The sequence below is a fragment of the Aulonocara stuartgranti genome (genome assembly GCF_965226115.1).
Source record: "Aulonocara stuartgranti genome assembly, chromosome: 2".
Lineage (NCBI taxonomy): Eukaryota > Metazoa > Chordata > Actinopteri > Cichliformes > Cichlidae > Aulonocara > Aulonocara stuartgranti.
The window spans coordinates 8,649,785-8,710,732 of record NC_138940.1 but is presented as its reverse complement, the minus strand read 5'-3'; the positions used below and the strand labels follow the sequence as shown (position 1 = coordinate 8,710,732).

General features: G+C 39.7%; 6 protein-coding genes across 13 annotated transcripts; 2 read left to right on the top strand and 4 right to left on the bottom strand.

Annotated features, from left to right (window-relative positions):
- Positions 1 to 1,743: 1,743 nt before the first annotated feature.
- On the bottom strand, positions 1,744 to 11,458 carry spmap2l (sperm microtubule associated protein 2 like). 6 transcript variants are annotated; one of them, XM_082548552.1, is made up of 8 exons: positions 11,371 to 11,458; positions 11,249 to 11,279; positions 9,667 to 9,723; positions 9,088 to 9,252; positions 7,062 to 7,190; positions 3,790 to 3,931; positions 3,161 to 3,295; positions 1,744 to 2,468 (listed from the first exon to the last, which is right to left on the bottom strand). In XM_082548552.1, exons 1-8 carry the CDS (start codon positions 11,387 to 11,389, stop codon positions 2,337 to 2,339), a joined length of 810 nt encoding a protein of 269 aa, XP_082404678.1. In that variant the 5' UTR covers positions 11,390 to 11,458; the 3' UTR covers positions 1,744 to 2,336. The 6 variants fall into 6 exon arrangements, with proteins under 6 accessions (XP_082404678.1, XP_082404681.1, XP_082404682.1 ...); XM_082548555.1 differs by having other exon boundaries at positions 9,088 to 9,222; XM_082548556.1 differs by lacking the exon at positions 9,667 to 9,723 and having other exon boundaries at positions 9,088 to 9,222.
- A 344-nt stretch (positions 11,459 to 11,802) lies between these two features.
- arl9 (ADP-ribosylation factor-like 9) lies at positions 11,803 to 20,161 on the bottom strand. Its single transcript, XM_082548538.1, has 4 exons — positions 19,692 to 20,161; positions 18,002 to 18,179; positions 14,834 to 15,009; positions 11,803 to 13,756 (listed from the first exon to the last, which is right to left on the bottom strand). Exons 1-4 carry the CDS (start codon positions 19,977 to 19,979, stop codon positions 13,580 to 13,582), a joined length of 819 nt encoding a protein of 272 aa, XP_082404664.1. The 5' UTR covers positions 19,980 to 20,161; the 3' UTR covers positions 11,803 to 13,579.
- A 730-nt stretch (positions 20,162 to 20,891) lies between these two features.
- LOC309690888 (snRNA-activating protein complex subunit 1-like) lies at positions 20,892 to 23,962 on the bottom strand. 2 transcript variants are annotated; one of them, XM_082508325.1, is made up of 2 exons: positions 22,601 to 23,962; positions 20,892 to 22,462 (listed from the first exon to the last, which is right to left on the bottom strand). In XM_082508325.1, the coding sequence occupies exons 1-2, from the start codon at positions 22,699 to 22,701 to the stop codon at positions 21,598 to 21,600; spliced, it is 966 nt and encodes a 321-aa protein (XP_082364451.1). In that variant the 5' UTR covers positions 22,702 to 23,962; the 3' UTR covers positions 20,892 to 21,597. The 2 variants fall into 2 exon arrangements, with proteins under 2 accessions (XP_082364451.1, XP_082364450.1); XM_082508324.1 differs by having other exon boundaries at positions 20,944 to 23,962.
- A 102-nt stretch (positions 23,963 to 24,064) lies between these two features.
- Positions 24,065 to 33,065, bottom strand: srp72 (signal recognition particle 72). The gene is made up of 19 exons (XM_082508307.1): positions 32,921 to 33,065; positions 32,346 to 32,466; positions 32,012 to 32,132; positions 30,290 to 30,433; positions 30,020 to 30,131; positions 29,890 to 29,921; positions 29,462 to 29,586; positions 29,262 to 29,319; positions 29,025 to 29,156; positions 28,811 to 28,939; positions 28,234 to 28,306; positions 27,904 to 27,968; positions 27,660 to 27,755; positions 27,386 to 27,489; positions 27,163 to 27,240; positions 26,637 to 26,774; positions 26,421 to 26,458; positions 25,950 to 26,109; positions 24,065 to 25,096 (listed from the first exon to the last, which is right to left on the bottom strand). Exons 1-19 carry the CDS (start codon positions 33,018 to 33,020, stop codon positions 24,916 to 24,918), a joined length of 2,007 nt encoding a protein of 668 aa, XP_082364433.1. The 5' UTR covers positions 33,021 to 33,065; the 3' UTR covers positions 24,065 to 24,915.
- Positions 33,066 to 33,476: 411 nt separating this feature from the next.
- LOC309690897 (leptin receptor overlapping transcript-like 1) lies at positions 33,477 to 40,915 on the top strand. The gene is made up of 4 exons (XM_082508339.1): positions 33,477 to 33,602; positions 34,242 to 34,317; positions 36,261 to 36,447; positions 38,041 to 40,915. Exons 1-4 carry the CDS (start codon positions 33,587 to 33,589, stop codon positions 38,155 to 38,157), a joined length of 396 nt encoding a protein of 131 aa, XP_082364465.1. The 5' UTR covers positions 33,477 to 33,586; the 3' UTR covers positions 38,158 to 40,915.
- Positions 40,916 to 42,224: 1,309 nt separating this feature from the next.
- On the top strand, positions 42,225 to 59,617 carry LOC309716634 (uncharacterized protein). 2 transcript variants are annotated; one of them, XM_082550558.1, is made up of 8 exons: positions 42,225 to 42,893; positions 45,206 to 45,363; positions 46,547 to 46,803; positions 48,331 to 48,418; positions 50,744 to 50,856; positions 53,427 to 53,576; positions 53,688 to 53,775; positions 59,363 to 59,617. In XM_082550558.1, exons 1-8 carry the CDS (start codon positions 42,797 to 42,799, stop codon positions 59,399 to 59,401), a joined length of 990 nt encoding a protein of 329 aa, XP_082406684.1. In that variant the 5' UTR covers positions 42,225 to 42,796; the 3' UTR covers positions 59,402 to 59,617. The 2 variants fall into 2 exon arrangements, with proteins under 2 accessions (XP_082406684.1, XP_082406683.1); XM_082550557.1 differs by having other exon boundaries at positions 42,228 to 42,893; positions 53,685 to 53,775.
- Positions 59,618 to 60,948: the final 1,331 nt, after the last annotated feature.

Genomic DNA, 60,948 nt, shown 5'->3' with positions numbered 1-60,948 from the left:
AGCAATGCCATGCAAACAGGAATGAAAGAGATAAATGAATTCTTAAATACTACGATTTATCTGTGGTAATTCTGAAGGATCTTCATAACCGGACTGGTAAATATTAGTTTTAAACTCGGGTCTAAAACAGGACGGTTTTATAACATGAACATTGTGCCATGAGTGACTGCATCATCACCCTAAGAACATCTCACTTTAACTGCTTCCTGTATTTAGCAGAAGGTGTGGACTAACCATACAGCAGCAAAACATCCTGTGTCAGGCTGCTGGCAAAACACACATGTGAGAGATAAAAGTGAAGTGAAACGCAAAGACAGCAAAGACACAGAAACAAAGTCCCGGCGGCAAAACAAACGTGGGCGTGGACATAAAATAAATGGACTCATCATTTTATTTAAAACGGCTCCGTTTATAAGCTGTAAAAAAAGAGGAGTAAAGAAATGCTCACACCCTTCAGGACCTGACGTGCTATCAATATTTCTTGTTTAGTCTCAAAGATTTGCATATTTACACTTGCTACTTTGAGCACACTATTGTTAACCTGGAATCACGGTACAACTCGCATGATAGTTCAACTCAGGAGAGCAAAATGTACCCGCCTCAGCCAGTTGCTGTCTTTTTACTGAAGCTTTTGCTGCTACTTTTTCAGAAAGTGTTTTTCTCTGGCTTTTGCTGTTTTATCCCACCCATTTTCAGGTCAGTCCTGGGATCCTTCAGTTGATTCATCTACTGTTCACTGAAGCCTCAGCAGAAATAGTTTCAGGGTGAGGGTTAAAGCCTGAAAGAAGACATCCTTATGGGAGGGAAACAGGGAGAAAAGGTTTTTGCCAAATTACACAAGAGCTGGAATGAAATCAGGACTCATGGAGTCCAGATTAAAAGTTTTTGATTTAAATCATCAGCAGTATTTCCTTGCACGGAGGCGGTCAGGAGGAGAGGTACAACAGTGAGTCTCTACAGCCATCTGTAAAACATGGTGGTGGCTCTATTGTGGTTTGGGCTGCATTTCAGCCAGTGGTGTTGGGATTCATGTCAAAAGCGATTGAATTGTAAATGCGGAAAATTATCACCGTGCAATATCGTCTGGAAAGCATCCGATTGACTACAGCTTCATTTTTCAGCACGATCCCAAAGACTGTCTTTGGGTGTCTAATATGACAAAATGATAAAGCAAGTCCTTTTTGTATCTGAAATGTCAAAGGTCATATCAGGACAGATGTGGATCTAAACAACAATGTAAACAGTTGCAGAGGTGGAAATTCTTATTTTTTGCTTTACTCTCATGAATAAATGTTTAAGGTAAATTAAGGGGGAACTGTTTAAAATCATGTTAAATGCAAAGCATAAATGGAGAAACTAAACGATTTTTTGACTCCTCTTGCATCTCAGTCAAATTCCCACCTCTGAGAACGTTTTCTCAGCTAACAGGATTTCTACTTTTTATTATTTGCTTTGCCTCCATCCTCGCCACCTCCTCTGCCTTCTTTACACCTCACGGTTGGATGTCGTGATTGCAGCCGGCTAATCCCTGATTAGCCTCACAGTGGGTTGTAGGTTCACTCTAGAATAATGGATGAGCAATTTTTTACAAAGCGCTTAGTTACAGCAGCCAGTGTTGTAAATAAGATAACAGCAGGATTTTCACGATGATGTCCCGGCACCCTATGTCAAAGTCATGACCTTTGACATAGGAGCAGCTTCTGAATAGCTTCTACTTTACCCTGAAAAAAAAAAATCCAGAGATTTGTGACATGACTCTGAGAGTGATTATAGATTCATACACACATGGTTGTAATAAAATGCAGAATCCTGCTCGGCTGCAAAGGCAAAAACCACGTGGATCGCAGTATCGTGCCAAGGCTCAGACAAAAGCTGCAGACTGTAGACAGAGAGAGCCACAGACATGTTTTTATTCTTAACATTACTCCCTCAATCTGCCAAGGCATCAGAGATTTAAACCAGCAATATATCAGGTCAGCCATATCCAGTCCAACGCTAACTCATTTAAGATTTCATAGACATGCTGATGATGATGACGACAGAGCTACACAGAGACAGACACTCCAGTGTTTCCCTGTTGGATCTCTCTGGCTCGTCATTAATTTCACAGTAAGTCGGGGGTTCATTCTTGGTACTACTTTTTCTGTTCACAAGCTGTGATAACTCGCTCGAAATAACTGTCATAATTACCATTAAAGAGGCTGTGAATGTAAATAAAGCACAGAAACACGAATACAGGATCTGAATTTCGACCTTTAAATGTTTCTGCTTTAGTCTGGGGTGGAAAACACAAAGAGTTCAGTCTGGTGAAACACCGACTCGATGGCGACGCGCACTCAGATGGACTGGACGTTTTTCCGGCTCCACTCTGGGTCTCGTGGTGGGATGTAGTCCTTGGAAAGCTGCTTTGGTTCTGCCAGCATCTCAATGCGAGCGCTCGCTGTGGCTCTCCTCGCTGCTCTTGAAACCTTATTATTGAGATTCAAACATTAAATTCCATTAATCACAGCCACTTGGAAAAAAAGAATAAGTGAGCAATAAAAATTTAAACTCTAGTGGTAAAAGCTGGTAATTATGCTGCATTTTTATGACCTTCATCAAAACATAAAAGGCATCCTGCAAAACAACAAGTCCCAGAATTTCTCCATCGGCAGAACGACATTAAGTATTCATTTGCCTGATTATAATTATTGGAAAGTGTCACAGTTCATTAAAACAAGGTTTTTATGATGTAAAACAACTGGTTCACACAGCTGGAAAATATTTGAATTGACAGTGTGATGTTGAATACACAACCCTAACAAACAGTTTTAATTTATGCTTTGCTGAAAGACTTTTCTAGTGTTCCTTAAAAGCCGCACATTACTGGTCTTTGAGCCTCCTGATGGTATTTATTTGGCATCATAAACTTGGGGTTAGACTAATGTTGGTGTTATACTATCTGTAACAGAGTATGTGAGGGTTTGCTGGGGAAATTTCAGAGGTTGCAAAGGTGTAAAATAAGGCCACCAGCAACACCGGCTCTTTTAAGTGGCCTCCAAGAGGATGAAGAAATGATAAAATAAGAACACACTTCTTGTTCTTGGAGTCTGCATGCTAGACTAAAAGTAGTACAGTATTTAGTGACATGGGGTGATGCTGTGTTAGTGAGAGCACTTACAGTCCAGATGGATTCCTCTGGACGTCCAAGTGTGCAGCAGATGTTGCTCTCCTTCAGTCTGGGCAGCGACAGCTGGACGAGTCTCTGCGAGATGCGAGCTTTTCTGGATGAGAGAGAGACGATGGAAGCAACGCTCTGCAGACGAACAGAAGGTATTAGTTTCTACTTTCACAACACATCCCTGCAGAGACAGAGGAAGGCTGATTTGTTTATAAATCTGCTCGACCACTTCACATTTAGGTGCAAAAAATTTAAGAGCCCGAGGTTTAAAACATTTAGTTTAGATCAAAGTGGCTGCTAACGATTACGTGGAAGAAAAGTTCCTAATTACCCGAACCTAAAAAGATTTTATCTTTTAAGCTACAAATATGTGGCTTTTATTTCTTTTTTTCCTATTACAGCTAATTCAATGCAGTGTAAACCCCATTAAACAAATTCTTTCACCACCAAAAAAACAACAATTTTCAAGCTGAATCTATGCCAATAAAATATTGAAAGCATATTTCACAAAAGCGTGTGTGATTAAGCCTCCCTGTGATTACACAAGAAGCCATGAGGCACCAAACTGAAAAAGAGCATGGATGTTTGCACGGATTTGTTTCTGAAATGATCTGCTCTGCTCCTCTTACCTCCCTGCTCCTCTGGAAGTCCGGATGTGCGAGTTTGGGTTTGGAAAGCTGCAGCAGTCGAGGTGTGATCACGGCACTTTTCACCCTGGGATCGGTGTGCCACACAGGACAGTTTTTTTCACACTGAGGCGTGTGAGGAGGCCTGTGGAACAAGCAGACGGCATCTTATACCGTGAGAAATAAACCCCTGATAATGCAGGGCTTCGTAATTCTCACATTCTTCTTACATTAGGCCTCGCACAATCGTGTTCCTCAAATAATCCTCAAAATCTTTATCATTCTTGTCAGTACCAGCAGCTCTCTGCCACGCAGCTTCAAAAAATATGCAAATACATGTTAAAGATAAGCTGATAAGTATTCTAAACACTATGGTATGGTGAAACTTTCATTCCCATTGAAGGCACGGATAAGGCCAAAAGCTAGAAAACAAACAGACAAAGCTAAATGAGTAAACCTTACTGGGAAAGTGACTAAGATGTGCGTCATGTAAGTACAACAAAACTCTGTCACAGCCTAATAAAGGAAAAATGTCAAAAAAAAAGAGAATATTTACAACATTTAAGCTTTTTTGGGTAGTTTATTGCCTGATCGTGTGTCCAGTTTGCTTGTTATTATTCAGTCTTCGTGTGCTTCCATTTATGTATAATTATTGCCTCAGTAGTTCAGCTTATCTTCACTACAGGATCAGATACAGAAATGCTCCCAAATCATTTTGGCTTACTCTGCGCTTTTTTTCTTCACAATCTCCTTTTTGGGTTTGATTTTATCTGCTTTGTTTTGTCTCACTCATTTATCCGTCTGTATCTCTTAGAGCAACAAGATGAGAGTCTGGCAATTGTTACTTCTTATACAGGACATTAAAACAGCAATCACTGTGATATTTGTAGCCTAAAAAATGCAGACATCAACTTGTACTGATTTGAAACAAACAAACAAACAAACAAACAAAACAAACAAAACCTGGGATGCATCTCACTCCATCCAACTACATGTTCAGCTGCTGCCGCTGGGCTCGGGATTTATAAAAAGACTTCCGCGGCAGTCTACGAGGGTCCCAGAGGTGCTGAGCCTTGGACAATAAGCTCTATTGTCTCGTCTCCTCGCTCTTCCACAGTCTGTCACTGAAATAACAGATGTACGAACGCTGGCTTCCTCACACTGCACAGTGTTGGGCCTGATCCTCTGCTCGGCCTTCTCAGATTTAACTTTATGATTTGTTACATTCTGCTGGAATTAAACTTGAGACTTTGGTTTGCATGTGAGCTCCTGCAGGGAGAATAAAGGCTTTGGAGTTTGACATGTGATGGGGGGCCGTGGAAATATCGTTTAAAACAGACAGCTCAAAGAGTTTGTCTGGCTGCTGCTTATATGCTTCTCAACGCCGAAGCAGTAACGAGCAGTTTGACATAATGGCAAATGGGGGAAATATATAAATATACCATGTAAAATTTCAAATCCACCAAACCAAACTGAGTCACATAAGCTTTTACTTAATGAAAATGCATTTATTTATAAACTTCTTACTACACAATTGATTTAGTGTTTAGTCTTAAAAAGCTCAGAGTTGCCAAAGTATTGCAACAAAATAAAAGACTCGTGATTTTATTTGCATCAATGCAGGACTAATCTACGGTAAGTAAGCTCCATGTTAAGACACCTCACATCTGGAAAACTGGTAGACGGTAGGTCCTTAATTGTGTGATATATGATAAATTGTATTACTGATCATGTTAATCTCTAAAACAGCAGCATGGCTCATATAACAGGCAAAGAAAGATTCCCTCCGCAAAAAGAAAATCTTTCAGCTTGTCTGCTGCCCCTTTGAGGCCCTCTCCTTGAGCACCTCTGGACAGCTTCCAGTGGTGACCAAGGAAAGATATTTTAACAGTGCTGTGCACAGTTACGGCCATTTTTTGTTGAATGTCTTCTCTCAGACTCGTCAGGATGTTATAGCCCAAACGATTTGGGGAGAAAAGGTTTTTTAAAATGTTTCATTTGGATGAGTCTTGGTATTTAACCTGTGGTGGGGTTATTACCTTCGAGGTGGTCCTGAGGGTCGTCATGTGCAAAGATGTCTACCTCACTAGAGGTTAAATACCTGGGAGTTGCAATCGGACATCTAGCTCTCTGTTAATCTCTGAAAAGAAAAATTATGGTGTTTGTTTCCCAGACTAGGATTAAGCCTAGTCCTAGACTAAAAAGATTATCAGTGGTGATCTTTGTGGCATTTTTCCTTATAGTCTGGGACTTAAACCATGACTGGGAAAGTTGATCATGGTCGCTCATTGTGTTTGATACAGTGGTTGATGTTTGCCCTCTGTGCTAATTTGATGTTGCAGATGACGCAAAAACACCAGGGACCTTCAAACACCTTCAAACCGTTTGAAGCACTTGAGGGGAGATCAAGAATAGAATAGCCCTTTATTGCCATTCTACGTGTAAAAGGAAATTATGGGTGCTCCACGCCAACTGTGCAGGAGTAAAAAAAATTTTATGAATAGTAAAAACATCAGGAAAAAAATAGCAAACAGAAGAGATATTATATACAGTCTAGAGGAATACATATAAACTGGAGGAATATATACAAAACAATGGAAAGGCACACATTGGAGAGCAAAGTGCTTGGAGGTAGTGCAAAGAAAAGACTTGGTCTGAATGGAGTCTGTATGTGAGTGACATGAGTGATGAGAGTTACTCAGACCGTGGCTCAGATTGGTGAGGTGGGTGGGCAGTGGTGGTTTGTGAGGAGATAGTGTTTGTTAACAGTCTAAATGGCTCAGGGGAAGAAGGTGCTGTGAGTCTGGAGGTGTGGGACCTGACTGCCCTGAGGCACTGACCAGGGTCAGTGGTGGGTGGGGTGCGAGGCGTCACCTGTGATGGACCTGGTATTCCTGAAACAGGACGATCTGGCGATAGCCTCCAAGGAGACAACCGTGAAGGAGAAGGTTTTGTGTTTTCATTTTTTATGACCAGAAACAAAAAACGTTTCCATCCCATCTTGTGTTGCATAAAAACATTTAAACCAAGCACGGGTTTGATGCTTCTTATGCCTAGACGTCAGAGGAAATAGTATCCCTTGAGTGTCACTGATTGACCTGTAGGTTACATGTAACAGCTGTTTCAGACAGATCATTTGGAAATGGTTCACATTGAAATAGAGAAGTAGAAGTAGAAGATGCTTATTGTGCAGGGCTCTCCAGCTGCAAAGATAATATGTTTGCATGTAACATGAACACACATGGATTAAGTTTAGCATGCACTGAGGCTTTTACCCTGCATCCTGGGAGCTTCGAGTCCTGGTTCTGGGTGTCGACAAACGCAGGGTGTTTTCGTACTGGGACGTCTTGGAGGAAGGTCGCTGGGTCTTCCTGAAGAGGCTCGCCGTCGCCGCCTCCTCCTTCCTGCAGGAAAATGGAAGCCATTAGCGTGCCCATTATGTGCTGTGTTGTGTGTCTGGAACAAAACATTGTCTTGAGCCAGAAAGAAGAAAGTAGGAGGAGGGGATGATGATGAAGGGGCAATTCAGAACAATGGTTAAGTGTCAGTGTTCAGCTGATGACGGGGGAATGAGTGGAAAATGCAGCCGGAAAAACATTTAAATTTCATTATGCAGCCGAGACTGCGGAGTGACACTCGAGGTTAAATGCTCGCTTCGCATTGTTTTGCTCCTCGACGGTGTGTCACCGATGCAGAATCCTTCCTGATTCAAATAACGAGGAAAAAATCGGATCAAACTTTTTATATCAATAAAAAAGACGAATGGCACATAGAAAGATTAACAAATTGGTTTTGGACTTTTCATGGCATTTGTTGACACTAGCAATAAAAAATACAAAATCTTACTCTTTTGTTGTTAATGCCGTTATCTTGAACTAACGATCCACTCCTCTAATCTAAAAAAGCTGAGTAAAAAGTACAAAATTGCCACCACAAACAATTTATCCACACAACAGTTCAAATTTGAGCAATTTTCTCTTAAAAAGCAGAAATCAGAAAATATTTAATTGTTAAAGGTAACTATTGTAAATTCCTGAGCTTAAAATAGTTATAGTTGTCACTATAATGTGAAGAACCAACTGCTATGACTTCATGTCCATAGTGTCTATGTATTATGTATTATGCTGGAGAGACGTTTGCTGAAGTTGAAATGGGGCTGGACTGTATTTTTGTGCAATACCAATTTATACCACAAGATGGTGTATTTAAGTAATGTAGTCTTTTTTCAGAAAGGTATCTTAACTTAAATGGTGACCCGGAAAAGGCAAAAAACTGAGGGCGAGCAAAAAGAAGCTGCACATTTCAACACTGCCCCTTGTGGTGAAACCTTTAATTAAAGGGTAATTAAAGAACGTACCTTTGATTAATGATTTTACATGTTAACATATTAATTTTCTAATACATCTGAAAAGATTTTCAGTGATTACCTATCATCTTTTTAGGCTGTTTTTCTTTACAGATGCCAAAAAAGCTTCTCAAATATATGGATTTGTTGATTTTCTTTGTTTTATATTAACACTGACATCATCTGTCTGGATTTAGGGATCATCAAGTCAAATAGTGATTATAATAATAATAAATAATAATAATTAGCTGCACACCTAATTGGCCTGAAAAATTCAAAAGTTCCAGCTGCCAAGTAAAATAATTAACGTGACACTATTGATAAAGAAACCTTGACCACAGAGCCAAATAATCAGATTAGAAATGAACAAAGCGGACTAGACATCTTGCCTGCACTCTCATTAAATTAGGCATTGAGGCTAATTATCAGATACAATAGCCCTGTAAATACATTTAACTGATGTAGCTTACAGCAAATCAGAGGCAGGGAAAAAAGGATCAGTATGTATGCAGTGAGCATCGGGAATCAAGCTCCTCTATAGCTGATGGTCTGCACCAAACCAGCAGGTGATCAGTGTCATCTTCCGTTACAGTGAATTATTACTGCAGTTCAGTGAGCTGCACTTCCTGCGCGTGGGTTTCTGATTGAGTTACACTGAACATCGTTGCTCCTCTCATCCGACAGCTGATGCAGGAGAAACAACAAACAGAAGAGCTGTGGACCTGTAGCTAGCACTAATCGAGCCTGACAGCTCTCGAGGGTGATCACCTGGCATCAGTCCCGAACATCACTTTACTCTGTGCTAAAGAGCTCTGCGAAGATTTCCACACAAATATGTTGATGCATCACAACATAAAAAGCTTGTGTACACTGCTCTGATCACAAACAGCCCTCCCTCTCATGTCTTTTTGATAGAGTCATCAATAATGTTGGAGGAACAGCCGGGCTACAGTTACCTCCGGTGGTCCTCCCTTGCTGAGAAATCTCTTTTGTGCCTGGATAGGTATTGGATTCTTGCACTTGGAGCGGCTCCGAGCGCTGAAGCGGAGATGGGCCATACAGGCCCCTGGTTGCCCCAGCTCAGCTTCTCACTGATCAATGGAAAGGTTTCCAAAAAGGAGCTGTGATGATAAGCATCTTTGTGCAGAGACAGAATAAATATTTTCCCAAAGAAAAAAAAAAAGATCCATTCAATCAACAAACCATAAATTCTTCTCATTTCTCTATTGTTTTTCTCTTTTAAACACACATTCGGTGGGTGCCAGACATCTGTCTTTAATTATGCACTTTGGAGAAATTGCACTCAAAAGAAGGAAACACTGACCACATAGGCTCCTGAATTCTTGGGAGTCAGTTTTAAGTCAATTTTCAAATGATGTAACAGCTGGAAGAGAACTAAGTATGCTCAAAATGTTTAGGGCTTTAAAAACAGACGTGTGATGAATAGTGGCCATTGTGGCGTTACAAAAAGTCTGTGTGCAGAAAGAATTCGGTTTTAATCAAGGGGAAGATGCTCGTGTGAGTCAGCTACTCACCAAGGAGTCGTGGCCCAGACTGTTTTTGAGGTTTTGTGTTGAGCCAACTCCAAGATTCTGTCAAACGACACAGCATTCACAAAACAGCAAAAACTAACAATAAATACGAGTGTATTTCAGGGACTGTGGGCCCAAAGCGGGGCTGTGCAATCGCTCAGCGAGTTTCCCTTCTCTGTTTAGGGTTTTCCATATTTTGGCTCCCAAACAGTCTCGCTCATTTTTTTAAAATCTCTGTTTCAACTTTAAATCTTTACCACCAATCAAAAAGCAAAGACGCGAATGCCAGAGTTTGACTGTGAGTCATTCATTTTCATGACAGTGGTTTCCTATTTTGCACCACCACCTCCATTTAACCCCTTTAATATCTGCAATGTTCCAAAAATACTCCCTACTAGAGGTTACTGATTATATAAAACATGGATTTTTACAACATAGCTTTGAATTTTCAGGTGTTGGTTTTAAGCTTGCATCAGTATTAGCATCAAAAGCTTAATCTAAAACTGTAGGCAAACTATTTCCCCCATTTATTCATTATGTTGGTTTCAGCTGGTTACACTTTTAGCTCCTTTAAATGGTTTAATCCTGACTTTTAGCTTAATGTTTCTATTCTTTCTTAATGACTTTATGTTAATTAGATGGTTTTATCATGATTTTACCTAACCTGTTAAGAGTTTTGGTGTTTTAACTGTTTATTGCTGACATTTAAGTTTCAAATTTCTTTGCCAGACTTGAAGCTAAATTTTTCTTCCAGACTTTTTATTACTTTTAACTTCATTCCTGCCTTAAGCCTTTTTATTCTCAACACTGAGTTTTTTTAAAACTGTTAGCTACTATTGAGGTTTTGTACTCACATGAGCACTCGCCATGTTTAGAATAAGGCCCCAACTACACAGGCCTTGACTGGTCCACGAGTAACATTTTAGCAGTCGCCCACAGTTTGTATGGAACACACCAACTTTACCTGCAACTACTCTCAGAGTGTTAGTGATACACCCCAGAAACTGGAAACAGAGACCTTTCTACTTCATAAAAAACTTTAACTTTTATTTTGCAGTAAAGTTGCGCCACTGCTCAGTTTGCAGACAAGTTTGTATCTTCTATGAAAATTATAGGCAACTGCAGCAATCTGCAAGCAACCAATGCAATTACAAAGAGATTTTTTTTTTTGGAAAAGTATCGTCTCTGCAACCGATTTCCCTTCGCCAACCTATCGGGGGATATTGTTTCCCCCTCACAACCTACATTTTGTTACACCCGATATGGTGGAAAACTCTTGAGCAAGAAAATGCTGTTTCAGCTGTTTATTCCTGAGTTTATAGTTAAATGGCCTGTATTTGTATAGCGCTTTTACTAGTCCCCCCTAGGGACCCCAAAGCGCTTTACACACCCAGTCATCCACCCATTCACACACTGGTGGAGGCAAGCTACAGTTGTAGCCACAGCTGCCCTGGGGCAGACTGTTGGTAGGAATGTTGCAACGCACAATATCTCCTTATAGTGGTCAATATTTTACACAAACACACCAAATCTATTGAGAATGATTAACTTTCTGAGAAAGGCATAAAGATCAAAACCATTTCACCTCTGTGATGGACCAAATGTGGACTGAACAGCTGCAAGAATAAAAAACAAAAGCAAAAAATGAGTTAAGGCTACCCCCCAATATTTGATGACTATTTTGCATGTATAAAGTGATAAATTTACCTTGTTTTCCAGACACCATCTCCCCTTGCGGCTGCTGTGAGCTGGATGCGTCAGCTTGATGTCACATTACTCTCTCCATAGCCACAGCAGGAGTCCTTAGCAACCAGCTCCACACCTGAGGACGCCCTGAAACTGGAGTCTGTGTGGTTAACTCAACCATCCGGCCCACTCAAGACTTCAGAAGCTGAACGTTATAAGGAAAGTGGACACTTCTAGGTCAGTTGGGAGGCCTACTGTTGCTGTGGCATTCTGGAGAGCTCGATTCAAAATATAAATGTGCTCCAATGGTGTGAAGTGACTAAATGTCAAGCGCTATGTTTGTGATGAGGCTTTGTGCTCACATGAGCAACGACACAGAGCTGTGCTGTTGTAAACAAAACTATGTGAAAGGTCAGTGGTTCAAAACACTAAAGATTTAATGCAAAAGAATAATTCAGTGGAAACTGTTTATTTAAATGTGAAATAATGGCCAATAAGACATCATCAAACTGTTTACACATTACTGTAAAATGCATGTTTTGGTTTTGGAAAAATAGGAGTCACAAAAAACAAAAAGTAATGCGCCCTTTTAAATCACCAAAGTGTTACATATGAAGGTGTTTCGTTTTATTCAGTTCTTAAGATAAAAAACCAAACTCCTTTTTAAAGCATTAAGACGACACACAATGAATAAGATAACAATGAACGCGTTACATACGTGTGTTTTTAAAGCTGTAACACTCCTGAGCGATAATAAACTCAAAATAAAGCAGCAGTATTGCAGCAAAGAGCCATGTCTTTTAGTTTTTTTCCGTTATGCTTAAATGTTTCAAGATTTTGATATTAACGGCAGAACAGAGTCAAAGTTTGCACTTTAGCGGCCCCACATGGCAAAATGGTGTCACTTTCAGACATTTTAACAGTTGAACCTTTCATGAATTTTTTGTTGTTGTAATTTTGCCTTTTCCCATACACCACCACAGAGGATTTTAAATCAAACAGTCCAGATGTGTTTGAAGAACAGACTTTTATCTTAAATTTAAGGGCTTCAACAAAAAATGTCAACTGTTTAGGAATTACAGCCTTTTAATACACAGTCCAGTCTCAAAAGTAATTGGACAGTTGATGAACAATTCCCTGCTCGTTTTTCAATAGAAAGCAGATAAATGATTTGAAGTTGCTTCCAAGTGTTAAACTTGCATCTGATAGCCGTTCACTGGATTTCTCAATATGAGGTCCAAAGAAGTGTCGATTAAAGCGGAGAAGGTCTTCATTGATCTGAAAACCAAACTACACCTATCAGAGAGACAGCAAACACTTGAGGAGAGGCCAAATCAATAATGCGGTATCGGCCAGCTCAGCAAAACCTAAAGGCCTGGAAGACCGGGGAGGAAAAATCAGTGAGAATGATCCCAGAGTTCTTTCCATGGTTACGAAACAGCATTACTATCTAACCAGTCAAGACTGCTCTCAGGGAGGTGGGCAAATCACTGTTAGTGTACAATCCAGGAAAGCCCGATCATACTTTGTCAAAAATCATATAAATATATATACGTTTGAACAGATTAAACCAAGACTAACTAACAGAATAATGGGTAGAGAAATGTATGGAGAAGGAGGGGTGTGTATAAAAATGGCTGTAATTCCTCAACAGTTTATGCAGCACTTCTATTAAAACCCACGAATTAATACTGAAAGTCTGGACTTGATGTTCACTGTGGTGGTGTACAGTCCAAAAGCACAAAATTGTATGTTTTAATTTGAGATCTCAGTCAGTAAAAGTTAGTTTGGGCCACTTGTCTCAGCTGATATGACGAATTTAAGCAGCTTGAGATTTGTATGCAAGTATGAAATACGCTGACACATTTAAATCATTAAGATCGATTTGAAAACTACTGCAACTGCAGCTCCAAACAACATTAGAAGGAATTAAAAATTTAAAACACAGTAACAGTCTTGTAAATGTTAACATTTGTGGCTCCACACATCACCTGCTGGGACAAAAATAGAGATAATGGTTTTGTGTTCTCCCAGTTTGACACAAATCAATAAAAAAAATTTAACAGGCCAACAAACAGTGAGGGTTTTTTTTCCTCCTCACAAACGTGAAATACCAACAGAAATAAATACCAGAGGTTTAGCCTACAAACGTAGTGAAAACAGTAAAGTTAAAAAAAAAGTGCAAAGAGCTCACTGAATGTGATTAAGTGACAGGAGTTAACAGTGCGTTTCATAAACTGTCACAAACCAACTGGGAGATCAGGGCCTGAGCGTCCTGCACGCCAGAGCTCAGCTCCGTCTCGCCCTCCTTCACGTGGGTAGCGATGAGGAACAAGCGCCGGTCGCCGAGCTCGGACAGAGACAGAGCGTCGTGGAGGTCAGTGATGCCGCAGGAACCTGGAAGGTCCTGGAGAAAGAAAAAAACATTGAGCATTAAGTAAGATAAGGATGATATACTCCTATATTATATAAAAAAATATAAAGATGAACTTATTTGAAGGGCGTAATGTCTGAGAAATCTTTGCTGACATTTTATCCACCACCAAATTACTGCAGAATAAAATTTGCAGGGTTTGCTGCTTCAGTGATTTTAACCCAAAATATGAAAATGAGAAAAGGATGGAAGCCATCTTTCAGATTTTATTTTGTGACATCTAAATCGACATACGTGCTTTTCAGATGGACAGAAAATGCAAACAGATACAAATCAAAAGGAAATGCAAGTGATAGACTGACACATCATTCAGTTTTAAAACACCTGTCTGTGAAGGTTCTCAGTCATCCAGGTCATCGTAGTGAAAGGAGCTTGCAAAGAAAAGCATCTGGACTTCTTTAAGTTGCTTGAAGACGTTTCACCTCTCATCCGAGAAGCTTCTTCAGAGAAGGATCAAAGAAGAAGCTTCTCGGATGAGAGGTGAAATGTCTTCAAGCAACTTAAAGAAGCCCAGACGCTTTTCTTTGCAAGCGTCTGGGCAAGTTGCTCTCATGGCTAATCGGTGCATGGAGTCTGTTGACATCACATTTTCAGATCAACTTAGCTCGCTTTGAACCCTGGCCAAGGTGTTCTATCCTTTAGATCGCTATCCACAGCTCGTGCAGAGGGAAGGAGCACACATCTACCAGTAACATCACTGGTGCATGTTAAAATGTTTATGTGGCACAGACATGCCTTTTATTAAAAAGCTGAACATGTCGTACAGAGGAGCTTAGTGAGAGTGATCACAAGACTGTGATGAGGTGTGTTCATCGAAGCCTAATGCAGCCTTCTCCAAACTTCAGGCAGCTGCAGCTTAGCTTGATATCTGAAAATCTCTATTTTGTTGTTTCCTGCTGTTGACATGTTACAAGATAGGAGTTCAGGATAGAAAATAAATAAATAAATGCAATTCTTCACATTAAAAGCCAGTTCTATTTTGTGTTTACTTTAGTTGCATCAGTTGCAAGTCTGAAACAAATCAATTGAACTTGTTTCTTTCACGCCCACCTGTTTGTTGGCCAGCACCATTAAAGGCAGGCTTGGACGAGAGGCCAGCAGCTCGTGTAGGTGTTTCTTTGCCACTGGAAAGAGCTGCGGGTTGGACGAGTCGACTACAAATACCAGCAGCAGTGCTTTAGGGATATATTTCTGCCAATATGGCCGCAGATCCTCTTTACCTCCAACTGTCAAAAGAGAGAGACAACACACACTGTTCAAATACAACTCCCGTGTTTATTTCTGTTACATTTTATGCATTATCAAGTCAAAGTCAAAAGTCAAAGTCAACTTTATTTGTCGATTCTGCCACATGTACAGGACATACAGAGAATAGAAATTGCGTTACTCTCAATCCCTAGATAAATAGCAAATGAACATTTAAATATATTTAAATATAAAAGTGATTAAAAATGCAAGTAAAATAATTAAAAAGTAAAAATTTAAATAAATACAATTTTACATATAACAAGAAAGCTATACAATATACACTATAATGGGTAAGTGACATTGAGTGTAAACCAGGCAGAGTAGTGCAAATAGGCAAATAGTGCAAATGGAGATTTAGTAGTGTACGGTAAGAGAAAGTGTAACAACAAAGTCTTATGAGGTAATGGCAGTCCAATGCTCCACAAAGTGACTGGTAACTGGTGCAGGCCAGTGAGTGAGTCAGAGAGTGTGTGTGTTTGTGTGTGTGTGACAGAGTTCAGTGAGACCGTGGAGGAGAGAGGGGAGAGGGGGCAGAATCGGGAGGGAGTTAAGCTTCCTGACAGCCTGATGGATGAAGCTGTCCTTCAGCCTGCTGGTCCTGGCCTGGAGACTCCGCAGTCTCCTCCCCGACGGCAGCAGCTTGAAGAAGCTTTGCATTGGGTGCGTGGGATCAGCCGCTATGCAAAGGGCTTTTTTAGTGAGACGGGTGCTGTAAATGTCCTGGAGGGAGGGGAGAGAGACACCAATGATCCTCTCTGCAGCTCTCACTATGCGTTGGAGGGTTCTATGACAGGACGCATTGCAGGCTCCAAACCACACAGTGATGCAGCTCGACAGGATGCTCTCGATGGTGCCTCTGTAGAAAGTGTACATGATGGGGGCTGGTGCTCCTGCTCTTCTTAGTTTGCGGAGAAAGAAGAGACGCTGCTGTGATTTCTTGGCCAGTGCTGTGGTGTTGTACGTCCAGGAGAGATCCTCTGTGATGTGCACACCCAAGAACTTGGTGCTGCTCACTCTCTCCACAGACGCTCCGTCAATGGTCAGAGGAGCATGTTGGGTGTGCATTCTCCTGAAGTCCACAACAATCTCCTTCGTCTTCTCCACATTCAGAGAGAGATTGTTGTCAGCACACCACGTGGCCAGGCGTCTCACCTCACTTCTGTAGTCGGTCTCATCCCTGTTGCTAATGAGACCCACCACCGTTGTGTCGTCCGCAAACTTGATGAAGAGGTTGGAGCTGTATGATGGAGTGCAGTCATGGGTCAGCAGAGTGAAGAGGAGGGGGCTCAGCACACATCCCTGCGGGGCCCCCGTGTTTAAAATGATGGTGCTGGATGTATTACTGCCAACCCGTACTGCTTGAGGTCTTCCGGTGAGGAAATCCAACAGCCAGTTGCACAGTGAGGTGTTGAGCCCCAGCTGGACCAGTTTTTGAGTGAGCTGTTGGGGGATTATAGTGTTGAATGCTGAACTGAAGTCTATGAACAGCATTCGAACATATGAGTCATTTTTGTCCAGGTGTGTGAGTGCCGAGTGGAGTGCAGTGGAGATGGCATCATCGGTTGAGCGGTTGGGCCGATACGCAAACTGGAAGGGATCCAAGGAGGGGGGCAGGACAGTCTTGATGTGCTGCATGACTAGTCGTTCGAAGCACTTCATCAGGATGGGAGTAAGTGCAACAGGACGGTAGTCATTAAAGCAGGAGGGAGATGACTTTTTTGGAACCGGAATGATTGTGGTGGCTTTAAAACATGTGGGGACGACAGCCTGGATGAGTGATATGTTGAAGATGTCTGTGAAGACATCAGTGAGTTCCACTGCACAGTCTCTCAGTACACGACCAGGAATGTTGTCAGGACCCGGAGCTTTACGTGCATTGATCCTGCTGAGGGATCTCCTCACGCTGTCCGGTGACAGAGTCATCACCTGGTCACCAGGAGGGGGTGGGGTCTTCTGTGCAGTGGTGCTGTTTTGGACTTCAAAGCGAGCAAAGAAAGTGTTCAGCTCGTTCAGCAGGGGGATAGTGCTATCACAGGTCTGTGGTGGGGGCTTGTAATCTGTGATGGTCTGAATGCCCCGCCACAGGCTCCGTGAGTCTCTGCTGTCTTTGAAGTGATGAGATATTTTCCTGGAGTACTGTCTCTTAGCCTCTCTGATGCCACGGGAAAGGTTGGCCCTAGCTGTCCTCAGGCTTGCCTCGTCTCCAACTCTGAAGGCAACATTCCGAGCTTTCAGCAGCCTGTAGACCTCTCCTGTCATCCATGGTTTTTGATTGGCCCGGACAGTTATGGTTTTCGTGACTGTTACATCCTCAATACACTTGTTGATGTAGGCAGTAACAGTCTCTGCGTACTCCTGGAGGTCAGTGGTGTTGTTATAGGTGGCAGCCTGCTTAAACATGTTCCAGTCTGTAGTATTAAAGCAGTCCTGTAGAGCCTCTGAAGACCCCTCTGGCCACACTTGTATCCGCTTACGAACCGGTTTGGTCACTTTAACGAGCGGTCTGTAAGCAGGCATTAGCATGACAGTGATATGGTCTGAGGCGCCGAGGTGGGGGAGGGGAAAAGCTTTGTAAGCTCCTCTCTGGGTGGTGTAAACAAAGTCCAGTGTGTTATTTCCCCTTGTTGGAAAGTCTATGTGTTGTTGTATTTTTGGAAACACGCACTTTAAGTCTGCATGATTGAAATCCCCAGCCAGGATGAGAAAAGCATCAGGATGGGCTGTCTGCTGCTCACTGATGTGCTGGTACAGTTCATTCAGTGCCTCATTCCTGTTGTTGACATTGGAGGAGGGAGGGATGTACACAGCGCACAGGAGTATGGCTGTATATTCCCTCGGTAGATAGAATGGCCGGCACTTAATAACCATTAACTCCAGCACTGGTGAGCAGTACAGCAATACAGCAACACATATGTGATTTTCAACTGGATCATATGAGACAGAGCATACTAAAGATGGGCTCAGGCTTACTTTCCAGAAACTCGATATAGCAGTCATCTTTGTTGATGGAGACGGCGTTGAAGCCCTGTGTCGGCTGTATGTCCTGCTCCAGGCGGCCGGTGGACAAAGACTGCAGCAGGCTGGTCTTTCCGGATCCATCGAGACCCAGAACCAGAACCTGTGTTCCCTTTGACTCCACAGGCTGGGACTGGAACACAGACCACACTGGATCAGAGCCTGATATTCACACCAATATTAAAAAGGATTATTTCCTCTATGATGTCATTGGTTCAGGAAATGTAAATGTAAAAATTGAGTTTTATTTAAAAAAATTATTTAAGTCAAAAAAAGATGTTTAATTATTATCTTAAGAAGAAAATCAGATGTTAGCTGACAGAACTGATATTGCAGGTTAGTAATTAAAAATAAATCTCAGGCTAGAAGTACTGTAGACAGTTTCTCAATCTCAAAGAAACGCCAAAATGTATATAATTCTTTAGAAAAATATTATTTAGGAACAGCTAATATTGATAATATATACCAAACAACTGTCTTAATGTTTCAGATTTTGTTTAGTATTTAAAAATACTGTGAATAGGTCTAATATACGACATAGTGTAGAACTGTGCAGAAATAAGCAGTTTTTCCTGTTTCTCATGTTAAATCTTGGAAGGAAGGTCCTTTTTACTCTTTATTCATAATCATGCCAAATAGTGTCTCTTAACTTGTTCCAGGCCGAGTTATCATAGTTTTGTATTTTCTTGATTAGTTTTTATATTTATTTCACTTTGACTTTTGTTTTTATTTCAGTTTAGTTTCAGTTAATTTCCAGAGTGTGATTGCTCATTTTAGTTTATTTTTATTGTCTGAAAAATGATTAGTTTTAGTTTAGTTTTTGTAAGTTTCAGGGCCAGAGTTTTAGTCTTTTAAAGTATTATTGTATTTGGGGTACATGCCAGATGCAGGATTTAGGAAATTGACTATAGATGTTACAATATAAACACAGAACTTTTTGAAAGCAGTTGATTCCAGTCTTAACCAAAATAACAAAACTTAGCACATTTAATTGGTCTTTTTTTAAAAAAAAATACTTAGTTTTTCAATTTTTTTTCTTATTATTTTTATATTCGTTAAATACAATTAGACAGATTTTTTTTAAGTTAACTATAATAAGCTTCCGTCCAGTAGGTCGAGCTCAGACATTATTTTAGTTTAGTTAGTAAAATGTAATATGCACTAATAATAATAATAACCTAAAAGAAAAAAAAATCTCTTTTTTGGTTTACACATCCCATATTTTATTTTAGATATTTCAAAATGTCCATTTACTCAGTGAAATTTTTTTTTACTTTTGTATTTATTTAATTATTTTATTTAATAACTTCTCTTGGGATGTAAATAAAAAAAAATGAATTAATATATAAAATGTGCAGATTAATCCAGCCGCTGCCTCACTAAACTGTCCCGAAAACCGCCTTTGAGTTGAATGGAACAGCCTACATTTCCCAGAACACCACGTGGGAACCCCAAAGAACGTGCATTTGCCGCTGAAATATGTACAACTTTACGCAACATGTAAAATAAGTTATTTTACCGAAACGCTTCTTCGTCTCGTCTTAAGTGTAAAACCCGGGGGGGCAGCTGGGGTGAAGGCACAGATGTAGTGTTTTAGGAGCAGCAGTCTGAACATTTCCACACAGGTGTGTCCGGTGAACGTTACCTGTGATGTGTTCCGAACTTCAGCAGCTGCTACAGGTTCAACCACGGCCGTTGTGGGCTCAGCACACTGTGTCTGCTGCTGCTGAGCTTTAATCACCGGAGTCTCTTCCTCTCTTATTTCATCCTTCTCTCCTTCCCGCTGCTCTCTGTCACTTTCACCGACCTCTCCCAGGCGTGTTTCGGGCTTCTCCTCCCCGGAGGAGGACGCATAGTTCCAGATAAGATAAGCGACTCCTCCCGCCACAGCGACGGAGGCGCCGACGATACCAGCTCTGCTCAAACTCAACATGGTGCTCAACTGCCGGCTTTGCTGCTCTGTCTGGGCGCCGTTTACCCGTTTGCCTGCGACATGATTGGAGTTCTGGTGAAAATGTAAGTCCGTAAGCGCTTCCCCGCCCCTCTCCTCTGCTCAACAAGTGGATTAACAGACCGGAAGCTCCGGAGGAACTTCTCAAAACGATATTTCCGGATAAAGTGCGCGGAGGTGTTGATGCAGTTCTGAGACCGGCCGCCAGATGGCGCAAAATAATCTTGAAATGTTTTAATGCAACCATTTCTTTAACGCTGTTATTCGCACTCTGACCGCTAGGGTGTCCAACTACTGTATAATACACTTGCATTTAAAATATATAAATTACTAGTAGCCAATATAAAGTTTAAATTTTAAGAACAATTACTGCAGTAAAAAAAGAAGCGGTAACTGTTCTAATTATCCTACTTAGTCAAAGTATAATTTTTTATTTAATTTGCGATATTTGATGGTTTTATGTATTTTTATTTTTACCCCATATTTTTTCATTGTTTTGTCATTATTCCATGTTATTTTATTGATCACTTATTTGAGCTAAGTGCTAATATTAGTTTAACTGTAATTTTACCCAATGTCACACCTTCTTTATTTTTAATGTTGGAAAAAGTAAATATTTATTTTCAAGAATAAAAAAATTGTGAAAATGTTAAAGGAGGGATAGCAAGCTGGGGATCAAATTGGCTACAAAAGGGTTGAATCCAGACCGCTAGGTGGCTTTAACCCAAGTGTCATTAATAAAATGAACTACTATTCCTGCAGTGGAGATACCTGAACTCATACACAAGAAAAAAAAAAAACTGAAATTAAAATGTTTAACATTTTAATTGCTTGAATAACAGCGCATACATAAAATCCTTCCCTTCTTATTTAACATCTAAGCATTTTGTGATTTAAAGACTGGGATCCATACATTTTAATTAAATATATATTTAAAAAAAAAAACACTCTTAGTCCCCCCCCCTTTCTTTTGCAAATGGATAGGGCATTAGATGCATTCTCAGAATTTATTTTATATTGTTTTTGTTATACAAATCAAAGGAGAAAACTCCAGAGGTAATTCAGACTTTATATTAAATTAAACTCAAAAAGGTTACAATGTGGTCCTTAAAAATGTAAATAAATCTCGCTTAGTAACACAAAGACAGGCTAAATCAAATAAATAAGACGAAATTTATTTCATTTTACAATTCTTATAGCCTAATTTTAACTATGATAAAAGTTTCCTCCTCATTTATTTTTTTTCCCCATTGCAAAGGTGGTACCTATTATATTATTCTTTCTTTCTATTTCCACCCGTGGTATTAAAATACACTTCTGGGTGATTTCAGAGGCTTTAAAGCATGTAAGTGATTCATTAAGGATTACAAAAGGATTCAGACCTGCAACAGTTTAACATGAAATTAACACAAAACACAGTTAACTGGTTTCTAATGTTAGATTCGAAAATGTATAGAAAAATTATTTTAGATATATTGAAGCCTTTCAAATTATGATTTTTATAACAAAAACATTTATTTATAGTTTCTTAACTTATTCCAGTTGAACAGTGACAAACATAGTAGATTAAATTATTTTAATGATCTTCTCTCCTCCTCCTTCACATCCTGTAGGGCTCCGCCTGGTTGGTCCTCCTCACTGGCACCCCGTCCTCCAGCTCAGGAGCACTCAGCAGCCAGGGTGGCAGGTTGCTGTCCTGTTGTTTCACCCCGAGGTTCTTCCAGGTCCGGGCCCGGAGAGAAGGTGGTCTTTTTTTCTGTGGGACCCGCTGGACCTGCTCAGTCCCCAAACTGGACAAGTCCGCTGGCTCACCCTGCCGGTGCCTCCTGGACTTGGGCGCCTTCTGAACATTGCTGTAGCTCTTCTGCTTGATGGAGGACAGAAGCCTCGCTCTTTTGCTGCAGGACTCCTTCTCATCTTCTTCCTCCTCCTCTTCTTCTTCTTCTTCCTCCTCCTCTTCATCTCTTTCCTTCTTGTCTTTGAGTAGCTGTGAGGTGAACGTTTTGTTCTGCCAGGTGATGAACTCTGACATGCAGTCTCTCAGGCGTGAGGTGAAGTCTCTGTGGGTCATTGTGATCTGGGAACCCACATCCTTGGTGGTCTCCTTCAGCTTCTCGTACAGGCCCTGGAGGTTGGCTATCTCTTCCAGGGTGTCTGCACTGATGAGCTCACGCACCGCGGTTGTCCTGCTCAGAAACTCAGGGCACACATGGTCCTTCTTTGGCTTCTGCTGCTTCTGGAAGGTCAGAAAATGCGGCATGGCCGTGTAGTGGATGGCTTTGGATGCCACAAGCTTCTTGTAGATATAAACTACATCAAGATGGCCGGATTCTACAGATTCCTTGAGAAAGGCTTGCACGTGGGTCCAGTCCTTCAGAGCGAGCCGGATCATCACAGGTGGTTCGGCGAGCTGCGTGTGGTAGAAACCAAACATCAGGTACAAGCCCCCCACTCGGATCTGGTAGCTGTATGGAGGTAGGAAGTACTTTACAGCTGTGGCCAGAGTCACCCTGCAGAACCGCTTCAGTTCACCCGCATTGATGGTGCCAATGAAGAGATCAGAGAAGCCCATCTCCCTCCAGAGGGCTGAAAAATCCTCATACCTGACCGAGTCTATCTGCTGGAAGCGCCCCAGTAGCTCCTCCACATCTTCAGTCAGAGGGCCATAGAAGAAGTCTGAGTAAACACACGGCAAACGAGGCATCGTTTCATCCAAAACCCACAGAGATTCACTCAGGCTGGCTGCTCCACAAGTGAGCTGTGGTCAAAGCAGGTGTAGTGCGTTGATGGCAAATTACCAAGCAAGAGCGCCCAGTAGTGGCAGGATGTACCAAGTAAAAACCATTTAAACCAGGTGCATCAAACATACTGGGCCCTAACTTAGCCCAGGGGATGACTTTGCACAATGAGAGGCTGGGTTTTTCTTAATAACAGCTTATTTTGACAAACTTAACATTTCCTTTTTTATGACATTTTGTAAGAGTAAAGCAGTGCTATGGCAACCTCATGCCATACAGGTAGGTAGGCAGGAATAGGACCAGCATGGAGTTGTACTGGCAAAAAGACAGGAGGGTGAGCTGGACATGGCAGAACTGAAAGTAAGACTGGGAGTAACCAGGGTGGACAAGATTAGACAGAAGCTTATCAGAGGGACTGCTCAGATTTAGTGGATTTGGACCAACGTTAGAGAGGCGAGGCAGAGTCCAGGCAAGAGCATCAGGAAGTGAACCAGCTGGTTGGTAAATTGACATTTGTTGCTGTTAATCACTTAGAAATGATGCACCAGTGACCTTTAGATTATGTGCTACTACAGCAAGTGAAATCCATGTTTATTCTGTTGTTTTTTTTCAAAAATGCTGGATTAAAATATTACAAGCACACCACGGTAATCTGATTTTCAGTATAATAGAAGTTCCTCCTATAATAACAAGTAAAAAAGGGATTTTTGGAGATTTTAAATAAATGGCTACACATGTAATTTTTCTCTGTGACCACATGATGGCTTCATATCTCACAGAGCAACAGAGATTATTAAGTATGAGAAAATTTAAGGTGCAGTTTAACTTCCTTTACTTAAATTATAAAAAATGACCTGCGTTAACCATTAAAAAAACCCCCAAATATTACATTAACAGGACATTTTAAAGCATTGCATAATTTAATTTCAGCTACATTTAGTCTTAAATGTCAAAGTTATGATCTTTTTCTTCATCATGATCTGGATCATTTGGCTCCATCTCACATTCATAGCTGTGGTCTTCCTCTTTTCCAGCACATCCACTATTCTCCATACACGTTCAGTGTATGCTCTAATGACCCCAGGAGGTATGTTGTCATGGAAAATTTGCCCCTGAAAAAAAGCTTCTAAGGTGAAATTTTTTTTCTAATGTGTGAGAGTAAGAACTTTGGAGTGATGGATAAAATTTAAACAGCAACCCATCTTTAAGAAGACCAGCAGAGAATTTTCAGTAAACATCAACAAATACATCCAGTCTCTCTATAAACATCTCCATTCATGCACAAAGCCTCAAAATGAGCCATACTAGGAAAAAAACTCACAGCAGGAGCATCGCTGTTCAGTTTTATTTAGACTTAACAAAATGAAAACCTGTTTGGCCAAAATAGTGTCTTTCTGAACACATGCATGTGACAGAATCAAAATCCTTTTGCTTGAATTCAGACAAATAAATTCAAAAATAAATATCTGTTACTTTACTGTAGCTAACTGAAAATACATTGAAATATTAAAGAAAGGTGAAACTATCAGGTGGAGCTGGACACGCTAATACTGAAACTCAACAGGTTTAAGCACCATTACCCTAAATTCTGAACTTTGAGTTACTCTGCAAAAGCAGTTTTATAACGCCCCTAATTCTAATGAAGGATACTCGCTGTTTTAAGAGTACTTAACAATGCTTAAAATGCAATAAAGACATGACTGAGCTCCTTAATGCATACATGATTTAAACACTTAATTCATTTTTGATTGATCAGAATTTGTTTTTGCTTAAAAATAAAGAAAAATGCTAAATACAGTGCAACTGTTAAGGTGTAGAAATATGCAGCCAAGAAGACAATTCAATGGACATTTAATGAGAATATGGATATCTGTGGTGTTATTGATTCAGTGAAAACAAACGCTGGTTTTGCAGAGCAACAAAAAGTCAATTTCAGTGGAACTGTCCTTTCAATCGTCAACTCTTTTTTTTCTCCTTTACTTTGTAAAAAAAAGTCAGATTCATGGTGTCGATGAGCAGCGGGGAGGATTTTGGTTTGATCAAATGACCTGAACAGAAAAAAAAAAAATAAAAAAAAATAAAACTGAATTTTAAAAAAACCAAGGAAAAAAAAAAAAAGCTTCTAAATTCTCTGCTGCTCAGATGCCAACAGCCTTCTTCCTCACATTGCTTCCCACTGTCTACCAGCCTCCTTTGCCTCCTTTCTTCTTCTTTTGCGGTGCTTTCTTGCGAGTGGCGCCTGAGGACGACGGTTTCTGCTGTCGTGGGGGAACTACGCCGCTGGCGGGGGCTGTAGAAGAGCCGGACGCAGACCCTGGTCTCGGTGAGGTAGGGGGGCTGCTGGCAGTCTTACTGGCATCCCTGAAGAGAGAAAAGAGCCACAGTGCAGTTAGAAGGGCCGGAAAATTATAGCGCTGAGTTTGTTTATTCAGGATCTGAGTTTCCTTCTGTGACGTGGATGAGTGAAATAAACGTTTGATTAGCAACAAAGCTTTTGTTGGACAGTGTCTCCCACCACCTCCACTTTTCCATGTATTTATAAATTCAGGTAGCAGCATGATGTTTGATAAGTTTATCATCCATGTTTGAATAACTGACTTTCAACAGTGACCTGCTCAGCCTGCCATTAGGGTCCAAGTCCAGCTGGTTAACGGCGACTGAACTTTCAAAATAAGAGCAATAAGTTGCATCTGCATCTTCAGACATCCTTGGGTGGTGCAACAACAGCACAAACTTTGTTAGGATTATTAATAAATAATTTTAGCTTCTGTAAAAGAGAAACTGGAGGGCATCAAAGAGTAACCTGCTCAGTTGCTAATAGGGAAACTCAAGCTCAAGGGCTGTAAGTAGCTGGTTAAAAGCAATTGAAATTTCAAAGTAAAAGTGAGGGTATGTGCAGAAAAATCTGTTGTAGATGGAGTCGTTCTCTCCCCTGTTCTGTTTTGGAGCTGCGGTAGTTCAGATGAATGGTGGCAGATGGATTTCTCCTTTAGGAGAGACTGAGAATAATTTTGTTCTCAACAACAGATGAGCCCTTCCTCCCGCAAAGCAGCTGCGGCTCTGATCTGATTTCAGAGTTCATTGGCATGAAAACAAAAGAACAATCTCAGTTGCTTTTCCTCCATTAGTGCCGTTAATAACTGGGTTTACAATTACAGGAAATTGCACCCAGGCGCCTCGGCTGGTTGTGCGTGTGACTGCGGAGTTTACTCACAGCTCTGCTGAAGCTCCTGCCGTCGCTCCCTGTGTGCCTTTTCCTATTTGATCCTTCTTCTTGCCCTTCTTCTTCCCTCTGTAGTAGGAGCGCTCCTTCATAGGAAGCCACCTCTCGGGGTCAGGGGTCACTTTGGGGTCATAATTCTTGGGCAATTTTCCTAAAAGGAAGATGGTATGGTGTGAGTACTTTATGAGCAATAACTAGACAAAATATCTTCAACAGAGAAAACAAAAAAAAATCTGAATTATTCTCTTTTCCTAACAGTGGTTTTAATGTTTTGGCCGCTCAGTGTGCATTTGAATTTCCTACATCATTAATCAAACTCTTTTTCTCTAAGGAGAACAAAAAAGATACAATTAGATGTTTTTGCTCATTTAGAAGAAATAATTTCATGGCCTTTTGTATGTGTAAATAAAAACTTCCAGAACAGATTCAATCTAAATCTTAGCAAGTGATTGAAAGACATACCTTTCTTTTTCTTCTTCTTCTTTTTGATTTCACCATGGCTTTTAAAGAAAATAAAGGAGAAAAAAAACAAAGAAACTTGTCAATGTGTCCCTCGTTCTTTTGAATGTTTTGTTTACAACCCCCCCCCCCCAAAAAAAAAAAACACAACAAAACACAAAAACACAAAAACAAAAAAAATAACAAAAGTAGCCACAGAAGAGAGTAACAGACATTTACCCTTGTTCTTTGGGAGGGTTTTCTCCCACGACTTTAGCGGCTTTTTTCCTGACGTATGTGGCTCCGTGGGAATTCTCCAGCTCGTCAACGTCCACGTTGAAAGACATGGTGTCTGCAGACGGTAGGTGTTTGCTGAGCCTGTAGAAAAAAGCTAAGGATGCAACAACTGCTGACATCCAGATTACATCCTGGTCTTCCTGGGTTACATTTACTTCAATAAGGTATGGATCATTTGTAAAATTAATAAACTATTTTGTCAACATAATACCAAGCTTTGTTGAAAATGAGCTAAAGAAGGTCTTTTTATCTTTTTTGTTTTCTCTCTGACTTCCAAGCACAAAAACATTAGTTTCCCACAGAGAAAAATAACAAATCCTCAAATTGAAGGAGCTAAAATCAGAATATATTTGATATTTTTCACAAAACAAATGTTATTTGAGAATCCAAATATGTTCCAGTTAGTAAAAAAAACAAAACAAAACCGTTTAAGCATCCATAAGTTGTATTTAATAATATGAAAGGATACGATTTGGCTTTATCCGTGTCCACTAGAGAATATGCAGAGATGAGTTGTGCCAATGTGTGGACGTCCTTGGTGTTTTGTCTGTTTTGAGAAAAGTGATTTTTATGAAAACTGTTTGATGACATTTGAGGTATATTTTATAAAGAAATAAAACCAGCATCTGTGAGATTTAAAAAGACTTGACACATGTTGAACCAGCCGAGTGTTTAGCAGGGATTTAACTCACTTCCACAGCTGCTCCAGATCACTAATGGCTTCTTTTTTCCGTCCATACTTCAGCTTGAAATTGGCAGCTTCTCTTACAAGAGCCAAATGTGTAGCAGATCCAGGCTGTGTAGGAGAAAAGACACAGTGGGAACACGTTCACATGTCTAAAATGAAAGCTAACTGAAATCAAAATGCACACTTAAAAAGTGTTTGACCTATACACAACAGAAATTAAAGTGTAAAACAGTGGTTCAGACTTGCACAACACGAACCACCATCCGTGACACACAAACCTGTTCAGACTGGTAATGCTCAATAGCTTGTTTGAAAACATCGATGGCGCTGTCGATGTCTTCTTCATGGGAGTACATTGTTACCAGAGCTGAAACCTGAAGAGACGATGACATGGTCAAAATAAATATATGAGAGAACAAAAAACGTAAAAGTCAACAATTTTGACATTAACGGGGCATTTTAATTAAGAAAAACAACAATTTAAGAAAAAAAAAAAAGTCAAAGTAGCATCTTTAGTCTTACCATCCCTGGTTTGTGCTTGAACTCTTCAATGGACCTCAGGACATCACAGGCTTTTGTCACATGACCTGAAGACCAAACCATTCATTGGATTATAACACCTAATGAGGAGCATGTATCAAAATTAAACTGCTCAAAGTTTAAAGGTAAAAAACCTTTTGAAGTTGCACTCGTTTGTTTCTTTATTAATTATTGTTGTTTCAGTACTCAGGCGATAATAATCAATGTGCGTGTTTGTTTTAGGAAGCTAGAAATATGAAATACTATCACGTCCACAGAGAAAAAAAACAGTAAGACAGAGCGGGGTGTGTGTGTTCGAATGCAGATCACTACCTTGTACTAAATAGAGTTGTGCCATTGTCAGTTTGATGCCAGACGCACTCTCTGGATTCTGATCGGAGAATTGCTGCAAAATTAAAAAAAAGAAAAGAAAAAGATCAGTTAACAGAATTAATGAAACTATTAATTACTGAAGGACAAAATACGAACATTTTCATCCAAACCCAATAGTGTTGTAAGTGTTTTAGGGCATCTTTTTTTTGTATCCCTTTTTGTATTCCCGTCTTCACAGTTAAGCATCACTTTTAACTGTGAAGACATTTTTCAGTATTTTTAAAAACCACACAACCACAGTGAAAACATTTCGTAGATGAATTCTTTTAAAAAACAAACAACAAAAAAAAACCCCTGAAAAAGCAAATCTTTCAGTACTTTTTTCTGCTTCTATACTTTTTAACATTTTCATTGAAGGATTTTTAAAGTGCGATATTAACTATATATTCAATCAGCTTTCACCACTGTGATTTTTTAGGTTAACTGGTGCATCATTTGATCATTTTCTCATAATCAGACAAAAGGAGGAGAATGTGTATCGGTTCTCATAATAAGGAGCAGTGTGCATCATTAATACCTGGAGCAGCTCTATGGCCCTGCTGTGCTGCTTCTCTCTGCACAGCTGAGCCACCTGGATAAGGACCGGCCGTGGATGTCCTGGATTTTGAGCCTGAAGACTGGATGACAGCTTCCTGCACTGGTCAGCCTGTTAACGGGCAAAAGCACCATCGGTGTGAAAATAATTACCTATTATTAATTATTTTTCATTCCTCCTCCAATCACACCCGTACCTGATTAGTGTACATGGCCAGCAAGGCTTTGTTGAAGTCAATGGCCTGCAGCTGTTTCTTTGCCAGCTTGTACTCAACACCTTCAGCATTCGTCAGCTTCACCTTTTTCTTTGAGTCAAACACGTTTTGGTCCTGAGGAAAGAGACCGAGCCTTAGCACCAGCGTCGTGGCTGAAATTTTAGTTTTATGATCCCTGTTTAGCGTCTGAAAGTGGATTTCAGGGAGGTTCAAACCCACCTTGTTTATGGTGATGATATTGTTGGCAGTCACAGCAAGCAGCCCCACGTCAGATGGCCTGAAATTAAATCAAAGAATTAGAGCAAGCTGAAAATCTATTTAACAACTTAATGCCTGCCTCTAGATGCTTCTGAACTGTCTAAATGCATCCCCATCATCTTTTTTGAGACTAAATTTGATGCGATGATGCCACAACTCACTTGAGCTTGATGACCTGGTTGTAGAGCTGCAGAGCCTCATCTGTGCGACCCTGCAACTGCATGACGTACGCCATCTGAGAATGGATGACGGCCAGCTCCGACTGGATGTCCTCCTCAGTCATATCCTGAAAGGGACAAACAAGAAATGATGGTGATTAGCTGGAAAACGGTGAAAACTAAGTGTTACAAATACAAGATAATTATGAACAAGCTTAGCATATCAATATACATATATGGCCAAAATATGATTACAGCAAGGTTATTCCCATACAATTTTTATGTAAATAATGCATAAATGTAGAATATTTTAAGACTTAAAAGTATGTTAAGAGTGGACTAAATTTCACTAGACTTGTGACATACTTCTGGACCATCGTTTAGGTGAAATTACTAGAAGTGAAATTGAAATAGGTCTCAAAAACACTTACAGAATCATCTGCCAGCGAGACTCTGCAAAGCTCTGTCAGAAGAAATGATCAGTTTATGTCTGAGGTCATTACATCATTTTAAAAATACATCAAACACCAGCTTGATAGCAGAGACTGAATATAAACTGACCTTCTGCTTGCTGTAGTTTATTGAGGGCCTCTGTAAGCTTTCCTTGGCCAATCAGAGAACAGGTAGCATTGTAGCAGAGCTCATACGTTGACTCAGGCAGACCCAGATCTTCCTGCAAAAGGAAAACATAACATGTTCAAACATGAGTTTATTCTAGTTCTACTCAAACAGTCCGACTCCAGTTCTGTGCAACAAAGTGGAGGGAGTAAGTTTTTGATTTAAAAACTCAAATGAAAAGCTGACTGATGAACTGTGCCAATGAATGCTTACCATTGGAGCCTTCTCCCACTGACTCATTGCAGCCACCACAGCGGCGAGGTTGGTCTTCCTCTCCTCTTCGTACTCGTCCTGGGAGTTCCTGATCAGATCCGTGTAGACAGACTTGCACTCATCGTAGCGCTCCAGTCTGTACAACTGCACAAAGAAAAGAGCTGGTTCAGATTAGCAGACGTCGTCACTCTTCTCACAACAAGACGAAAATAATATCCTGTTAGAAATACACAGAAATTGCCAAGCTGACCATTTATTACAAATCTCTCATTCTCACTCACCAACCAACAAAACCCAAAACACTTGTGTTCTCAAAAGAATGTCTCACTGTAATAAATAATAATAGTAAATCATACAGACTGCATAAAGATTGTAACAAGCTGATATTCACAAATATTGGGGATAGTTTTAACAACACTGAAGTTACTTTAAGACAAACATAAATAGAGCAGTGGCGTTAAGAGGTGAAAATGCTTCGCTCTACAACCCTGATGTCTCCGTTTCAGAGAAAAATTGCTCAATTACACTTTTGCTATCTGCTTTTTTACAATGTTACTTAACAACATTTAAATGTTTTTACAATCATGTTTCAAATACAGAAGCCACATATTCAAACAGCAAGCTGTTTGCATTTATTGTATACCGTTTAATTTGAATATGATTTGTTTGCAGTTCTGATGCTAGATGATCAGATTTTAAAATGCCACATATTAACAATCAGCAGCTTTAAAGGCCTCAACACTTTCTTTTCTTCTAACTTTGCTGCTCTTTTCAACAAGTAGATGACCAATGACTGACTTCTTTAGCACAAACAGTAAATATACACTAAACTGTATAAAAAAAATGTAAAATAAATAAATAAATAAATACAGTAATATAATCTACTTCTATCAACAGCTCCCTTTAGGGATCATCTGCTTCCATCTCACCATATTCCAGCATACTCTACTGTCAGATCAACCCTCTCCATGCCCTCCTTCACTACCATCCATGAAACTTCTCTGTGGTCTTTCTCTTTTCCTCCTGCCTGGCAGCTTCTTGTTCATCATCCTTTGTCCAATATATCCACTATCCCTGCTCTGCACATGTCCACACCATCTCAGCCTTGCCTCTCTAACTCCTATCTTGGTCACTCCCAATGAAAATTTTAACATCTTCGGCTCGCTCTCCGTTCTTTTGGTCAGTGTCGCCAACATCTTCAAACCATACATCATAGAAGTCCCCACCATCTTGTGAACCTTCCCCTTCCCTCTTGCTGCTATCTTTCTGTCACAAATCACTGCAAACACTAACTCCACCCTGCCTACACTCTCTTATAAAGCTCTCTGGTGTACTGTGTGTTGCTTTGGATGACTGACAAATATTTAAACTACTCAAGATACACCTCTGCTCCTTGCGTCTTCACTGTTACATCATATATTCCGTTTTGCTTCTCTGTCTTGCTGTATTTCTGTCTTACTACAAATCAGTCTTATTTGTGAACATCAGTCCACTGAGGCTCCTGCCTGACCTCATCTGTCGACCTGCAAGTCTCTATTGCCACCTCCTTACTGTCCTCATACATGTACTACACTACCCTCACATATTTCTCTGCCGCTCTTAAAGCAAAATTCTATAGTGCCTTAAGGTCTTAACCTAGCTTCATCAACTCTTTCCTACAGCTTCCATCAACTGCATGACTACAAACAGTAATAATATAATATAATATAATATAAGCCTCACCACTTGACCGTAAAGCTCCTTCAGCTTGTCTGTCTGCTCAGGAGCACTCTCGATGGTCTTCAGGGAGCTCTCCACTCTGTTCAGCCGGTACTCGCAGTATGCCTTCTCAAACACCACCTCACTGAGTGGAAAAAAGACCCCCATCCACCCCCGAAAAAGGGTTTAAATGTGCAACACACCATAAAGAACAAACCTTACAAGACTTTTGTACGTTTTTCTTAGAGCATGGCAGAATTGCTGTGAAACTATACACCGTTAGACACTTAAATGTCAACAGTGAACTACAGGAGTACTTTATACGTCAAGCACAGGTGAGTGACAGCGTGCCGCTTACCTGCCGAGCACCTTTGAGTGGGTGTTCATCACATTTAGCGCCTCTTTGAAGCTCCCATTCTGGATATGGCAAACCACTTTACAGTGCAGTGCCGTCACATCGTCTCTGTTTTCGTGTAAAACTGCGACAGGACAGAAAGAAAACAGCAGTGAACATCACTCGCTACGAACAAAAAAAAGATTTTGCCCTGACGCTGATGTGATTGTGCAAGGACAGAGGAGTGTAAAGCAGCCGCTTAACGTTTCCAGGACAGCCGCCTGGCTAATCATGGGTTAGCTGTCGTGGTTGGCTAGGGACACGTCAGTCATGAGACAGTGGATTTAGGGGGCTAAATATTATTTAACGATGGCTCAAAGTCACACAACAAATAGCTAATTCAGCAGGTATATATATATGTTTATTACACATCGTTAATCAGAGCTTAATACACGAAGCTCCACGGGTGTATTTAACACCCTGACTGCAGTTAGCTCAGACACATGCTAACAGCTGGTACTGCTCTGCGGGAGCAGAGGGGAAAATCCGCCGCGTGTCCGCTCTCTGGTTCCGTTTTCAGAGTCAGCCTGTATACCTACTTTTAGTAAGAGCTTTGAGGGCTCTGGTGTAGTCTCCATTCTGTCCGCAGCGGTTGACTTCGGTCCAAAGAGAAGCCACAGATACTCCTCCACTCGCCATCTCCGCTGAGTGGACGCTCTCGGTGCCGGAAACAGAATGTGTTTACATCCGGGACAGCAACAAATACGTTTATTAATTTTTAAATAATTTCTGTGCGGAATAAATGAAACGTAGTCATAAATTGGGACGCTCTTCCAATGTTAATAAAAGCCTACTATTTGGGGGGCATGTAGTTTTTAATTTCAAAATGACGCATGCAACTGACGCATTCACGGCTAAACCCTACTACACGTTAAATTGAAGTGCAAACATAGTACTTTATATTAAACTACATTTATTAGCCTACACATTAAGGAAATTATATTTATGAATACTTTTGGAGGAGTTTATAGAATTCTAAAACGAACAGTTCTGCGGTGTCAGTGCTTTTAATTTGGGTGCTTTTAGGATCGTAGTGGTAATTATCGGAATTCCTACATTTGTGTCAGCATATGAAAGCAGCACGGTGGGCAGGGTAGGAGCTACGGGGAGACTCGGTTGGCTTCGGTCGGACTCGGCTACCGAGCAAAGGAGGGGGGACTGTTGTCATTCGTCCGGGCTGTGTGGCGAGCTTTTGTCCAGCAGAGATGGCCGGGATTAAAGGTAAGCAGCAGGGGATTTTCATTCCCTTCAGAAAGCTTCTGAACTCAGCCTCTGTTTATATAATTTCAACAAAATGTGCACAAGGCACGTTTTTCACGCTCAGATAAGTAACGATAGAAGGAGTTAGCGCAGGGCCAGTACTGACAGACGTTAGCATTAGCTCGGTGATGAACCTGCACTGTTTCGGTAGAGGCAACCGCAACCGCAACATAACAAAAATAACCAAACCAACTTCTGCGTTTCGTAATGAAAACAATGTAGCAGTGCAGCGTGCTGCATTCTTGCGCCACAGTTAACGCCATTCTTGTTTAATACTACAACAACGCAGAAATAACCGTAACGCTAATGCTAGCTGCGCCTTAACTTCCCACAGCCGCTGACTGATTCCAGGCAGCCGCTGGGATTTTAATAGAATTTAACCAGTGGCCGCACGGACTATGGCTGTCTGGGTTTAACGTGGACCCATGTTAGCAGGGTTTATGCTGCTAACGTAGCTGTCACACACGTGAAATCAGCTGATTCATCACATGGTAGCCCCAAATCTCCAGGGGCCCTGCAGCCACCATGAGATTAGTGATTTCCTGTGGATAATACCCTGTGCTAACACTGGGGTCCCCCTATCCTCTGCTTCTCTTGCAGCTCTCATCAGCCTTTCCTTTGGAGGGGCCATCGGCCTCATGTTCCTCATGCTTGGATGTGCCCTCCCTGTGTATGAGTAAGTATAACCATCACAGACCATGTGAGCCTAGTACTTCCTGGCACCTTTGATGATCCCGTCACAGCTTCACAGCTTTAACTATAGCTGCATTCATGACCAGATTAGCGTTCTTAGAACATCTAGAGCATAAGGACACCATATAAAACCAGGGAAGTGTGACAGAACCTGACCACTTTTAGTGGAGGAAAGCAGGATTGCATTAAATTAAGCAATTATCAGAGTTACAGGCTCTTGAAGTACATAAATGTGGGCTGGAATTTGGTACTTTTAAATTTACTTTATTTTCTCATGCCTTTTTGAACAATCATAACTTTAGGTTAAATGTGACTCACATCATCTTCACGTGTCACCCCCCTCCTAAAAAAAAGAATAACAAAAAAATAGAGGTAAATTCAACATACCCAGGATATCTTTACCTTTTGTGGCTTAATTCATCCTAACATTGCCAATCAGATGTAGTGGTCATATGAAGCTGTTTGATGATTAAATAATCCTGGTTTTTCAGGTCTATGAATGTACACTGGCAACAAACAGAGAAAATGATCCTAGTGGAGAAGAGTGAAGAGGTTAAACATATGATGTATGTGATAGGAAAAGTGCTGTGTTAATGTGTTCATGTGGCTTTTAGTGTAAGTGCAGTTAGTGGTTTGTTAGACTGGAGAAATTCTACACATGCAGTCTGTGTAAAGATAAGAAGGTAAACTGGAAAAAAAAATGTTGCACAATTGTTTCGGGATGGGAAGATGTTGTAATAAAACTGTATCATTTTCATTAAATTGATGTGCTGCTTAGATGTTTCCCGATGGTGTTCAGGACAGTTTTAGTCTTATTCTTGAAGCTGGAATCTTGATGGTATTAAATGTTCGAAAGGTGCGATTTAAACCAGTAAGTAGGCTGATTTACTGATGCTTTTATAAAAGTAAGGCTGTTCAGTTTTGAAATCACATTTAGTTTGGCCATTAATGAGAAATGGTTATTTGTTAGAATTACTCACACTCTGGAAAAACAGTGGCTTTATTTAAAAGTACAAGCTTACTTTTTGCCATCAACGTTAATTATAATTATAATTCACCTTAATAAGATAAATAATTAATTAAATATATGTGAACTGAACTAAACCTGTAGAAAAAAAATAAATAAGCATCTATCTCAGCTATATTGTTATAATAATCTGTGTATTATAATTTTAAGTGATGTGTAATTGCACAGCCATAGTACAAAGCCTGTTTTAGAATTATAGCACTTTATATACACTTTTAGGTTAATAGAAGTTCTTGCAGTTTGCAGGATAATTATACTCTTTACTTACAAGACAACCTGATCAGTTTTGTGTGTGTGCACACCATCACACCTCTTGGTTATTATTCTAATGAGTGCAGACAGTTTCTCGTTTGCTGTATGTGGGATGAGCAACAGCAACATATTTGGCCTTTTTTCATCTAATTTGCATTTCAGCCATTGTATTTACAGTAAATAACAGCTTCACTTCAGCATAATGCGTATTTATCAGCCTATAAGTGACAAGAAAATGCGTAATTCCTTGGATATATATATATAGCACAATGTTTTCCACACAGTTTTATTTTTACAGTTTTATTTTTTTTGTTCGTTTTTCATCAGTGAAATATCTCCCCAGGTACAGAGCTTTCACGCAACTGTATAATAATCTAGCTCTTTGAGATTCTTGTCAAATTACATGCTAGTGTTAAAAACAATATAGATGGATATGTTTTTTGCAGGCCTACATCTGATCTGTATTCAAATCTAGAGGTTACAGAAACGTAGCTCCTGCCTTATGAAAGAAACCCCTTAAGTTGGCGTGTGGAGTGCTCAGCAGCGATTCCTTCTTTATCCTTCGATTCACTTCACTGCATCCTTTGTCATCATAGCATGTGGGTGTTTATGCCCCCTGTTTCTCTCGCTTTTTCGCCTCTCTGCAGCAAATACTGGCCTTTGTTCCTGCTCTTTTTCTACATCCTCTCTCCCATCCCTTACTGCATCTCGCGGAGAGTGGTCGATGACACAGACTCGGCCAGTAACGCCTGCAAAGAGCTGGCCATCTTCCTCACGACGGGCATCGTCATCTCAGCTTTCGGCCTGCCAATCGTCTTTGCAAGAGCTGAAGTAGTAAGTAACTGAAACCTGTTAATTCAGTGTATACTGCATGGTTATTTAAGCAGTGGTTCCCAAACCAAGGGTCTGGATCCTCTGCGTTGGGCTTACTTTAAATGTTCTGACTTTTGTCTATATAAAGTACACACAACTATATAAGGGCTTAGTTTTAAGATAAGCTAAAAGCAACAGCAACCAAAACATGAAAAAAAAAAGTGCCTTGCTCAATAAAATAAATACAATGACATAAAACAAGATGGCTAAAAAAAGCTATACAAAAGTATCACAGAAGTATGGAAAAATGGCGAAAGCAGAAGAGCTCAGTTAATCAAAAATCTAAGTGTAAAACAATAAAGAGCTAAACTCTGACAGATAACTGCAAGTATAGTGTTGTGAGGTCATAGACTTCCTGTATCTTTCAGTATTTACGCCCAATGAAAGTGACAGTTTCATTGTGTGGTCAGCCAGCAGGGCCAATTATAAACAGATTATATTCACCACCAGCAAGTGATAAATGACTGCAAAGGTGCTGTAAACAGCATCCAGTGTTTCAAATGATTATCAGTTGTGCAGATAAATGCAGAGGTTCTGCATTTCTCTATGAGCGACATGCATGCAAGCACATCATTTCTTAGGACATTTTAGGTAGAGTGCTGGAGCTCAGTCATTAGTTTGAGGAAGTCTGATTTGACTTTCTGGTCCTTAGCAGTCTCTGTAGTTTCTCCAGCCATCCAAAAAAAAGATAGTAGACTATATTATATGCAGTTTGCTTTAAAGCATTCATGACACAGCTTGTTGCAAAGAAAGAAAAAAAGAATATAACCAATTTTGGGTTATTTTGGTTTTAAACTGGCTGAAAGCAGCCAGCAAAGGGGCCTAAATAACATAATCAGTTGAATTAATTAAAAGAACAGTAACGTATGCTATGAAATGATCAGGGTGCACAACAGCATATATAGTCTTTAATCTGATTTTTAAATATGATTTCTTAGTTAATGTTAAGGGGCGATCGTGGCTCTAAGAGTTGGCAGTTCGTCTTGTAACTGGAAGGTTGCTGGTTCGAGCCCCGACGTTGTGTCCTTGGGCAAGACACTTCACCTACCGCCTACTGGTGATGGCCAGAGGGGCCGATGGCGCGATATGGCAGCCTCACTTCTGTCAGTCTGCCCCAGGGAAGCTGTGGCTACAACCATAGCTTGCCTCCACCAGTGTGTGAATGTGAGAGTGAATGAATAGTGGAACTGTATAGCGCTTTGAGGGCCCTGAAAGCGCTATATAAATGCAATCCATTATTATTATTATTATTATTATTATTACTGCACCAACTGATAGGACAATTTAGCAACTGCTAAATACTGCTTGTCAACGAGTCACCGCCTTGTTTCGTAAAAGGTGGAAAAAAGTGCAACAAGGGTGTGTGAACGATTGTCTAACTTTAACTGTCAGTTCCTTTTTGTCCAACTCTGAAAAAGTACTTTGCATGTTAATGATTTAGAGCTGAATTCTACAAAAAGCAGGTCTTTAAATCAGCAAAATAAAATGTCTCAGTTACCCAAATAAGCTCTGTAGCATTCAGCATTCACCTGAATTTCCTTTATCACTTTACAGATTGCCTGGGGAGCATGTGCGCTTGTGCTAACAGGTAACGTAGTCATCTTTGGGACGATCCTGGGCTTCTTCCTGGTCTTTGGATCCAACGATGACTTCAGTTGGCAGCAGTGGTAAAACGGCAGCTGGAGGGGACCTTAGTCTGAACTGTTTTTATTAGCGTTACAATTATTATTATTATTATTATTATTATTATTATTATTACTACTACTGTTATGGTATTACCGTTCTTGGTTCTTGTTGTTATTTATATGATGACCGCCCATCCATAGACTCACATCAAACCAGTGCAATACTTTTTTTTTTTTTTTTTTTTTTTTACCACTCACATCATGCTGAACTGACACAAGTGAGATGGAAAATGCTGACTTTCAGTTGGATTTTTTCCCATTTTTAAGTTTCACTCTTTCTGACTTTGTGCTGTGAGTCTTTGTTTTCCATCTTTTTGTATGTGTCCACTTTTATTTAAAGGATTACAAGCTGGTGAACAACTTTTACAGTGTAGTATCTTTGAAGATGTGTTAAAAAGATTTCAAAATGAATGACCAAAAGGATACGGTCAGTAATGTCTGGCCTTCTTTTTGCAATTAAAAACACTGGAAGGAGCTTCTTCTTTGTGAAATTAATGTAAGTCAGCTGGAAATTGAGGAAAAATCTGCACAATATGAGCCAAAATTTCATCAGACACGTCTCTGTTTCATACAGGTCTTACTGGATTTGAGTGTCAACAGTTCAGCTGATATAATGCAGGCTTTTCTCAGCTTTCAGTCAGTAAAATGTGAACAACACTAAGCTTGAGTGTTCTTGTGAAAGCAGCAGGCTGTTATTGCCACCAACAGTACCTAACATGTGAACTCCATTATGTGTAAATGTGATATAAATTTTTCTCATGACACAAAGTGAGGAGGTGGTGTTCAGGAGCAGTGTGCAAGGATTCATTTTAAACTCCCTCTCTATCACACCAGAGATCAAATTAAACTGACTTAGTGATTTCCCAGGTGCAAACATGGCGGGCTGCTTATTCACCAGGTTTTTCTGCATCCAATTGGCTCGTATTCCAGTTTGTGTGAGTTAGCGTTTTTCTGTTAGGTCAAGAAAGCATGCAAAGCCAGTAGCAGCCGCCAGCTAGCATTGGATTAGCTCAAGGACAGCAGCCTTGTTGGAAACTCGGCCAAGCTACCCTAAGAGCCAGGCTACTTATAACTGAGGCCCAGTCAGTCATTTAACAGCCTTTAAGCTTTTGAACGCGACTCCCTCAAAGTGAAAGAATCCAGTGACTTTGCTCTGCATTCCAGCTCTGGCACATACTGTATTTCCTCACACCAGCAAAACAAAAAAAGAACAAAAAAACACACTGTATGATTAAAGTTTGAAAGTACTGGGTCGTGTAAAAAAAGTCTGCATGCTGGTTTATGTAATCTGCTGCAGCTTCTTGATAATCAGGGCCTGCAGTCAGTCAGGTGCAGCGCCTCAGACTGCTGTTACATTTAAACTGCATTAGTAGTGACTAAACAAAGAGTAAAGCAAATGCTACCCTGTAAAGAACTGCAGTGACTAATGGAGCTTCAGGTGTGTTTTGTTGCTTTCTTTGGGTTTTTTCTTTTTGGTTTTTTTGTTGTTTTTTTGTAGATGGCACTGTTTGAAAATCTCTGAGTTTCTCCAGCCATTACAAGAATCCAATGTTTTGTTTCCATGCAAATTTCCAGTGGACATCTTCACACGTTTTGGCCGTCAATCAGTTTAATTTCCATATTTAAATCGTATTTTTAGGGTTTTAGAAGCACACATCCAGCAAATAAAACAGAAACAGTCCTACAGGAATTGTTTAGCATTTTGGTGAACTCGCTCACATGTCTTGCATATGAAGCTAGACGTGATTGATTGCTTATCATAAGAACTTTCACAGGAGGACATCTGGGCTCTGAAAGAAAACCAAGCCTGTCAACAAGTCCAAAGTTCAACATTAATCAGAATTTACTGAATTTGTTTTAATCCATACAACTAAAGTTTAAAGCTATTTGTGATTTTAGAGTTAGTTTTTGAGCTCTAACTACTCTTTGTTAAGAAATATTGGTAATTTTGTATTTTAGTTTAATTTCCCTTTACTTACAATTTAAAAAGTAAACTTTAGGTATTTTAGCAGAGCTGTATTATAGCTGTGTACCCCTTTGTTCCAGTCTTTAATGGTCAATTAATTAGATCTGTATTTGAGCTTTGTCAAATCAGACTTCGAGTATGACTCTTACAGTATTTCCTGCATTAGTCAAAGACCATCCAAGAAAATCATTAGGAACCATTTGAGTGACCCTCTGGCTGAAATATATGGGCTGACTGACCTTTGCTGGGTTAATTTGAACTTGTGATCACAGAGCTCATATTTCCGGCCTTCGTTCAGCCCTACGAAAGATACAAATATTTTTAAAAGCAACACATTGACGGCAGATTTTTGTTTTATGTTAAAAACATGCTTTAAAATGTACTACTGACATGATTTGTGTGTATCACGATGTAATCCCATGAACGAATCCTCTGGTGGTAGTCTGTGAGCCTGTCTGTGGTTCAGACAAGCAGGGTAACTCTGCGTGGTGTTTCTGGGACGTGCGCATCTGTATGACACGTTTAGCTAAACGTGTTCTAAATGTTCTCAGATTTTCTGTTTTGTAGTCTGCCGTTAATTCTGAACTGTCAGTCTGGCGTGAAGATGTGGGATTATTCTTAGGTTTCTCTCACAGATCTTTGAAGGATGTTGTATTTATTTATTTGACTGAATGCTTTGTGTCAAGGTTCAACGCCATTTTCTATCTCAATTGTTATGTTGAAGATGAGGAAGTCAGCATGGTGGTTTCTTTTTTTTTAATAAACGCCATTTTTGAAAGTCTTCTTCATTTGAATGACTACAGATGCACTTAGCACAACTGTATCAGGTGGAGAGATGCTGATTTGTCTTCAGAGGGAATAACTGAGTGAGTTAGTGATGCTGTTAAGAGACGCTCATGAGTGTGAGGGGGAAAAAAAACAGCGAAAACGTCTCATAAACCCTCTGTAGGTTGCAAGAATAGTATTCTGATATGCTTAACATTTCCATAGTTATTTTTAAAGACACAGAAACACGGACTCCGATGTCTTCCAGTGTCTTATTTTTGTCTAACCTACTGCACAAAATCCCCCAAATATCCAGTTCACTCTTGTGTAAAATAATAAAAAGAAGAAAGGTGTCACTCCTCAGAAGTTTGGTAAATATCTCCTGCTTGCTTTAATAACTTATCAAAAAAAATCTCCCAGTTAATTTTCTAGCTCTGCAGTTATGAACACAAATTTTGATAGTGGCAGAACTTTTTGTTTCACTTTCACTTTTTATTCAGATGCATTCAGATAATCAAATCCTGATTGATGGCGATCCATGCGTGGTTATCAGTGCTCCACATTGATCACTTTGTTCTTCTCCTGCCTTTTTAGGCCTGATTGTAGATCCAAAATGGAGATCTCTGAGCCTCATAGCTATCTGCTACATTTGCTTTGGGACATGGTTCTCCATTATGGTGGAAAATGTGCAGATTGTCACCAGAAAAAGCAAACTAAATAAATAATAGTACCAGTTAATTAATTAAAATATCAACTTATTTTGATTATGTTTTTTAAAATAATTTCAATATTTTATTATTTATTATTTTCGTGTTCCTTTGCTGGGCTTGTAACAAGCTTTGCGGCTGTCTTCATTTTAAATATCCATGAATGTAAACCTAATCCAAAAAATGTCTTCGATTGTACACACAGGGGAGTGGCTCTTAGAGGCAGTGTGTCTCCCTCTGGTGGCAGAAAAACTGGACCACAGGTTCGAGAGCGAACCACAGTCCCCTCTCGAGGTGTCCAGCTCTATTATATAAAGCAGGAGAAAGGATTTAGGAAAATAAAGACAAAGCGTCTCCTTTATGAGCACCAATGCGCCGTGGCCTCACACCGCTGAAGGTAAATTTGTCCTAAAAAGTTCAAGACTTCCTGTACATGACCTCAAATAAATGGAAAAGCTGTGTATCACTTACAGAGAAGGCTTTTCCATGTTGTTTGTAAAGTAAATAACAGTCAGTGACCTGAACACGCTCACCTTCACCAAGGCTGCACAGTCCTCTGGATTTTTTTACTTGCTAGCAACAAAATACTGAAAACATAGTGAGCTCATCTCCATGGCAATATATCAAACCTAAACCAACACATAGACACTTTAACAGAATACATTTTATAAAGTTCTAGATTTTAATGCACATTCATGGGATTTTCCTTTATTAAACCTCTTATGCAGTCATATATAATAAAGCACTAACCTGAGGCTGCTGCCATAAAGACTCCTGTCTGCTAGATACAACATGCCCAACCTCTTCAGCTCAGCCACTGCCTCGGGGGAGAACTTCACAACACAATTTGCATATAAAATAAGATCAGCCTTTTACTTTGTGCATGATGCAAACTTTAGTTTTCCCTCTTTATTCAAGTAGCAGGCCAGATGGCAAGAAAATCCACAGAGAGACACCGCAGCAGCACTCGCTTCCATGTTGTGACAACAGCAGCTTGTTTTAATGCTGAAACCTGCCCCTTGTAGGTGTGCACCAGGTAGGAGTCCTCTTTAAGACCTTCAGGTAAGGTTAAATATTGCGGGAAATGTGCACGCTATGTCCTCTCAGACCATGTGGGACACACCCGCCCTGCCCCGAGGATCATGGGAAGGCGGTTTTAGGTCTTTCAGGGAGCAGATGAGACACAGATGATCATGAGGCGGTTTTTCCGAGCACACCGGGACGAGGACTTCAGTCAGATCCAGTATCTGACGGCCAAGTGCACCCGCCTAGCTCATGACAAAGGTAAGTCACAAAGGTCAAGACGGGTTCAGCTGACTGTTAATCTCTTATCTACATGAAAACTGCTAGTTTACTACAAGGGAAAAAAAACCCTCTTCTCCCTTCAGGAAGGTTATAATGTTGAGTCCACTGAGGCGTTCAGATTATAGTCAAGTAGTAGATCAGATGAGCACCACACAATGTCTATACAGCTAACAGTTTAAATAAGATGGAAATTAATATTTAAAATGTCATCAGAACTGCAGAAAGTGCTCCCATCCTTTTCTTTAGTCAAAGTATTGCTGGCTTTATTATCATGCTTTGCTACAAGTCAAAGTCCTGCACAGAAAAAGTTGCTTAGTATAATTATGTGACTGTTGAAAATGGAAGTGCTGCTGCTTACTTATAGATTCATGAGTTTTTAAAGATTGCTTTGTTTGTAAAAATAGTAAAGGTAATAAACAAATGCCCGTCACAAATGTCCATAGTTAGACTTTACTAATAAATCTGAAAAATAAAGTAATAATAATTTGAAAAATGTCTTGGAAAAAAAGAAAGAAAAACTACATGAAACATGGCAAACATGTTTCAAAATATAAATTGATTAGCTTCAGTTTAGCTTAATTTCTAAACTTAATTTAGCTCAGTTTATAAAATGTATTAATTTTATTTTACACTATGATAAAGAGCATATGCTGAATGCATATTAATACATTCTGCATTCCATGTATAGGAACAGTCTGACCTGCTGTTTCATCTATTTATATGTAAATATCTCTTTATGTGCTGTTGCATTGTGTGTGTGCATTGGAATCCACTTGACCCAGGGTCAAATTTCCTGAATGGAAAAACACGCTTGCCAAATAAACATCAAATTCAATCGAAGGTCACAGGTTTGTTAGAAGAACCACACATGTTTTGCGTGAAAAGAAATACTTTCATCTTTACGCTGTCAAGTAAAATGTGACGAACTAAAACACTGATCTTTAATGAAAACAGGCTTTATTGCAGGGTCGCTGCATTAGTTTGAGCCCGGTGTTCTTAATAAACAGAAAACAAAGTGCATGTTTCCTGCAGCAGATTACACTTTAACAGAATCAACTTTATAGTCATTGTGCAACAGTTTCCAAGTCAATGCAGTCACAGTTACAGGGTATCTGACTAGAGCAAAGTTTATTTACAGAAATTTCTGGTAGTTTTTTTTAACATGTAATATAATTACAGTTTGTATTATCTGTTTTTATTGCAATCTGGGTCAGTGTTGATCTACTTAAAGCCCATACTGAGTTACAATGCACATTTACCTCTGTAATAAGATGTAAGAGTAGCGAGTGGTGACAGTGGTGTTATCTACTTTTTTAATTCAATTAAATTCCATGTTTAATTAAAATTTTATTCCATGTTATAAAATTAAAAAATATTGTAACAGGCTAAATCCTACATTAGTACTGATGTTAGTACTTGAGAGCCTTTCTGGTTGTGTGTTTATTGTTTTGGTATCATAAGGATTTAGAGCTGTACTGACATAAAAACTTAACAATGTAACTAAGTATATTTACTCAAGTACTGTATTATAGAAAAATATACTATAGAAAAAAATCAGAATGTAAGTATTATACTCTACAAAATTGTGCTACATTACAACTTTTTACTCCTTAATTAAACATATCACACACAAAAATAAGTACAAGCAAAACTAAAACAATCAGTGGTTAAAGTTCACATCTTAACTTTGTTTTTAAATTTTATTTATTTATATTCATTTATTCTTTAAGAAAATGTTAATCCTGAATAAAAAATAATTTGTTGCAGCAAAAACAATTATTGAGCAGCTACATCAATAAAACTACAACAATTCAGAGTTTACTTACTTAATGGTTTAAATATAGAACTTTTAAATAACTGAGCTAATTAAGTATAACTGACGGAATCTGTATTTTTAAGTATCAAAAGTAGTCTATGCAGTAGATTTTCTGCTTGGTAAAACTGATGTATCAGTTTTTAAGCAGAATTTATTTATTACATTAAGTGCATTAAGTATTATAATAGACATACTGGCAACTGTTATACAAACTACAGAGAAGTTCTGATACACTGTTCATATTTTATTTTTAAAATATGATTTATTTTTTAGTTAACTTACTTTTTTGTTTTTTATTTTTTTCCCGCACTAATCAGTTAATGAAATGAAACCATCAGTGATTAATGTCTTTGGAGTGATAAATGTCTGCAGTACAAAATTGACTGTTTAACATTAAGTATTTAAGTAAAGTCAGCCACACAGTTACATCTAATGTGCTCAGTTTAACTAACTCTTCTTGGTTTTGTGGCCTCAGCGGTGTTGGACAGAGAGTTTCTGGTGTCCCGAGAGAAGGAGAGAAGGCTGCAGAATGATCTGGAAGCTGTGACCGCCCAACTCCTCAAGCAAGACCAGCTCAATATGGACCTCAGGATGAACCAGACCCAACTCATCAGCAGGATCCAGCAGCAGCAGGTGGACCGATTATGACTTATCTTTTACATGTAGACAGAACAAGGCTGTCTGCTATAAATGTTACATTTATATATTCAACATAGATCAAATAGAGTAAGTTGCTAATAATTTACTAATAAATACACCGTAAAGTTTTACCTTCACATCTTACTTGCACAAAGCTCTGAGGTATTCGCTTTTAGTTGAATCTGTAATCACTGCCACTTCCCAATAGTTCTTGCTCATTCATATGCTACTCATTTTACAGTAGAAGTGGAAATAAATTACATTTTGCAGGATGTAAGTATTTGTTGGATTGTATTTGTTACTTGGTTGAAATTTAAACTGTCACTGAGTGTTGCTGCTGAGTGACATCTGTGTATATCTATAGATTTTCTTATTGGTTGGTTTCTGTACAGAAATCTCTCTCTTTTAAATATATTGCTTCTAGTTTAAGTCTAGTTTAAATCATTTAAACTAGACTTAAATATTCTTAAGAAGTAGTGGATAAATACAGCTTATGAAATGAATAGGAAACTTTCCATTTATCCACATAATCTGTACCTCTGACATCAACAAATCAGCTCATCTTTGCTGTCTGTTAGTTACAGTGGAATTAAGTTTACAGTAAATGTGTTTGCACATGGAAAATGCTGATGTTTTGGCATTGGTTACTTACAAACTGCATAAGTATGAGCTACAAGAAGTAAGAGTTTTGAACCACAGAGACATTTCACTGAACTAAAGAAATCTAATGAGCATCAAAACAGCTTTCTTGTCATATTAATTTCCCTGGAACTTCTAAAATTAGGTTAAAGTTGTTTCAGCAGCTTATCAAAGTGGTCAGAAGGATTATTTTTCATGCTTTAAGAGACACAAGTCATTTTTCAGCAGGGCACAGCTCAGCATTTATCCTGTGTCCTACTTTAAGGTTGCACAGTAACAAATTATCAGGCCTCTTAGAGACATCAGTGGTATTTATTACAGTTTTGGAGAGCTTGACTCCTTCACTTTCCCCTCAAAGACAGTATCAGGTTTAGGCTTGTCCCAAACTCTTTGACCTAAAGGTGTGTCTGATATCACTTATGCAGACTGTATTGGAGCATAGCATGTCTCCAGTGAGATTTGAAAAGGATAGGAAGTGCTGAAGTGTTCATGTGAGCACATCTGCAGTATTCTCAGTATGTCCGTATCTTCCCCGCAGGACCTGGTGAACTTGCTTCGGCAGCGCGTGGTCCTGCTAGTGGAGGCGAGCTCCCGGGATGCAGAGCTACTGCGGCAGGTCGGCGCAGAGCTGCTTTGCCTGCAGAGCTCTGAGGTGAAGCTGGAGAGCCTGGTGGAGGAGCTGCAGGCTGAGGCCCAACACAGAACTGAGGTGGCAGAAAATCTCCAGACAGAGCTGTACGCTGAGGCCCAGCACAAAGCTACACTCACTGAGAGCCTCCACGCAGAGCTGCGCAGGTAAATCTTCAGTCTCTCCAGTATGACAAAACACGGAATCATGTTTTCTTTCTTTACTTTACACAGCACAATTTGGTTTACGTTTACTTAGAAAAACTTGCAGAGGTAAGCCGCAAAACACACAATGAGTTCATGTAATATAGGAATACATTTTTTTAACTTTAAGTTAATACTCTGACATGCTCCAAAACAGACGCACATTTAGACAGTGGAGGGGTTCGGAGACATGAAAGCACCTCCTTATGTTTGATGAAGACAGTAGTTTTGCATCTTTTTCACGTTGTTACATTTTCTTTGTGCCATTTTTATATTATATTAAGGTATCTTTGTATTAACTTTTAAATCTCTTTGTGGCCATTTTGCATCTCCTGTGGTAGTTTTGCATCTCTCTGTAACTGACACCAGCTAGTTCTGAAACAATTTATACGTTTTGTGTCTCTTTGTGGTCATTTTGTTGCTCTTTGTAATTGTTTCAAAACTCTTTGTTGTTATTTTTAATAGAAATCTTGGATTACTTTTTAACTTTATTTTCTTTTTGTGGTTGTCTGGAGTCATTTTTGCCATTTTTAACATACTAACATTTGACTTTAGATGTAAGAGGCTCAGGACCTCTACTCTGGGCTTTAAAGCCGTCATTATAATGCTGTGTTCTTACTTCGTATTCTACACAAAAAAAATGGACTAATCCACTAATTACTGTGGGTGGCACAGTGGTACAGTGGTTAGCACTGTCACCTCACAGCAAGAAGAGTTTTAAACCCCGTCTGGGACCTTTCTGTGTACAGTTTCCATTTTTTAAAAATTGCATAGCTCTGGAGAAACTAAAATAGCCGCCTGTCCTCTGTATTGCTGAATTGTTAATGACTTGATTAAAACCTTATCGACATTAAAACATACACAATGAACATTAACCCAGATAAGGCTGCAGACAGAAAAAGAAAAAACATTAAAACGGTTGACTTTTGATTACCATCTTGTGGAAACTGAAGCCAAGTAAAGCTGTCACGGGCTGCCCGGCACAGAGAAGAAAATTGTCTCAGACTGTTGTTTCAAGGCTGAACAAAAACATCGAGTCTGGACCCGCGACTTTAAATCAGCTGAAAAGTCCTCCGAGCAGCGGCGAGCTTCAGTCTGCTGACGTTAAATCCCTGCAGAGTGTCGGCTTAGTGTCAGAGTTTGTTATCACATTATGACTCCAGAAATGCAGATGAAAGAAATTTGGGCGTTCGCAGAGAGCAAAATATTTACCCTAAAACTTTTATCAAGACCAACATGTTTCCTTATCTGATGGCTACAAAGAAATGAATAAATGGAGTGTGAAAAAACAAAATACATCTAAGCACACTACGATAAGAGTGAGTATTTTAGTTACTTTAGTAATGTAAATTTTAAGTATGAGTGTTTATCTTACAGTAAACTTTACATTGATGAAAGATCAAATAAAGATACTAAAATTAAACTGGCTACAAGCAGAGTTTAATGAGCTGACACAGGTAAATAAGACATTTTTCTAATTGTCATCAACAGTAAGACAGTGGAGCTGGAAAGGCTAGAAGAAACTAACAGGATGCTGACAGAAGAGCTGACGGATCTCCGCAGAACTTATCAGAAGGAGGTGAGAAGGAAGAGTTTAGGAGTGACGTGGGTCAAAGCTCAGAGTTTACTGCATATAAATTCGAAACAAAAGGCTGAAGGTGTAATATTTGTGGTGCAAAGACTCTGAAAAGTGTCTCTGAAAAGTCATGCAGAGACTGTATACAAAGGATGGACACAGCCACTGTGTTGTGAGGTCCTGTTTTGAACCATCGACTTTTTCAGGGTGGTCATCTTCATTCTTTGAAAGTAGATATCACAGGTGAGGGGGCAGTGAGGGGAAGCTGCACACTCATGACGTTAGTAACACTCAACAAGCTACTCACACTTTCCAAAACCTTCCATACTTTTAGTTCTCTTTATTGTGTAGCAGTTTACACATTTGCCAAATCTCTTTGGGGTTTGCGTCAGGAGGGGAATCTGCTGTAAGAAATCTGGATACAGTACGTTTTATTGAAATCGCTGGTAAATGTGCAGGTCTATATTTTGAATGTAAAACTATTTTAAAAGTAGTCGGCACCAGCCTGAGCTCCTTTGGTAATTTGTTCCACATTTGAGCAGCTTCACCATGTTTTTGATGAGTAGTTCAGGATGAGCCAAGCGGAGAGAGCTGCAGTGTTTGCACTGCGTCTGGAGATCTGATACGCGTCCTTACTGATGATTAGGATTTATGGAAAAAGCAAAAGTATTTTAAAATGATTCTCTGCTGTGATCTGAGAACTGTTAGATAAACACTGCTGAAGAAACAAACTCATATCAGGCCTCTGAAGCAATAAAGTAAATACTGCTGTCGGTAAAAGCAAACTGTCCATAGCATCATAACAAAAAGTACACAGTGCTTTATTAAACTGATTGAATTTAAATAAAATAATAAAGGAGGCAAGAAGTTTCCTGTGTGAAACTGTCCATGTGTTTGGACATTGTTGAGTGTGATCTTGCTTGGTATGCGCAAAGCCACAGGTTCAAATCGTGAATAAGCTCACTCTGATGTTATAAAGATGCTGGACCCACGCGGCAAGAATTTTAATTACGTTAACATTTATTTAACAAAGTCAAACATTTCTGGCTTAAACAAGAAACTGCAAGACAATAAAAAAAGAACGTTGAGAGGCTCATGGGTTTTGTCAGTTATGTTGATTGTTTGTTTTTAATGATCTTCAGATAGTGTGTCACTTCGACTTATGAGATAGCCTTACTGCATTTCCTTTCATAAAGGATGAGCCAGTGTGTCTTGTGGTAAAGCAGGTAATAAAGGAAGCATCAGAGCAACATTCCTTAGTATGTATATACTCTGACCAGCTCTTATTATGGCTGCTACGCAGATACTCATGGGTCACTTCATTCAATTAGGAAAATTCATAAGCAAAATTGACTATAAACTGCACATCGAGCAAGTAAAGTAATTTCCTTATTGAGGTAAGAGCAGTCAAGCATTTGTACCTGAAAGGTGCAGCATGCAGGCAAAACAAGGAGGGCTCAGGACTATCACATATAACATCAAAATCCTCTATTCTTGGACCCTGAAAAGAACCACCCTCTAAAACAACCTATTAGCTGTACATGATGAGAGAAATCTCAGCAGAAGCACCGGGGGAGACATCCCTTCATCAAGGCAAATGCTGCTGGAAAAGAAAAAAAGTGTAAAATGCAAGACTTTGGCTAATGAGGAGGTTCAATAAAATCATCAGTTTAGTGATTGCAGTGCTGATTTTGTCCAGCAGATGTCAGGATCAGACACTTATTTAAACACTGCTTTGGCCTTTTTTTGGGGTTGCCAGCTGTGAATAATGATCTGCCGCTGGATTCCGAAAACCTCACGGTTCAAATTTATGTACTGTGTCCAAATTTTAAAAACTACAACCACCCAAGTGAGAGCACTAATTCAGATGTTGCTGGCATTAGGTCTGCATTGGTGTGTGTCGGTGTGTTGGGTCCAGGCATTAGCGGAACATTCCTCATTTATTTACACTCGGCTTCAAAGACTCACTCCCGCATTGGCGTCTGCTTCATCCAGTCCATCAAACAGCAAACAATCCAGGTCTACAATTATCTTTCCTTTGAGACATCTCCACAAGGCCAAGAGAAGAGAACAACAGACTGCAGAGTCAGTGAGAAACTTCATGAGAACAATTATTTGCAGGGGATAAGGCCTGTAAATTATTGTGAAAGGTCTGGGAGCAGAAGATTAAGTCTGACTCCACTGGACCCGCTCATCTTTCCACATGACATGTCGTCTTTTCCTGATTTATATTTACACGCCCACATCATAATTTTCTAATTTTGTTGTCTTGGTCACATCCTGGTTTTGGGAGAAATATATTTATTTATTTGTATTTTTTTTTTTGAGGTGAGGGAACTGCAGCAGGAAAATGAGGGAAGCCTGAGGAAACTTCAGGAGACGGCAGAGCAGTTCGAGTGGCTTTGTCAGCAACAGCGTTACTGGATGTCTTGTGTGAAGAGGTGAGTAGGGTTCTTTTTTTGTTTTGCTTTGTTTTTAAATATATCTCAGCTGTGTGTACCAAAAAACATAACAGGATCAGATTTTAAAGTCTTTATTGTCTGCACACATGCTCAAAGTTGATGTAAACGAAACCCTGAAAACCCCTTCTTAATATAAATAATGTGGTTCTGCATAGAAAATACATTTGTAAATGATTATTGGAAAGGTGACTTATCTACTTGCGTTTTTATCTAGCTGGAAGTGAGTAAAGTTCTGATTTCTTATAATATACAAAGCATCTACCAGAGTTAATGCATGTCAAATGTGATTAAAATAAACAAGCAAACTATTCCAGTTGTTTAACTGACTGTCATTTACTCAAACACAATTATTTTTTATTTGTATAGAAATACTTGATTTATTCTAAACAGTGATTAAAGGTACTTTTTGCAATTACCTTCTGCAAATGTCATTAAACATTTCACCACAAGATGGCAGTGTTTTACCAGAAGGTTCTAGTGTAGTTGTCCACCTAAAACACAACAAAAGTGTGATAGTAACAAGAATTCTTTAAAATGTTGCGTGAATACTGCTGTAATGGGTGTTTTTGGACTTAAATCAGATTAGACCATAGGTGTCAAACTCTGGCCCGCGGGCCACATTTGGCCCGCAGCCTAATGACATTTGGCCCGCGAAGCCATACCAAATTACTATTAGAGCGGCCTACTGGTATTATACAGCTAATATATATATTGTTTAGTATTAAGCTTTGCTTGTTCCATATTCAGTTTTTCAGCAAAACGTGTTTGAGTCCATAAGAAAAGATTCATTCTTATATCTGGAGGAATAAATATTTTTCAATAAATATTAATGTTAGCCCGCGAATTTGTTCCAGTTTTGAATTTTGGCCCACTGTGTATTTGAGTTTGACACCCCTGGATTAGACACTCAGTGCACCATCATGTGGATCAAAGTGGTATTACAAGAGAGCACAGTCCATCCTGATTTCTTGATATCACTGCAACACAATACAAAGACATCAATAGATGTAACATCATAGCTGTTTTTGAGAGATTTGGATGAATTTAAAAAGTTTTTAAACTATTTTTTAAGCATTAACATCTTTGATCTGTCTGTTTCTTTGTGGCAGAACTACAAAGCTACCTAAAATTCCCATGGTATGATTTGGCCTTGTTATGATGTTACTGGTAGCACTGTGTTAGTATGAGCTACACATACTCACAATAAGCAGACACAGAGGGACCTAATTGACTTTGTAGTCTGCTTTCTACCCATCTTATTTACTTTAACTCCGTCTTCACCATCTTCTCTGGGGAAAAAAACTTCAAAATTCAATTCCCAACAAGCCTCTGACTGCATCTTTGTGCTGCCATGCAGGTTGGTTTGTCACAGCTGAAAACAGCTGTCTGCACCAGCTGGAAACAGCAGTGAGGGTGCACCACAGCACATAAGCTGCTACAGGTCGTAAAACTGAAACAACATGCTTAAAGGTGCTAAAATGTTACGGACAAGAGATCTGGAAAGAGTGTTGTAGCTTCCAAAAATGTCACAAAAACCTCTTTTTAATACTTTTATATGTCTCTTGTAATTAAAGAAAGACCAATAAGTTGAGATAGAGGTCTGACAGCTGAGTTTGCTAGAAATTAACTAAGTACTATAGTGTATGTGGGTAGGATACCACTCATCATCATGCATTTAGGTCACAGAAGTAACCATAAGTTTCTTTAAAACTAACCAGCAATGTTTGTTCATCAGTCAGAAAGCTCTGCTAGAATCCCCGAGGCCCTTCTAACACACTGGATGATATTTTTAAAGCATCTCCCATGTTTCGCCTTTATAACTGAAACAAGAAACATTGCAGCCTTAAGGAATCACTTAAAATCTGTTTTCGTGAGTCACTAGATCAACTTTATACAAAAAAATAGAGATTGATGATTCTTGAAGAAAGTTAAGTGCTTTCAAACATCTCCCCTCTGTGACCCAAATGTTTCCTGTTAGTGTCCCAGCCTTAGGCCCCAGAATTCCTCACATTAAACTTTCCAAAAGATTAATACAGATTTCATGTTTAGGATAAGTTGGATCGTATGACAGTCTGTCAAGGACAGGGTAAGAAACTAAATTGTATTGTTCTGTTGGTCTGGTGTTTACATCAGAGGAATTTTGACTGAGAGCGTAAATGTGCATTTTTCCCCCCTATCTTTTCACTTCAAATTGATACATTGATATATTACAAGCCCCGCTCCAGAAATTTCTAATGCAATCAGTACAGGTAGTGCACATAATTCATATTCTGGGCCCTGCTTATGCACATTGCATTAGACACATTGGCAAACTCGTATCCAAAGCAGCTAAAATTTAGAAAGCACACGGGGGTTCAACATCTTGCTTTAGGACATTTTTACATGTGGATAGGAAGGTCTGGAAATCAACCCTACAATTTATAACCCCCTCCTCCAGCCAGGCTACATGCTGCTGCTGCTTCCTTTATAGATTAATTAGCAAATATTTAGAAACTCGTGAGATTATGTACGCTGTGCTCGAAGAGTTGCTGAGTTATCATATTCTACAGGTTCAAAGACTGCCTCATGGAGGAGAGAGAAGCTCTGCTGCGACAGGTCAGCAGGTTGGAAAAGAAAGCTGAGAAACTAAAGCGTTCACACGACGGCAGTCCAACACGGAGACTTGTCTGCCCCCTTCAGGACGCCGAGGGCTGTGACAGGTAGTGATAGATGAACAGATTTAATGAGGAACTAGTTCATTATTATCTGAGTGTCTTTTTCAACTTTTACTCACCTTATAACACATTTAAACTTCCTGTCTCTTAAAGCAGTATAATATCATGGGAGGCAGACACAATGACCAACCTGGAGTCTCAGGTGGAGAAGTCAAACATGCTGTGCGAAGAGCTCCTCGACCAGGTATCACTTTAATTTTTTCTTCCTGAATGGTTTTCTTATCGAAATTTGCTGCAGAAGAAATCTTCTCACGGCAGCTTAAAGGTTACTCAAAATGTCTCCATGCCTGTTCGGTCTCGTGAAATCTCTGATGACACGTGGAAACCTTGGACGTGAAACATTAGACCTTCATTACAGTGCCAATATTCATTCGAGTATGGTTGCCAGTCCCCAGAGGAGCTGCCGTGCTGTCAGTTCTTCCAGAAATTACAAGTGTGCTTTGGATAAACGTGTCTAACATCTCTGCTGTGGATCGTCTAAAGGGCACACTTTAAGGTACCTGTGTGGCTCTGTTACTTCTCATGTGTGAAGCACGGCGGTGATTATTTTCTGTAATAATGTTATGAGAAACTGAAGTTTCGTGGCAGCTCGAAGTTTCGAATGCTTGCTGGCTCTCTTCGCGTGTCACTGCAGCCCTCAGATGAACCTTTATTTTAAGAAATCTGGTGGTGATCTCAGGACTGAAATAGAAGACATGAAAAAAGAGAGCTAACATTCATCTGGATGTGACTGCCAGTCCCTGAAGGAATTGTCAAATATCCAGGAGACTCACAGTCTAATAATTGTTTTTTTCTTTTTTACTTTTTATGGTTGAGTAGTCTTCAAGTATTCAGTGAGTAACTGCTGCGCGTTCCCCAAATAACCAAGTTTACATACATACAGTTCTAGTGTCCTCTTCATGAAGAAACTGTGACAGTTGGCATAATATGTGCATGTAAATGTGTGCTTGTATTTCTAATCTAATAATACACTGTAACTCAGCGTATTTCAACCCAAAGCACCATCCTTCATTGAATCCTTGTATTGGGACCCTTGTGGGGGCAGTCAGATGTACTGCCTCCTAGGTCAACAATCTCTGCTTTAACACTTCTGTATGGAACTACAGAAAAAGGTCCAATTTAATCATATAGATGGAGTTCTTGTTGGCTGCTAAACGTAAAAGTAGGCTGTTTGAACAATCGGCTCGTGCTGTGCTTTCTTTGGGACACCTGAAACATCGGCTGTTTCCTTTGGCCTTAGAATTCACGAACCAGTCTGTAGTTCCCCCCCTTTTCCCCCCTCCAATGTCACCTCTATCTCTACAGCCATCTTTTCAGTGTTTCGAAATATTTGGATCAAAAACAAGAGCAGACTCGTGTTGAAATATTAGAAATCCAAACCATATTCATCTGGTCACAGCTGCCAGTCCGCTGTGGGCTCATTGCAGTGCCAGAGAGTTTTCCAAAAGACTCTGAACATTCATGTGCACTGAAGTATCATCAGTGTTTTTAAACATGGACACACGAGTCTGTACAGCAGACTGCATGCATATAGGAGGACTAAATAAGCCAAAAAACAGAACATTGAAAAAATAACAATCTGGGTAAAAACTGGATTTACAAATATCCACTCAGCACATAAAGTGGAACCATTCAAAGTTTTAGAAAGTCACCCTGCAGGACTGCTTCCAATAATAACTGATGACAGTCGTTGACTTTTTAGGTCTTTGGAGAATCCAATAGTGAAACACATCTGAAAAAGTTGGGGTAGCATAACCAATGTAACAGATGAAAACAGATAGAAATAAATTAGTTATGATTATAGGCGGTATCTAAAAGATGGTGTAGGCACAGTGACCTCACCCACTGACTTCTGGATTTTTCCATTTTGAACCATCAGCTTTAGTGTTTTTGGTCACTGCCATGTTGTTTTTGTTTAAATGATGTTGTTGAACCATCTAAGCTATCTCCTTGTAACTTGCTCTTAAGATGGGAACCAGGTGTGCAACCACTTGCAATCAGTTGTTATCGTCAAACCGACTTTGAATGTAAATAGTTGGCAGCAGACTGTCTCACTGGTGTTTTATCACTGTCTTAACACACCGGAGTCCAGTAAGACCTCATAGATTTTGAAACAGAAATTCCTCCACAAATAGTGACATAGTTGATGCAGAGCGGCAATTTAACTGCAACACGGCACAGGTGCTTGGTACCCTTGTATTTATACAGGAATATAACCACAATGCAACCAGTTGGTAACCAGTTTGGTTGAATATTGCAGACAAGTTGCATTCATTGACACAAACTCACTCAAACCTTCACCAGTCTGTCTCAGAGTGATTGTAGTCAGTCTGAGACAGACTGCAATTGCCTCCCACCAGGCAACCCATGCAGTCGCCTTGCTATCGACAATAGTCACCTAGAGTCTGAAGATGATGCATTTCAACCTCTGGGCGATCAGTTATTTGCCACATCTGCTTGAAAACTGGTCACAAAATGTGAAAAAATGCAATGCAATCACCAAACCAGTTGTTGGAAGGGAGTTCTTCTTTCCCACTACCTAATTTTTATGCACTGAAAGTTGCAGCTTAGTTTATGACATGTTCATTGCATATTGGATTTAATCAAAGTACCAGTTTAGATTGTGTTAGTAGTTTTTAATTCTTTGTATAACTGGGGCTTTTATTATTTTATTTATACACATCCATAGTATGCTACACTCAGAACTGAGTACACACAGTTTTCTGTTGTTGTTGCTGTGATGGCATTGATAGGGGCATCACATTTGCTGAATTTTCTGAAATGTCTTTGATGCAAATCGCTGAAAAGCTGAATTGAAAGAGGAAACTTGTTCAGGAGGATTCATATGTCTGACGTGTTGTGTTTGTTAAAGTTTAACATTTTGAGAGATAAGCTTAATGGGTTTATTTTCAAGGGTTAGTTGAAAGCATTGAAGCCTCTTTCTATTGAATATGAAGCTGGAGTGAGCAACTAGTTAGCTTAGCATTCAGAACCGAAATACAAGGAAACAGTCTAGTTTTGTGCGCAGGTAGCATAATCTACCACTGGCTTTTCAGCTTACTTAGTATTGTGTTTTATATTGGTTGTTTAATCTATAAAATAAACAGTGTGAAAACAACAAATATGTCATTACTGGGATGTTTTCCATCACTCAGCAGATTCACCAGTGAGTCACTGCTCCAAGCCAAGAAAAGTCCTCTGCTTAATGCCCATAAAACCAGAACGTTATGTTTTTCCAGTTTAGTTTTTCCAGTCTTTATGCTAAGCTAAACTAACCATATTTCTCCTGAGTGTATTCATTTGAAGAGCAGTGTGCAGATAGTAGCAGCCTTGGGATTGTTGGAAAGGATTCTGTAAGAGTGACCAGTGTAATGTTTTAAAATCTTTGGATAAAAGAAGAATGCACAACTCAAGAGCAAAACAGACATTCAAAACAGCGATAGTCATGCGAGGATGGCTGCCAGTCCCCTGTGGACTTGCAGAACAGCCAGAGCATTCATATAACTGATACTTCATGGGTACCAGAGTCTAATCAGTGTTTTGTTTTTCTGTCTGCAGCATGCTTTAAAAAGTTAGAGGGCTTTGAGGAACTTGAGGTTTCAAAGCCATTTTGCAATCAAATAGGAACCCCACGATGTCTCACAAAGAAGTCCTTCAGGAAGAGCTCACAAATCCTGACAGGACCTCAAACACTTCATCCTCCTGCAGGATTTTTATAGTGGAAGGTGTCTGCCTGGCCACTTTGGGGATTTTTCAAAGCCCTCACATCTTCAGAATGACAAGTTCAGTGTTTTAAAAAATGGGGATAAGAGGAAGCCTGACAGACAGAACATAAGGCTAATAATCGTGTGCGGATGGCTGCCAGTCCCCCAGATGAGCTGCCAGGCTGCCAGAGACTTCAGAGGTGGCTGATATTTTTTGGGCTCCGGATTCACATCAGACCTTTTCACTGTCTGTCTGTCAGCTGCACATGGCTTCCTCCCAAGCCATTCGAGTCCTTTTCCAAAGCAGCAAAGAGATGACTAATAATGACTGGAGGGAGGTGATTGCCAATAGCCTCTGTGCTTCATTCCCCTCACCTCTCACAGACTCTGCAGTGCATTTCTTGGGATAATTATTCTGATTGAGTGCAGATGATGCAGAGTGGGTTTTTTTTGCAGTCCTTGCTGAGCTGAGAGAGGGAAGAAATTTAGCTGGAGGAGCAGGGAGCACCGGAGTCATAGAGGAAACAGCCATGAAAAAACACATTACCAGCTCTGACATGATTTATACAAATGGGAGATTCACATTGTGTAGACATAAGTATTGTTAGATGACAGAAAGAGAAAAGGAGGACGCTTACTGTTCATTGGGCTGACATCTGCAGAGATAGAGAGATGTGCTATTTCAGACAGAGTGGTGCTGCTGAAGTACAGGTGAATAAAAAGTCTCAAATTCTTGGCTAAATATCAGTGTGAATCTTCTTCTAGTGTTTAGATTAAGTAACTTATTGAGAGACCAATAAGTCTAACTCTGGTTCTCTGGGTAGTTTTGGAAATATAGGAGAAGATACTCTGCCTTTAAAAAAAGAAACCCTTTTAAATCAGAGTATGGCATCAACTCAGTTAAAATTCTGGGATATTGATCTGTTCAGTTGAATAACAGAGAGGATTGTTAAATAAATTCTGGTTCTTTTGTGTTAATTAAATTTACAACAGGTCCACTAGATGTGGAACAATGAGACAACCCCAAAACAGGAATGGTTTTACAGGTGGAGGCCACCGACCATTTTTTCCGATTGCTCAGTATCAATACGTCAATACATGCCATTGCAAGGTTTGCTGTGTCTCCCAGCACAGTCTCAAGATCACAGAATATACCTGATACCATGTAGTCTGATTGGCATTTGCCACAGAATACCATAATTGGCAGGTCCACCACTAGTGCCCTGTGCTTTTCACAAATGAGGGCAGCTTCACCTTGAAGACATGTGACAGATTTGAAAGGACCTGGAGAAGCTGTGGAGAACGTTATGCTGCCTGTATCATCGTTCAGGGAGGGACCACGGAGGGATGCACTGACCTCTACAGACTCAGCAAGTGGCATCCTGACTGCCATTAAATATCGGGGTGAAATCCTTGGCCCCACTATCAGACCATACACTGGTGCAGTGGGCCCTGGGCTTCCTCCCGATGTATGACAAAGCCCGACCTCATGAGGCAAAACTTTACAAGCAGATCCTGGAAGATGAAGGAATTGATAACACTGACCCCCACGCACATCTGACCTAAATCTAATAGAATGCCTCTGGGACATTATGCTTGTCCATCTGACGCACCAGATTGCACCTCAGACTTTCAGGAGCTCAGTGATGCCCTGTCTAGATCTGGGAGGAGATCCCCTAGGACACCATAGGAACAAGTGCTGAGTGCCATTTTGAGTTTTGAATTAAATTACAAAGCAGACTAACCTGTTATATGTACAATTGCGTGTTTTGGAAAGCTGCAGAGAGCTTGCACTTTTTGCTATAATATATGCTGCTTGCAAGTAGATTTGCTTTTTACAATCGGTGTGGAGAATACACAGAGTTACGACAGTCACATTAACAGGAAAATACAGCTGGTTAAAATAGAAATATCCCTCAATCTCACTTGTAGCATTCATTTCCAGCCATCCTTTGACCTGTACTTACTTTCTTTGAGGTTTTTTCTCACTCTCAATTCCCTTCTTGTGCACTCTTATGTTTATTGTCTTTGGTCATCTTCACTTACATTTTATTTTTCTGCCCTCAGGCAGGGAGCCCTATCGACGGATACCAAAAACCTCCATGAGGACAGAAGCCTGGATGTCTTTGCTTTCTTTTCTCACTTTCTGCAAGCCAGGAGATGCAATGTTTTATGTGTTTGTGGTTAGCTTACCTTCCAGTCATTGTTTTGAAAAACCAAACACCCTTGGAAAAACACACCCGTGAAACCACACACGCATTGTTTTGTTTCCACTATTGTTCATCGTGATATATGACCGAATTAAAATACAATGTGCTCCTGTCCCGCTTTTGATGTCACACATGCACATCACATGTGCCTCGACTCTGTCTGGTCACATTTTTCAGTAATTGTCCATTGTTCAAACCTTGTAATCAACACCACTAACAAGAGCACAAGCACCTGCAAATGTTCTCTTTTTGTTGTTTTGCCAATGAAACGTTGCAGGACAACCAGCAGCTGGCGTGCAGAGGAAGCAACAAATGTTCTTTCAACCAAAATGAAGCAATACTGATTATCCCCCCACTGGTACTGCTTGACTCTGATGAGCAGATCGCTTCATTCATCAATTTGCATGTGGCTCAGATTAAACACGGTGACTCAGACGCTTTATCATATGTGAACCATATGATACATGCTTATTGCAAACGCAGTTTACACACGGTGAGCCAAGACATTTAAAGTATGCATTCTGTCACACCACAAACATTACACTGCAATCAACATGAGGAGCTACACGTTTATTCAGGACTATAGCAAACTTTCAACATGCATAAAAAAATCTTAACAACACTAAACCATTAATGATACAGGAAGCATCATTATATTTCATCGGCGGTGCTGGGACAACATTTTTTGTTAGCATGACAGGGGTTCGTTTGACAAACAGCGGACAAGATGTGTGATTTAAGTTTTGACTCCATGTTCAACAGGCTTTACACAAACTACACCACAGTCTCATAGCTTTAATGGCACGACCACCAAGCTCCTGCACTCAGTCCGATGATGCTGAATAGCAAACATTTGTTTGCAAATATCAAACATATAACTAAAACTTTGGGTATATTGCTACACATTTTATGTTTAAAGCTCACAACCAAAAACCTGCTGACTTCATGATGAGTGGAACCATTAAAGTACTTACTGGTTTCAGGGCTTGATCCAGTATTTGAGGTAATCAATTTTTAGCCTGGAAATATCACTAATTCTCTATGTGAAATAAAAATTATATATATATATATATATATATATATATATATATATATATATGTATGTTCATAACTTACATGATTAAGTTATGATTAACTTACATGATTAAGTTATGTTGGCCCATAGCCTATCAGACCATAAATTTTACATGGTGTACTACAGAGGAGAGATAGTTGGGCATTAACCTATAAATTGTGTTATAAAAATGAAATTCTATATTTCAGAACTGGAGGACATATTCAACTAAATCACACCAGGACCACATCCATCTTGGAGCTCTGCCTTTGCTTCATTGTAAACCCCCAAATTGAAAGGTTTCTTGACTCTTTTGCTTAGTTGTTATGGTAAAAAAACTGACAGAAAAGGAAGTGACTTATTTGGTAGTTTATGCTATTATAGAATTC

What these genes read in the sequence shown, in the direction of transcription:
- LOC309690888 (XM_082508324.1), bottom strand. Translation starts at nt 22,701, where the DNA reads ATGCCTCGTTTGCCGTGTGTTTACTCAGACTTCTTCTATGGCCCTCTG.
- srp72 (XM_082508307.1), bottom strand. Translation starts at nt 33,020, where the DNA reads ATGGCGAGTGGAGGAGTATCTGTGGCTTCTCTTTGGACCGAAGTCAAC. An exon ending in AGTGGGAGAAGGCTCCAATG is followed by an intron (nt 30,132 to 30,289) that starts GTAAGCATTCAT and finishes TTCCTTTTGCAG; the next exon opens with GAAGATCTGGGTCTGCCTGA. An exon ending in GGGCCATAGAGCTGCTCCAG is followed by an intron (nt 28,307 to 28,810) that starts GTATTAATGATG and finishes TTAATTTTGCAG; the next exon opens with CAATTCTCCGATCAGAATCC.
- LOC309690897 (XM_082508339.1), top strand. An exon ending in TGTGCCCTCCCTGTGTATGA is followed by an intron (nt 34,318 to 36,260) that starts GTAAGTATAACC and finishes GCCTCTCTGCAG; the next exon opens with CAAATACTGGCCTTTGTTCC. An exon ending in TCTTTGCAAGAGCTGAAGTA is followed by an intron (nt 36,448 to 38,040) that starts GTAAGTAACTGA and finishes ATCACTTTACAG; the next exon opens with ATTGCCTGGGGAGCATGTGC.
- arl9 (XM_082548538.1), bottom strand. Translation starts at nt 19,979, where the DNA reads ATGTTGAGTTTGAGCAGAGCTGGTATCGTCGGCGCCTCCGTCGCTGTG. An exon ending in AAGTTCGGAACACATCACAG is followed by an intron (nt 18,180 to 19,691) that starts GTAACGTTCACC and finishes TCTGTGTTCCAG; the next exon opens with TCCCAGCCTGTGGAGTCAAA. An exon ending in CTATATCGAGTTTCTGGAAA is followed by an intron (nt 15,010 to 18,001) that starts GTAAGCCTGAGC and finishes CTCTTTTGACAG; the next exon opens with TTGGAGGTAAAGAGGATCTG.
- LOC309716634 (XM_082550557.1), top strand. Translation starts at nt 42,797, where the DNA reads ATGATCATGAGGCGGTTTTTCCGAGCACACCGGGACGAGGACTTCAGT. An exon ending in GCAGAACTTATCAGAAGGAG is followed by an intron (nt 48,419 to 50,743) that starts GTGAGAAGGAAG and finishes TTTTTTTTTGAG; the next exon opens with GTGAGGGAACTGCAGCAGGA. An exon ending in GCGAAGAGCTCCTCGACCAG is followed by an intron (nt 53,776 to 59,362) that starts GTATCACTTTAA and finishes TTCTGCCCTCAG; the next exon opens with GCAGGGAGCCCTATCGACGG.
- spmap2l (XM_082548552.1), bottom strand. An exon ending in ACATTTGGTCCATCACAGAG is followed by an intron (nt 9,724 to 11,248) that starts GTGAAATGGTTT and finishes GTCGTTTGACAG; the next exon opens with AATCTTGGAGTTGGCTCAAC. An exon ending in ACTTCCAGAGGAGCAGGGAG is followed by an intron (nt 3,296 to 3,789) that starts GTAAGAGGAGCA and finishes GTTCGTCTGCAG; the next exon opens with AGCGTTGCTTCCATCGTCTC.